The sequence below is a fragment of the Anomaloglossus baeobatrachus genome, chromosome 1, assembly GCF_048569485.1.
Source record: "Anomaloglossus baeobatrachus isolate aAnoBae1 chromosome 1, aAnoBae1.hap1, whole genome shotgun sequence".
NCBI lineage: Eukaryota > Metazoa > Chordata > Amphibia > Anura > Aromobatidae > Anomaloglossus > Anomaloglossus baeobatrachus.
The window spans coordinates 609,936,777-610,008,865 of NC_134353.1; the positions used below are offsets into that span (position 1 = coordinate 609,936,777).

The 72,089-nt window shown below is 46.6% G+C and overlaps 2 protein-coding genes across 2 annotated transcripts in view; both read right to left on the reverse strand.

Annotated features, from left to right (window-relative positions):
- Window positions 1-13,257: 13,257 nt before the first annotated feature.
- On the reverse strand, window positions 13,258-36,884 carry ISCA1 (iron-sulfur cluster assembly 1). Its single transcript, XM_075318513.1, has 4 exons — window positions 36,696-36,884; window positions 25,290-25,343; window positions 17,371-17,476; window positions 13,258-14,091 (listed from the first exon to the last, which is right to left on the reverse strand). Exons 1-4 carry the CDS (start codon window positions 36,774-36,776, stop codon window positions 13,943-13,945), a joined length of 390 nt encoding a protein of 129 aa, XP_075174628.1. The 5' UTR covers window positions 36,777-36,884; the 3' UTR covers window positions 13,258-13,942.
- Window positions 36,885-71,514: 34,630 nt separating this feature from the next.
- The window catches only part of TUT7 (terminal uridylyl transferase 7), a 160,246-nt gene continuing 159,671 nt past the window's right edge, over window positions 71,515-72,089 (reverse strand). The window contains exon 29 of the mRNA XM_075318525.1: window positions 71,515-72,089. This exon is cut by the window's right edge and continues 299 nt beyond it. The gene's annotated coding sequence lies outside the window, so the exon portion shown is untranslated.

Below are 72,089 nucleotides of genomic sequence, written 5' to 3' on the forward strand. Positions count from 1 at the left end.
GCCCCCCCAGTCCTGTGTGCAGCCCCCCCCAGTCTTGTGTGCAGCCCCCCCCCAGTCCTGTGTGCAGCCCCCCAGTCTTGTGTGCAGCCCCCCCAGTCTTGTGTGCAGCCCCCCCAGTCTTGTGTGCAGCCCCCGCCAGTCTTGTGTGCACCCCGCCAGTCTTGTGTGCACCCCGCCAGTCTTGTGTGCAGCCCCCGCCAGTCTTGTGTGCAGCCCCCGCCAGTCCTGTGTGCACCCCCCCCAGTCCTGTGTGCACCCCCCCCAGTCCTGTGTGCACCCCCCAGTCCTGTGTTCACCCCCCCAGTCCTGTGTTCACCCCCCAGTCCTGTGTTCACCCCCCCAGTCCTGTGTGCACCCCCCCAGTCGTGTGCAGCCCCCCAGTTCTGTGTGCAGCCCCCCCAGTTCTGTGTGCAGCCCCCCGTCCTGTGTGCAGCCCCCCCGTCCTGTGTGCAGCCTCCCCCCAGTGATGTCTGTGCCTCCCCCCCAGTGATGTCTGTGCCTCCCCCCCAGTGATGTCTGTGCCTCCCCCCCAGTGATGTCTGTGCCTCCCCCCAGTGGTGTCTGTGCCTCCCCCCAGTGGTGTCTGTGCCTCCCTCCAGTGGTGTCTGTGCCCCCAGCCCCTCCAGTGGTGTCTGTGCCCCCAGCCCCTCCAGTGGTGTCTGTGCCCCCAGCCCTGCGTGTGGTGTCTGTGCCCCCAGCCCCATGCCCCCAGTTAATTAATTGCTTCACCCAATATAGCAGGGTCATTTAAACATTGATAATTTTGTGCGGCCCCCGAAGGTTGGTAGAAATTTCCAAATGGCCCCCGACAGAAAAAAGGTTCCCCAAGCCTGATTTACATATTAGCAACATGTCTCTCAATTCTGTAATTTGATGAACTTTTCAATGCTGCAATTTTAATATTGAGGAGTGTACAGTGTGTCCACCCATATCCTGTGCCCCGCCATTAACTTGAGAACGGCGGCAGCTATAGGCATAGAAGTGGTGTCTAGGTATAGTAAAGTAGCCATGCGCTACGTAATGAAACCACCTATAGCGCCACCTGGTGGAAAACAACGGAGTTAGAATTTTTATCTCGAAAACGGAACGAGATACAGAAAAAAAGGGAATTACAAAGTTGTACGGTATCATCAATTCAATACGAATCGACACCTTGCATACAGAAAAGTTATGATTAGAATGTGTAAAACAGGGAATTACCCGATTATGCAAAAAAGTGTACAACGTCATACCTGACGAAATACTGTAGACTGCTAATGGTACATACTGTACAGTAAATGGGATTGTCCAAAGGGTTGCCCAACAGACCTCTGTTTCGCTGTTTTTTCCAGCGCAACTCATCTGTGTTTAAACTGATGTTTTTTCCTTTTAGCCCCTGATGGGTTAATGCTTCTTTGGCTTTCCTCTCCATCCCTGTTGGTCACAATTCCCATTAGTGAGCTTAGTGACGGTTAAGTGCTCCATTAGTTTGCTTCTCGCAACGTCTCCGTTTTGGAGATCGCGACCATACATACGCGCGTTTTAAACATTCTAATCATAGCATTTCTGTATGCAAGCTGTCGATTCGTATTGAATTGATGATGCACTACAACTTTGTAATTCACTCTTTTTCTCTATCTCGTTCCGTTTTCTAGATAAAAATGCTAACTCCGTTGTTTTTTACCAGGTGGTGCTATAGGTGGTTTAATTGCGTAGCGCATGGCTACTTTACTATACCTAGACACCACTTCTATTCCTATAGCTGCCACCGTTCTCAAGTTAATGGCGGTGGACAGTATATGGGTGGACACACTGTATATACATGCTGTATATGTACATAGATATCAGTAGTAAATATATAGTTCATAATATACAATATAAAGCCAGTAATAAAATTGGGTACATCAGCAATACACATAATTTTCCATTTCTCCCTACAATATAAATTTATTCTGCTATCATCAAATGTATGGAAGATTATAGATTTTGAAAACGGCTATTGAACTACTGAACCCAATATACAGCCTCCTATATAATGATGCATTGCCTGTGAAATCTCATTATAGATAATAGCGTCATGAAAATAGTTTTGATACTTGCAATGAAGAGAACAGGGCAGCACTTCACCACAGAGCACTAATCAGTGGGTAGTGACAATAAAGATTTCATTTTTCAGTTTGTTCTATTACCAAGAACACATTCCTGTAACCATGCCTTTCTCTGAAGTAGTACTGTAGAACGAGTAATCTGAAAACACTTCATGTCCACTTCACCCACTATGCCAGGCATTAAAAGCATCATTAGTAAAATGTGAATGTTGAGGTTTCCATTAAGTACTCCTACTTTTGGCTGTAAAAATGTTCGAACTGATCACTCACCACTTGTTAGTCAAGGAAAATGGTGCTGCGGATACTTCTCTGACCACTCATTAGTAGCGAGTAAAATGTATTTCAAACGTTTTCATTTATTAATAGCATCCAGATTGGAAAATAATGATCCATCAAGAGAAGTGAGGAGTTTATTTTATGCATATATACATAGGGCAATCTGTTATGCAGTATTTAATACAATAGGAAATGTCATTAGTAATGTAATAAACAAACCTCTCTACAAATCTGACCATTAAAATGCATACTAATGAGAACAAATGTTTTATGAACAGGTCTAGAGATGTTGGTAGCTCTTAGCATGAAAGGCAAATGCCCAGCGTTTATTGTTTAGGTCACAGGTCTCTCAACGACCTTAATTACATTAATATTTTATAGTGATCAACATGGGAGGACATACCATTGGTTCAACCTAGGGAGCTGCACAGGGTAAGAAGAGGTAAGGGGCCACTTCCACCTCTAAAGCATATTGAAGTATGCATTACGATGACCCGTAGGACTGCAAAGTTTATATATTGTTCTTGCACATCGGCCGTCTTCTGTCTGTGTCGGCACCTGCTCCTCAACATTGAAATTGTAACGCTAAGAAAAGTTGTGGCGTTATGGGATACACAGGATTGATAGATGTTAATGATGAAAAATTGGGAAAAAAAAATATTCAAAAAAAACAACATCTCGATTTATTCAGTATGGAGTATGAACACCACACAAAGAAATACACACAATTACAAGGCTTGTAATGCCACCAACAAAGTTATTAATAGTTGTCTGAGGAATGTTCTGCCACGCTCAATCATTTCTACAAATTCTCAAGATTTGCTGATGGCAGCTAACTTTCTAATTGCTGACCAATTACTTTCTAGATGTGCCTGATTGGAGACAAGTCTAAAATGCTGCAAGCCATGAAAGCACATTTAGGCCACCCATGCTGTTTACTGTAGCAGGAGTAACATGCAACCTGGTCTTGTCGTGTTGAAAAAGGGCTCCTGGCACTCATCCCCAGACTTGCCTCCCATTGAGCACATGTGGACGTTATTGATCGGAAATTGCAAAGGTAGCTGCCAGCAGCAGATCTTGATGATTTGTTTGCCCAAGAGCATTCAGTGTGGTAGAACCTTCCCCAGTTAGACATTAAAAAATCATTGATAATGGTGTGTGTAAGTGTGCATATTTCAATGTCAAAATTAATACACTTCAAACAGCCTTAATTATGCTATAACTGATTTCTCCTGTTTAAAACCATCAGATCCAACTAATTATTGATCACTGTATTCAAGCATTGTGTATTACCATACACGATAAAACATTCTCAGTTCTTGATAAATAATCCAAGGCATATAATAAAAGTAGAAATGCCTTCAGAAAAAAATCCAGAATCCAAGACAAGATGCAGTCACTAGAACAGTAGGTTCCAAATGCATAGATCCAAGCTACGTTTCGGGGACCCGCTCCCTCTTTCCTTTTTTAATAATAAAAAAATATCTAAAATATCAACGACAAAGAGAACACACCTTTTAATTGAGAATAATAAATCACAATGGTTAATTATAAGGTCACGTAATTAGATTAAGTGACCTAATGACTTCAATAACAATAACAACATTCATTCTGGCTCTAAATAATTAAATTTCAAAGAAATGCAAGGGAGTATAATAAATCCAATATAAACTGGATTTATGATGATGTATCTACAGATTTTTTTTTTTTATACAGAAAGCATTTTTCTTAGAAATCTTCACCCTGAGCAATAATAGCCTGGTTCTGTCTAGCCTTTATATACAGTTGAAATCAAACGTTTACATACAATATCTAAAAAGACACAAATACACGTTTTTCTCACTATCTGACATGAAATCAGAATAAACCTTTCCCGTTTTAGGTAAAGAAGTATTACCAAAATTATTTATATTTGTGAAATGCCAGAATAATGATAGAATGTTTTAAGGCATTTTTATTACTGTCTGCAAAGTCAACAGTTTACATACATTAAAGGCCACTTTACACACAGAGATAAATCTTTGGCAGATCTGTGGTTGCAGTGAAATCATGGACATATTGTTCCATTTGTACACAGCCACAAACCTGGCACTGATTACACACAGATAAATCTTTGGCAGATCAGTGGTTGCAGTGAAATTGTGGGCAAAGTGGCCTTTAGAGTACTATGTCTTTAAACAATATGGGACGACCCATATGATGAAGTCATGTGTTTGGAAGCTTCTGATAGGTTTATTGGCAACATCTGAGTTAATTAGAAACACACCTGTGGATGTATTTTAATGCACACCTGAACCAGACTGCTCCTTTCTGTAACATCATGGGAAGATGGGAAACAAGATGGGAATGTGCAGCCATCATACTGCTTAGGAAGGAGACTGGCTCTGTGTACCAGAAATAACTGTGCTTTGGGCAGTCATGCGCATATCAACCCAAGAACAAAAACAAAAGACCTTGTGACGATAGTGGCGGTAGCTGGTAACCATCGTTATGTTTGGAGGAAAAAGGGAGAATCTTTGAAGCCTAAGAACACCATCCCAACTGTGAAACACGGGAGTGGCAGCATCATGTTGTGGGCCAGTTTTGCTGCAGGAGGGACTGGTGCACTTCACAAAATAGATGGCATGATGAAAGCGGATTATGTGGCAATACTGAAGCAACATCTCAAGACATCAGCCAAGAACTTAAAGCTTGGGCGGAAATGGGTCTTCCAAATCGACAATGACCTGAAGTAAACTGCCAATCCGGTGGCTTACGATTAACAGTCAATGTTTTGGAGTGGCCATCAGAAAACCCTCATCTCAATCCTATTGAAATGGTATGGGCAAAGCTGAAAAGTCAGGTGCAAGCAAGGGAACTTACAAACATGGCTCAGTTACACAGGTTCTGTCTGAAGCTTATATCCAAAATGTTTCGCCCAAGTCATAGAGTTTAAGTGCAGTGGTACCAAACACTAATGAAATTTATGAAGACTTTTGACTGCAGAAAGTAATAAAAATGCCTTAATATATTCTCTCTCATTCCGGTATTTGGCAAAATATAAATAATTTTGGTAATCCTAATTGAACTAAAACAGGAAAGGTTTATTATAGTTTACTGTCAGATAGTGAGAAAAACATGTGTCTTTTTAGATAGTGTATGCAAACTTCTGGTTTCAACTGTATGTGCATGCCTGTTAAACCAAGGCTATACAGTACACTTATAAAATAAAGAAAACTGCACTGCTATTATTAGAGCTATTTAATTTAAATTAATCCCTAGTTGCCATTTCCTAGACTTAGGAACTTAATCTAAAAGAAACCGCAATACCATTGTAAGACTGTATGAGTTGCAAAGAATTGAGTTTCTATAGAGACTGTACATTGACTGTGAGGTGTCAATCACAGAAGGGGGCATTTGTATTTCTTTACAAGAGCAAACTAGTACTGCAATGTTAACCACAGGGTAATAAAGCCATCAATTTAAGTAAAGCAGACAGCTTGGGGCTGGTATTCTCAGGGTGGAGAGGCCCATGGTTATTGCCCCCCAGCCTAAAAATAGCAGCATGTTGCCACCCAGAATTGCTGCATCCATTAGATGTTACAATTCCAGCACTTTTCCCACCTCATCCAGATTGCCAACGGACCAGTACAATCGGGGTAAGGCTATGTGCGCACACAGTGTGTTTTTGCGCGTTTTTCGGGTGCGTTTTTGGCCTCAAAACTGCATGACTTTTCTTCTCCAGCAAAGTCTGAGTTTTCCTTTTTGCTGTCCGCACACAACTTTTTTTTTTAACCCCTTAACGACCCATGACGTACTAGATAAGTCATGGATCGTGTGCCGGTAAGCCCCGCCCCCTGCCTCCGGCGGGCGGCGGCGATCGGCGCACATATCAGCTGTTATCAACAGCTGATATGTGTGCCTGCTAGCCGCGGGTGGAATCGCTTCCACCCGCGGCCATTAACCCCTTACATTTCGCTGCCAAAGTCTTGGCAGCGATATGTACATGGGCGCCGCCATGACAGTGACTTACCCCGCCCCCACCGGAAGTCACGTGACATGATCACGTGACTTTCGGCGGTTGCCATGGTAGCACAGGGTCATGTGATGACGCCTGTAGCTAACATGAGTCACTTCCTCTCAATGCCGGAATACAGCCGGCATTGAAAGTGAAGCAGCAAATCTGCAGTTCTCAGCTCTGTAGCTGAGATCTGCAGATAATGCAGAGCGATCGGATTGCTGATCGCAATAGCCCCCTAGGGGGACTAGTAAAATAAAAAAAAAAAAAAGTAAAAAAAAAAGTTTTAAAAAATTAAATAAAAAAAACCTAAAAGTTCAAATCACCCCCCTTTCACCCCATTGAAAATTAAAGGGTTAAAAAAATAAAAAATACACATATTTGGTATCGCCGCGTTCAGAAATGCCCGATCTATCAAAATATAAAATCAATGAATCTGATCAGTAAACGGCGTAGCGGCAAAAAAATTCCAAACGCCAAAATTACGTTTTTTGGTCGCCGCAAATTTTGCGCAAAATGCAATAACAGGCGATCAAAACGTAGCATCTGCGCAAAAATGGTTAAGAACGTCAGGTCGAGACGCAAAAAATAAGCCATCACTGAGCCTCAGATCCTGAAAAATGAGAACGCTACGGGTTTTGGAAAATGGCGCAAAACGTGCGCCACGTTTTTTGGACAAGCTTGTGAATTTTTTTCAACCCCTTAGATACAAGTAAACCTATACATGTTTGGTGTCTACAAACTCGCACCGACCTGAGGCATCATACCCACACATCAGTTTTACCATATAGTGAACACGGTGAATAAAATATCCCAAAAACTATTGTACAATCCCACTTTTTTTGCAATTTTTCCGCACTTTTTGCCGTTTTCCAGTACACTATATGGTAAAACTTATGGTTTCATTTAAAAGTACAACTCGTCCCGCAAAAAACAAGCCCTCATATGGAAAGATTGATGGAAAAATAAAAAAGTTACGCCTCTCGGAAGAAGGGGAGCAAAAAACAAAAACGCAAAAACGGAAAGTGCCCGGGGGCTGAAGGGGTTAAGCTGCGTTTTTGAGCTCGAAAAAAAAAAAAAAAACGGACATGTCAATTCTTTCCTGCGTTTTTCTGTGTTTTCCCCCCATGCAATGCATTGGAAAAACGCAGCAAAACACAGATCAAAAAAGCAGCAAACCGCAGCCAAAACCGCACCAAATCGCGGTAAAACGCATGCGTTTTTTTACGCGTTTTTTCAACGCGGGTGCGTTTGTGCGTTTTTAGCGGCCAAAAACGCAGCGTCAAAAAAATGCAGCGTGTGCACATAGCCTAATATAACGGGTTAATAACAGCTCACAGCTGCTGCTAAGCCTTAGATTAGTAATGGAGAACATCTATCAGACGCCCCCTAAGAAAGAAACACAAAACACCAAAAAATCCTTCATTTGCAATAAAATACAAAAAAAAAAACAAGAAAAACACCCTTTTTCTCCAATTTATTAACCTCAAACACTCAATTCTGACGTAATCCATATGAGGCCCCATGATGACCTGTGCTACATACTAAAGTCAAAATGCGCAGGCACAGAACATGAACGCCTGCTATGGCTTCAGGCAAAGACAGACTGAGCTGCAGCTGTGACATCACTCAGTTTTTCTGTAGTCACAGCTGGAGGTTCCCATGGTACCCCACTTGTAACCGCAGGTAACTGAGCTCAGGTGACCTTATTGAACTCTTTGACCTCACCTCAAGTGAACATTTTTAGTTCAATGAGACCTGCATCTCTTGGCATATTTTTTGCCAAGAGATGCAGATATGGTGCTGAACTTTATACACCAAATTCTTGCACCAATACCGCATCTCCTTGCAAAAAGAACCACATCAAAACGCGATGTGGTATTCATGTGATATTTTGCCAGGAGATGCAAATTTGGTGCTGAAATTTATGCACCAAATTCCTGCACCAAATCTGTATCTTCTAGCAAAAAAATGCATCTAAACGCGATGTGGAGTTGATGCAACATTAATGCGTTTTTTTATTTTTTGCCAGAAGATGCAGATTTGGTACCGGAATTTGGTGTATAAATTTCAGCATCAAATCTGCATCTCTAGGCAAACACATAAAAACGGTTTTGTCATAATTTCGGTGTGGTTTTCTGCCAGATGATGCAAATTTGGTGCTGCACCAGATTTTTACACCAAATTTGCATCTCCTGGCAGAAAATCCATACTGAAATGACATCAAAGCCCTTTTTTTTTTTTTGCCACGGGATGCTATGTGGCATTCATCATCTGGTTCTAAAGGACATTGCTTACAATAAAGCAGCTATCAGTGTGGGATGTTGGCAAAGGATGTCCACTTCTATTCCTTTCTGCGACTCTTCCAGTCACTCTGTTGTAACCTGCTGATGACCCTCTGACACTCCAAGCTCTGTGGCCACTTCCGTCTGAGAACATCCTGCTTGAAGCCTTGCGATTGTGAGGTACTGTTAAACAAATGTTAGGTTGGGACTTGGTCTCATGATGTCAAAATGTGATCAGCATGATGAGGAGGACTGTTTAAAGACCAATTATAATTGAACCCTGAAATTTATGGGGCGATTCAAGGATCAAACACCTGTAAATTTTGCCATTAGTCTCCTTGTTCGATAACAAGTTGTGTAAAAAGTACTGAAACACTGGACAGTTGGACATGTGCATGAAAAAAAAATTCAGAAAAAAGGTCACATTAGGTTCACCTGAGAAGGTTAGAGGGCATTTTAGGATCATCCTGAAATTTTACCTGAAAGCCAAATATCCCTAACTTTTATTGAATAGTGTATATTATATTATATTATATTAATATATATATTATATATATATATATATATATATATATATATATATATATATATATATATATATATATATATATATATATATATATATATATATATATATATATATATATATATATATATATATATATATATATATATATATATACACATACACATACACACACACAGAAAAATATGCACTTACAGATAAAAAAATATGTCTAATTATAAATTGATAGAAGCCCTCCATCACAAGTTTCATTCCTTTCCCACATTACAGCTGTATATAGCGACAAAAAACCTGGGCTGTATTACTTAATTTTTTTCTGCAAATTGCCTCTTCAGTGGGTCGCAGTGCTGTTTACTGATGAATGTCTATTTACTTTGAACAGACATGATGGCTGCCAACAACGTTGGAGACGTCAAGGAGAGCGCTATACATCAGCCAGTGTTGTTACTAGACAAACCTTTGGTGGTGGTATTAAGGTGGTGTCACACACAGCGACGACGACAAAACTGCCATTTTCTGTGACGTAGCAGCGACGTCCCATCGCTGTGTGTGACATCCAGCAACGAGCTGGCCCCTGCTCGTTGCTGAATGTCCAGCTTCATTTTTTGGTCGTTGCTCTCCCGCTGTGACGCACACATCGCTGAGTGTGACAGCGAGAGAGCGACGAAATGAAGCGAGCAGGGAGCAGGAGCCGGCATCTGCGGTAAGCTGTAACCAGGGTAAACATCGGGTAACCAAGGGAAGACCTTTCCCTGGTTACCCGATATTTACCTTCGTTACCAGCGTCTGCTGCTCTCGCGGCCAGTGCCGGCTCCCTGCACACGTAGCAGAGTACACATCGGGTAATAAACCCGATGTGTACTGTAGCTAGGAGTGCAGAAAGCCAGCGCTAAGCGGTGTGCGCAGCTCCCTGCTCTCTGCACATGTAGCTGCAGTACACATCGGGTAATTAACCCGATGTGTACTGTAGCTAGGAGTGCAGGGAGCCAGCGCTAAGCAGTGTGCGCGGCTCCCTGCACATGTAGCACAGCGACGCGTGTCGTTATGATCGTTGCTGCGTCTGCTGTGTTTGACAGCTAAGCAGCGATCATAACAGCGACTTACAAGGTCGCTGTTGCGCCACAGAAAATGGTGACGTAACAGCGACGTCGTTGTCGCTATGTGTGAACCCAGCTTTACAGTGTGGGCAGATGTGTGTAGTCAATACAGAACTGTCCTACACATTGTGAATGGTACAGTGACAAGCCCCTACTAATTAATTAACAATAAAGCCAATCATTGTGCCTCTGCCTGAATAACACAGGCCTAATTTCATCTCCATGGACAACAATGATCCAGCTCATTGAGATTGCATCATTAGATAACTCTTGGAAACTGGGGTATCTCAAATGGAGTGCCCTGCACGTTCTCCAGACCTGAATCCCATAGAAAGAAATTGGGATCAGCCAAGTTGCCACGTAGAGGCTTGCAACCGGATGGCTGCCCTCCAAGGAAAGTGGGCTGCCATGCATCCGCAGACAATAACTGCACTTATGAACAGCATGAGACATCGTTAACAGACAGGGATTTATGCTCAAGGCCACATGACAATGTTTTGAAACACTTACCTTTTGTTGGGGGGGGGGGGGGCAACCACTGTTGGTTTTTGTGTCAATAAATTTGTGTGTTAATGAAATCACCATTGTATGCTTCTACGTGAATGCCTTACTTTAATGATAACATATCACTGTAGAATGATATTTTACGTTTTCCATAAATTTTACCCAAAATCCAAATCTAACTTTTTGTGACTGGTCTATGTATATTAAAAATAAAACCTATTACCTTAAATTACACACGTCGTCTTAGTAATCAACACATAAAATATTAAACATCATATACTTTATTTTCCAAAATAAAATGTGCATAAAACAAGCCACTCAAAGCTGAAAAGCATTCCATAACATGATTGTTCAAGGTAAAGAATCTACTTGTGCGTTTCAGGAGTCCTTGAACAAAAACACATCAGTATCAACGTAAAGCGGCTCTGGGGTTTTGTTTCAAAATAAAAGCAAGCCTTGGAAATAGAAGTAGGAAAGAGTCCATCTTCATCCCATCTCTGGTCATCTAGTCATCCAACAAGTCACTGCAGTTGCATAATGAAAAATTCCCCAGAAAAAAAAGGTATCAAAATACTATGACTATTTCAGAAAGCTCTTACGAACAGGCAACTGTTCACAAGAGTCACAGCTGTCGTCGTTCACAAGAGTCATAACACCATTAAGTAAAAATCTTAAAAATATTTTATTTAAAAAAAAAAAAAGAAAAAAAAAATTATATATATATATATATATATATATATATATATATATATATATATATATATAATATATATATATAATATATATATATATATATTATATATATATTATATATATATATATATATATATATATATATATATATATATTTTTAAAATACAATTCTTTTCTCAAATATTGGGAACAAAGTACTTAACAAAACAGGGTTACTAAAGGAAGGCAGGCAGCTTCTACCCGACAAACGTTTCGTGTGTTTAACTTCCTCAGGGGGGAAAGTGTAAAGAATGAGCTATTCACTGCCTTCAGTGGTCCCTCCTGCATTAATCACTTTAATTCCTGCCACGTTTGAGTAACCCTGCCTAGATAAGCACTTTGTTCCCAGTATTTATAATGGAAGAATTGTATTTTAAAACTTTTTTCAATAAAATATATATTTTTAATATTTTTGCTTAATGGTTTCATGACTCTTGTGAACGACATCATGCCTGTTGCCTGTTCATAAAAACTTTCTGAAATAGTCAAGTGGCTGCAGTTGTCAAGCGACTTGTCATCATTAGGCCATAGCTAGTGATCTGGCAAAAACAGTCGGAATTGCAGTACTTGAGGGAGGACTATACCTTTTTCTACTTTTATTACCATGACTTAGCACAGTCAGTTTTTAGAAGCAAGCCATAAAACCCCTTTGACAATCCGGCATTATATAATACACACATTATGCATATTTTCACATTCCTCAAGACCTGGAACAAAAACAGAAAAATAGGTAGTCTGAGATCGAACTAGGAAGCATTAAAAGATGACATTTACTTGTTGCTGTACACTGATACAGAAGTAGAAAAGTAGAAAGACGAGTCTAAACTGTACAAAGTGAACTGATGGGCACATTTAACAAGGGTGTATACAACAACTCTACAGTTCATAATCTTAGTGATCCAATCCAAGTCCCTGAGACGAGATCTTGGGAATGCACTTCACGAAATGCTATAAATTGCAATTTTAAACGATGAACTGAGAACACAGAGCTCTATATACACTCATCTTCGCCAGAAGTTGGGGGGGGGGGGGGGTCACAAAACGGTGAACCAAAGTGGTACTGAGAACAGTTAAAGACAGCAGCTGTTAGGTATATTACTAGGGGCAGGGAACATGGACGCTGAGTAAGTGCTTTGAGCCCCTATAATATAATTGATTTCAGGCTGGTAGTGGGAAGAAAAGTGAAGAGTGAAAGGCAGGACTGAAGTAAGAAACAATTTAGGAGTAGGGGGTTTTAACCCCATAAGTGACATGTAACAAGGTAAATGACACTGTACATATTTAGTTGTAAATTTGAAGCAATGAATTTGTCTGTAATAGAGAATTTAATGTAGCAGAAAACATGATAAAAGGATTTATTATGGGACAACCCATATTAGTTATAATATGACCCATGCCCGTTATATATGTTACTTGCAATGTGTAAAAACAGGAATTCTATGGAATACCTAGGCAATATATACAATGACGGAAATGGGTCGTCACTGTATGAAATACATCAGATGTTCATACATTTCCTGGTCATTCTATAGAATACTTAAAATGACAAAAGGGCTGAGTGTAGAATACTACAGGGGTGATCCGTCCAAAAGTAAGTGGACAGTGCAGGCAACAGATGATCTGTGAAACTGGCTCAGTTGCCCTTAGCATTAAAAGGCCACTCTAGCCTCCTGTGCTGCAACAAATAGTCAAAAATGACACTGATTCCTTTTTTTTTTTTCCCAGCAAAGATATCCTGTTATTCATTTTGGATTTCTTTCATTCGTTTTTTGACTGTTACTAAAGACTTTTCCAATCTGGACATTATATCAGACTTTGCCTGAGCAGTTCTTGTCATTCTTTATAATACCTAGACATTTTATGTAATGCCTAGAAAAAGTATAGAACAATGCAGATATTTCATACCTTGCCTGAAAACGACATATTTGATACATTGCCTAGGTATTCTATAGAATGTCGGGTTTTCATACATTGCCTGTAACATATACATTAGACAATTTCTAAAATGTCATCTCTCCATGGTCAATTAATAGTTGTGATGGCACCAACTGGTGATAGAACATGAGTATACACCATCAGTACCTAAAGGGACCTGTATATGATTTTCTACTTTTCTTTTAAATACATATATACAAAACAGATGCATTTTTTTATGGTGTTTGCCTACATTGTAAAGGACAATAAACAAAGATGAATGCTTTAAAAGCCTTTTGCTAAATGACCTAGAACAAATATGAAAGAGGGAAGACAAAGGGCAGCCAGAACTAAATGATCTGTGTCGTCTAAATGGGTTTTAGATCACGAAAAACATTCCAAACCTTTATTGGTGAAATTACGCTAGCAACATGTCACATAGCCCGAGTCAAAGTACTTTACAAAGCTCAGCTATGATGGAAAGCATTTCCTGGGAGCTGGAGAGAGGACTGAGTGCTTTTGTGTTAAATGTTGAAGCTTTCTCCACATCCACACGTTCCTTTAATGTTTGGGTTGTTAAATACAAACTCGCTGGAAAGTTTGTCCTCTACATAGTCCATTTCTGTTCCTAAAAGAGTTAGCTGAGCCTTCTTCTCTATGAATACTCGCACGCCTGCCATTAGAGGGAAAAAAAAACAAAAAAACAAAAAAAAACAACAAAACATGACTTTAGGAAGAAAAGAATGAAACATGCATTTCAACATGACAATCCTTACTTTAGTTCCATAAAACTTAAGGTATGTGCACATGGCATCTTTTAGATGCTGGCATAGCCATTTACTGAGGTCTTAGGCTATGTGCGCACGTTGCGTATTTGCATGCAGTTACACTGCGATCTGCATTGCAGCGTAACTGCATGCGTCCTGCGTCCCCAGCATAATCTATGAAGAATATGCAGGAGACATGCGCACGTGGCGTGTTAGAGCGCAGCGCTTCGGCTGCTGCCCGAAGCACGCGTTCTAAGAAGTGACATGTCACTTAATTCCGTGCGCTCTGCCTGCAGTTCCGTCTTTGTCTATGGGAGGGGCTGCACTCAGAGCGCATGGAATTGGCTTTTTTTTTTTTTTTTCATTACATACTCTTTCTGCAGAGATTTGAAGCGCACGTGTGCTGTTCAAATCGCTGCAGAAATTTCTGCAGGGACAGAACGCAACGTGCGCACATAGCCTTAGAGGTCCTCTGCAGCAGCCTTGCCATTGGCAATTTTCATTAGAATATGTAACATTGTGATGACTTCCAAGCATGGACAGGTCACTTAGCTGCTTCACCGTTTTCCCTGGGACCCACACAGAGCAGAACGTTTATTCGCACTAGAACAGAGCGGCAGTGTCCAGTGTATGGAAGGAGTAAAACCCATCAGTCTGGCTATACAGTGTGTATCACCGTCATCAGGGTTTATGTACAAGTCAGTGTGTCACTTTCACTTGTCTTTGTTGCTTAAAGTATATGGACACCTTTGTTACTGAAAACCAGGTATTTTTGGATATACATTTTGGCAGTTTGGTTTCATCAAAGATTTTGCACTGTTTGTCTTGTAAAGCTACTTCCCTCATTGCTGACTACAGAATGAGTTAATTCATCCATATGGGAGCATGATTTACTGAGCTGCTCTGAGCAGAGACACATCAAAAAGGGAGCTCATCGTTCAAGTGTTCATAAATGAATGCATGCGCATGCACGCACAACTATTGACTGAGGTTCTGCAGCAGCTGAAGTGTGTATTATAAGGTTCTGTGGCAGCTGAGGTGTGAATTATGATGTTCTGCAGCAGCTTAGGTGTGTATTATGAGGTTCTGCAGCAACTGATGTGTATTATGAGGTGTGTATATACATATACATACATCACTATAGACATTTCATATGTTGGGAGTAATGTGGGCATATGTAAAGCTCTAATCACCCTGTATATGTGGAGTGTAGTGATTGGGGCTGCACTTCCCAGGATCGCTGTTCTCTTATTTCCAATGCTGCAGTGATGATAGAGGGCGGCACGGTGTGAGATTACCGGCAGCCAAAGAGTGTGCAGAGGGCTGGGCTGAGGCAGATTATTGACAGCCAATAAGTGTGCCGAGGACAGGCAGATGGCGGTGCTGGACAGTGAGGCTAGGCGGACAATCATATCTCCAGTATGATAAGTCCCAAGCACTCAATTGGACACAAAAGGTAATGCAAAATGTGTTTTTTATTAGTAGATTATTTGTAGAAAGAAAAGAAACATGCCACTACCAAATAGACCAAAGCCAAGCCAACGTTTCAGCCTATTTTAGGTCTTTGTCAAGGTCTTGCACTATAATAGACCCTGTCCCCATTCCTCATGCGCCTCAGGCATCCTCTCTATTCCTGTTTTCCATATCTTCCTGACTCTGGCAAAGTACCCTTGAAAATTAAACGCCCTACTCATGGTAGTCCTCAGACGTCTAATTCGTCTTATCCACCATTCTATTATAACGCAAGACCTTGACAAAGGCCTAAAAATAGGCCGAAACATTGGCTTGGCTTTGCTCTATTTGGTAGTGGCATGTTTCTTTTCTTTTTGCAAATAATCTACTAATAAAAAACACATTTTACATTACCTTTTGTGTCCAATTCAGTGCTTGTGATTTATCATACTGTTTATAGTCTTTTTCCCTTTAACACCTTCACGACCTTTGACGGATCTATCCGTCATGGAGCGTGTGAGGTTAAGCCCTGCCGCCGGCAGGATGCGGCGATCCGCGCACATATCAGCTGTTTTTAACAGCTGACATGTGTGCCTGCATGTTCCGAGTGGAATCGCATTCCACCCGGAACATTTAACCCCTTACATCTCGCTGCCAAAGTCTGGCAGTGAGATGTATATGCGCGCGGCCATGAGTTTCACTTACCGCCGCCCCCACCGGAAGTCACGTGCGCGTACACGTGACTTTCGGTGGTTGCCATCGTAGCACAGGGTCATGTAAACGGCGTAGCGGCAAATAAATTCCAAACGCCAAAATTACGTTTTTTTGGTCGCCGCAAGTTTTGCGCAAAATGCAATAACAGGCGATCAAAACGTAGCATCTGTGCAAAAATGGTACCATTAGAAACGTCACATTGAGACGCAAAAAATAAGCAGTCATTGAGCTATAGATCTCAAAAAATGAGAATGCTACGGGTTTCAGAAAATGGCGTAAAAAGTGCGCCACTTATTGCACAAACTTGTGATTTTTTTTTTACCCCTTAGATACAAGTAAATCTATACATGTTTGGTGTGTACAAACTCGCACCGACCTCAGGCATCACAGTGACACATCAGTTTTACCACATAGTGAACACTGTGAATAATATATCCCAAAAACTATTGTGCGATTACACTTTTTTTGCAGTTTTTTCACACTTGGAATTTTATTGCTGTTTTCCAGTACACTATATGGTAAAACGTACGGTTTCACTTAAACGTACAACTCGTCCTGCAAAAAACAAGCCATCATATGGCAAGATTGACAGAAAAATAAAAAAGTAACGGCTCTCGGAAGAAGGGGAGCAAAAACGAAAAGTGCCCGGGGGCTGAAGGGGTTAAGCACCTTCCTCTTACAAGCAGTAGAGCACAGCTTTACCCTGGCAATCATATGTCCAGGTCATATTTACCGCAAAATGAAAGCTGCAACAGCAAAACCCAAAAGGCGGCAGAATTGCATTTTTTTTTTCTTTATATTTCATTGCACTTGGAATTTTTTTTTTTTTTTTTACAGGGTCTCAGTACATTATATAATAAAATTCAGGGTGACGTTCAAAATTTAACTTGTCCCGCAAAACACAAGCCTTTGTAGGTCTGTCTGTTGCAAAAAAAAAAAGAAGTTATGGCTCTTGAAATAAGGCAAATACAAAAGCGCAAAAAACAAAAAAGTCCCTATTCTTTAAAGTGATGACTTACCATCTTGAACTACTTCCTCGTCTGAAACGCCCTTAGTCTTTACATATTCTAGATAATATGACAAGCCATTGCAGCCTCTGGTACGGACTCCTACTTTAAGGCCAATCTGAAAAAGAAAATATTGTTATAGAATAAAAGGACCAGCTCTCCGATTATGGGAGTTAACTAATTCAGATACTCAAAAGGGATCCAGAAAATTAGATTAACAATAATAGGGATTTTTTTCTACTAAAAAAAAAAAAAAACCACACACACACTGTACGCTTTATTAGATATGCATGTAAAAAAAACAAAACCTCAAAAAATTGAGAGAACTAATCAATGAATAGTTTAAAAAGGTTTTGTATTTGAAGATAAACCCCTATCCCTCCCCCCCAAATATGACCTGGGAATATACTGAGGAGAAGAAGAGTGCATGACGGGATCCTGATGAAATAACCCCCCTATCTTACTCTAAGGACAAATAAAATATTAATTATTACACTTATGTAGCGCCATCAATTCCACAGCGCTTTAAATACATCAGCAACACTGTCCCCATTGGAGCTCACAATCTAAATTCCCTATCTGTATGTCTTTGTCATGTGGGAGGAAACTGGAGAACCAGAAGGAAACACACACGGGGAGAACATGCAAACCTTGCAGGTGTTGTCCTTGGTGGGATTTGAACCCAGGAGTCCAGTGCTGCAAGACTGCAGTATTAACCACTGAGCCACCAGAACCCTACCACTACCTAGACGAAGGTTGGCACCACTGTGTCTTCACTCAGGCACTATGATACACCACGTGATAAATCATGTAGGGTGCATGATGCCACCTGTAGCATCTGGGGGTGTGCCAATGCAGGGATACTAGCACCTCCTCTAGAATAGTCATTACAAGGCACTATCTATGTCAGCACAGTAGCTGGGGACGAACGTGAATTACCATGAAGAGCGTGCATGTTTATCTAGTGCTATAGTAGATGTATAGCTCACACATACGCACTCAGTGTTTAGGAGGCAAGTCTAGGTGGGGGGTGCTGACTGTAGGTTTTTCACTCAGATGGACACCGCTCTGCACTGTATTGCCCTAATCCTGGCAGTTTCCAATCTCTAGCACGTGAACTGAAGAAGGTCTCTGACCGAAACATTGTCACAAAGTGGATTTGAAAAATAAAAATTCTATTATTTTGCAACAATTGGGAGTGCCTGGTTAATTGACTACAACAACGGTTTTGGGACCTACCAGTGCACCCTTATCCATCCAGAAGTGCCATGCGTTATCTATATAAAAGGGGCCATGCTATAAGGCATCCTCTAAAGCAGGGGTTGGAACCCTTTTTGGCTGAGAGAGCCATGAATGCCAGATATTTTCAAATGTAATTCCATGAGAGCCATACAATATGTTTAAAACTAAATACAAGTAAATGTGTGCATTTTATGTAAGACCAACACGTTTAAAGTACAATAAGTCTCTGAATTCTTTTTAATAACATTGTTATGCTGTTGCTAACCAATGATGAATAAAGTACATCTAACCATTAATGTGCTGGTTATATTAACCCACCAGCGAAAGTGGTGGAGCGGCTCAGAAGGTCCCAGGAGGCAGGGTAAGCGATGCTGAGGGCACGGAGGAGGGGGGTGTCGAGGCTCAAGAGGATCAGGGTGCGGAGGGTTGGTGATACTGCAGCGGGCGCCATTGATCTGTCAGCGGGCCGCTTTGAATCTTCCGCAGTTGACAAGATCGACTTCAAAGAAAGGGTAATGCGCGTACAAAAATCGACGCAATGAACTTCAAGAAAGTGGCCGTGGAGTTCTAGCTGCGCATGCACCGCCTCCGCGGCCATTTTCTTGAAGTCTCTCTCGTCAACTGCGGGAGATCCAAAGTAGCCCTCAGTCCACCAGCAGACACTCCACGAGCCCGCAGTATCGCTGACCCTGCGCCACCACTGCCGCCCCGGTAAGCCATATGCAGTTCGTAAGACACTCCCCCATTTTTCCTCAAGTTTTTGGGGAAAAAAAAAAGTGCGTCTTGCAAACCAGAAAATAGTTTTTTTTTTTTTTTACAAAAGATTTGTCTGCGAGCCAGATGCAGCCATCAAAAGAGCTACAGGTTTCCAACACGTGCACTAAAGGGTAGCATCTCCTTTACTTTTGACCAACGTTTTTGGGTCAAGTTATACATTATGGAGGTTTTTTTGGTGATTTGGGCAGTATATTCTTTGTGCACTACAGACCAATATCCCAATTGGAACTTTTCATCTCAGTGTTACTCAGTGATTACTAGTGGTTGTACCTTAGTCCTCATGCCGTCTGCTATTTTTTTTTTTTTACTCTGTTTTCTGTCCACTTTCTATTAATTATTAGATTATCTTTCATTGTTAAGGGTGTAAAGGTACTGGGGAATTTATTATCTAGGGACTCACCAGGGCCAGATGACACTGAGCGGGGACGCCACTATCGCTACTTGAGGGTGCCAACCTCCGTGGCTAGGTAGGGCTCGCCCCTAGAGCCTTATCAGGGTCAGTAAGACGGTGGGGTTATTTCATCAATATTCCATCATTCACTTTTCTCCTCTGTATCCCCCGGGTCATATGTGGGGGTAGAGCATCTTCATATACACCACATTTTTAAACTGTTGGATTGTTTTGAGTATTTTTAATGCACATCTATTAACGAATATAGTTTTCTACATAGGGATTTTTTTTTTTTTATTGTTAAATCACAATTATTTGATTATGCCAAGCATTACAGTTGCCATTAATCTTGGAGAGTCACTTTCTCGGTATAGAAGAGAACAAGCTCTACATAATAAAAGCCATGTTTTCAAGACTGGGGATGGATTCAAAATAGACTATTTTATGCTATACTTGTCCTGAATGGAAATCAAATGAAATATTCAGACCTCATGCTCTGTACAGTTTCAGGATTCAGAGCGCATCTTTTCATACCCGAGTGAAAGAATACATCATTTTATTACACTGACCTCATGGTAAGCAATGTATTGCAGTATGGAGGAAATCAAAATCACTTTAAAACTTAAAAGTAATTGGGAATAAATAAATTATATGAAAAGACCATCAATATGATATTGGAGGGGGCCAACACCTGGCATATCCCCCCAATTAGCTGAAATCTACTTCAGATGGATATTCACCAAATAAGGAGGAGATAAGCGCAATAGGGATTTATCTGTAAAGATTATAGATAATCAGAGAATACTTGCTCACCTGGATGGGTTCTGTACGACACAGCAACCGAAGTGGCACAAAAGATGCCTGCAGCAGCCCCAAGAGTGTGGAAAGGCAGACAATGGGGGGGGGGGGGGGGGCGAAAAAGGGCTAAAAGCCAAGCAGCCATTATAGAAGGTGAATAAATTCCAGGGAAGGTGATATATTCAATGCGTTTCAGACTGGATACTCCTTGTTCAGGACACTCACATTTACATACTGCACAATATGAGAGGTGCATATATAGCAAAAGACAAACGTTAGACCAGCTGATCACTATAAAATAGCAGCAAACAGACTGTCTCCATTATACCTATGCACGGTGCTGGCAGAATGTCATTATTTGAAAAATATTAAAGAAACAAAAATGATATATAATGCTAAAAGATGTGAAATATAAAAGAAAATAGAAGGATATAAATGGATTCGAACTTTTGTGTTCTGTGTGGTGTGTAAGATCGACATTATTATTCATTATTTATTATTGATTCATTATTATTATTATTTATTGATATTATTCAGAGAGCTCAAACAAGTGAACGGAAAACCAGAAGGAATAGGTTAAATGGAATAAAAAAAAAAAGTATAGGTATGCTGGATAGAATGAAGGGAGAGAACTCGTGGAGAAGAGGTTAAATTAGGGAAAAGAAGAACGAGACCACTTGAGTAGCGTAGTTCTCCCGATATATTGCTTCTTGCAGGGACATTCAATTAGATATATAATATATTCTGACTGGTAGAACTAGTTCATCCACAGACAATAGAGACCTTTGTAAAATAAAAAGCCATCTCACATGGCAGACAGAATTATATAGCTAATCAAATTATATAATTTAATTAAATGTCCCTGCAAAAAGCAGTATAATCGGGAGAACTACACAGAATAAACTCAGACACAATGTACAGAAAAGTTTTCTCAAAATGGATTATCTAAACATTGCACCATTCACCATAACAAAAACTTCCAGGTGCTGCAAATAAGCTCTTTGTGTAATATCAGTAGGTCTTACACATGGCACATAGCACACAAAGGTTCGAATCCAGTTACATACTTCCCATTTTTACATTTCTTTTAGCATTATTTTCGTTTAATACTTAAATAATGACATTCTCTCATCCTTAGTCCTTATGTATAATGTAGTACGATCTTTGTTTTGAGTCTGCTACTTTGTTATATTTTATAGTGATCAGTTGATCTAACGTTCGTCTTTTGCTATATATACCTCTCAATGTGCAGTATGTAAACGTGAATGTCCTGAAGGAGGAGTATCCACTCAGACACGCATGGAATAAATCACTTTCCCAGGAAGCTACATTTGTCTTCTATAATAGCAGCACAACTTTTAATCCTTCTTTCTTTATAGTGAGATGGATCTTAGTGATTTAGCATTCTGCCCTGAACATTCCTGTATGTTACTGGCTGCAGTCAAGTACTGATGTTTATTCTTACTCATTTGAAAAGGGAAATAAATGGGATCATAACCCAATCTCATAGTGATGAACTGTAATACGAACACACCATCACTTGCTGAAGGGGTTGATCAGGTCAGTGATACGTTAGGAGAGGTTTTTTAAAAAAAAAAAAGGGACCGATCACACTGATGTTATAGCTGAGGAGGAGAAAGGTAACCGGTCATGTAAACAAAAACAAACACAAAATGCTATTAACCAGCAGATATGAGGTTAATTTGCATGTTAGTAGCGTTCTGACATCATGCAGCCGCCAAACAGAGCCATGCTACTTATTGGAAATGAACTTTATTCTTCCCAAAAACATTGGGCTTTCAGTCACTGACTGACAGCCAGCTCAGGACTGATTACATGCATTACCAGGCTTTTGATTACAGCCACCGCTCACCATGTTCTATGTGGTGACTGAAACGGCTCGGGTCACGCCACTATGACTGAAAGCCTAAGGCTGCTGGGAGGCATATAGATGACAAAAGATTATTAACCTGCAGGCTAAACCCGTAACTGCAGGGTAACGGTGTTTTGTTTTTTACATCACAGGTTCCCTTTTAATGTTCCTAAGGGCTCATTCACATGACCGTTCCGTTTTTGTGGTCAGTTCCTGATTTATTGCGGACCAATAGACAGGACCATCTTTTCAATGTCTTTTGTGTAGGATCGGATAGTACATTGTTGCACTTCCATATGCATCCGATCCTACAAAAAAAAACAAAAAAAACAAACACACATCGGATACTGTATGTCCGTTCCGTTATTATGGAACATGTTCTATTCTGTTCCGTACTAACGGTCCGTGACTCAATACAAGTGGACCCGCAAAATCCCCGGAAGCCGCACAGAAGCACTTCCGTGTGACCTCTGTCGGGTGCCCGTGCAGTCTGTGTCCCACTCCCCGACAACCCCGCGGCTGCCCACACTGCAACGTGTCCACTTATGCCCACACTGCAATGCGAGCAGCTGCGGGGATGAAGAACGCTGCCGTCAGGAGGTTAGTAAAGTTTATTACCTGCGGTGATGAAGTCCTGCACTCCTGACGTCAGCACTAGTCACCGACAGCCGCGTTCTCACATCTCCTCTCGTGGGCGGCCAGAGACTGTGACTAGCGGTGACATCACGGACCGCTCGCAAGAGGGGATCTGAGAACGCGGCGGTCATTGAACTCAGTCACTAGCGCTGACATCAGGAGTGCAGCGGCATCCATCACCGCAGGTAATGTACATTGCTAATCTCCTGAAGTCAGCGCTGGTCATGCCCCGCGGTGACCTGGGCTGACCTCATAATGTAAAGGTTGCTTTACACGCTGTGACATCGCTAACGATAGATCATCTGGGTCACGGTGTTTGTGACACACATCCGGCGTCGTTTGAGACATCGCAGCGTGTGACAGCTAGGAGCGACAATCAACTATCGCAAAATCGTTGATCGTTGACATGTCGCTCCTTTTCATAATATCGTTGGTGGTGCATGCCGCTGGTTGTTAGTCGTTCCTGCGGCACCACACATTGCTATGTGTGACACCGCAGGAACGACGAACATCTCCTTACCTGCGTCCACCGGCAATGATGAAGGAAGGAGGTGGGCGGCATGTTACGGCAGCTCATCTCCGCCCCTCCACTTCTATTGAACAGCTGCCGTGTGACGTCGCTGTGACGCCGCACAAAACCGCCCCTCTTAGAAAAGGAGGCGGTTCGCCGGCCACAGCGACGTTGCAAGGAAGGTAAGTCCGTGTGACGGGTGTAAGCGATGTTGTGCGCCACGGGCAGCGATTTGCCCGTGTTGCACAATCGACGGGGGTGGGTACGCTCGCTAGCAATATCGATATCGCAGCGTGTAAAGTGCCCTTTAGCTCAGGTCACTGCACTGCACTCCCAGCCAATGGGGAACATTCTGTTTTTCATTAACTGGGAAAGTGAGTATTGATCGTCGTGGGACCCCCTTATTGGATTACGACAGACCTGGATTTGTTTTTTTTCTTTTTAATAAATTGATGAAAGAGGGAATGTTTTGAAGAGTGTTATTAAAAATTTGTTTGTTATCTATTTTTTTTTTAAAATTACTGATGTCGGGTATCTGATAATGCTGTGACATCAGTAACCCCAGGGCTTGATGCCAGGTGACATTACACATCTGGTACCAACCACATTTATTACCTAGTTTGCCGCCGCACCAGGATGAGCTGGGGCAAAGAACCAGGATTGGCACATCTAATGGATGCGCCACTTCTAAGGCGGCTGCGGCCTCCTATTCTTAGGCTGTGAAGGGTCCAAGAACAACAGACCTCTCTAGTCTGAGAATACCAGACCACAGCTGTTCGCTTTACCTTGGCTGGTGATCCAATTTGGGGGGGACCCCACGTTTGTTTTAAATTATTTAATTTAAATTAAATTCTGTTTTGGATTACCAGCCAAGGTTAAGCTGCCAGCTGTGGTCTGCAGCCGTCTGCTTTACCCGAGCTGGCTACAAAAAAAATAGGGGAGACCCCACGTCTGTTTTTATTTATTTATTTTTTGGCTTAAATACAAGGCTAAGCACCCTTTAGTGCCACATGAAAGGCACTAAAGGGTGCAAGATTACAAAATGCTGGGAAGTGGGACACAACAGATGAGAAAGACATACAGTAATCTGTCTATCTATCCCTCCATTCATTCATCCCTCTATCTATGTCTATCCCTCTATCTAGGTCTCGCTATCTATCCCTCTATGTATCTATCTAGCTGCTTCAGTGTTTTGCGGTCCGCAAAAAAACGGAAAGCACACGGATGACACACGGCCCGTATACGGAACGGATGTCACACGGATGCATCCGTGAAAAAAAACGGACCGTGTTTTGCAGACTACAAAAACAGAATGGTCATGTGAATGTGCCCTTAGGAAGAAATTTAGTAAAATTAGCATGTAGGTCCATGTTAAGAAAAAAAAGGACTTCTCAAACTGATAATAGGGTGCCCTGCTCCAAAGAACCCGTGGTAAAAGCCCATGATATACTGTGGGACTGTCAGCAACTGTGCCATTTTCCTGCAGCACCACCACAGATAAAAACAAAAAGACCAAAGATAAAATATCACACACACAAACGAAGTCCGTGATCTCCAGAGAGCTTTGAGTGAATGCTATAGGTTTGCTGACAGATCAGGTTCCTGAAATGCTGTCTGCCAACTTCTAGAATGTGTTACCAAAATTAGATTATCGCTTTAATAACAAATCTGATATTACAAATCATTGTCCTAGCCCTACTTACATGGTCAGGCTTGTCATCTAGTAGTTGCTTTACTTTGTTCACAGCAGATGGAGTCTGTAAAAATACACAATTATTTTAATTTTGTGAAAATCAGAATTGGAGAGGTATCACATAGGTCAATAGGTACAGTATTCACCTGCCTAAATTTGTTTAAAGGGATTGTCCACTACTAAATTAATAAAGAAGAAATATTATGCATCTATACACAGTGTCCTGAAAAAGTATTGATACCCTATGAACTTTTCCGCAAATGTAATGTTATTAGGATTTTATGTGATATGCCAACACAAAGTAGCAAGTATTTGTGCAGTTTAAAGGAAATTATACATTGTTTTCTAAATATTTTAAAAATATAAATCTGAAAATTGTGATGTGCATTTGTATTCAGCCCCCATGTAGTCTGATACCCCTAAATAAAACTCAGAGTGACCAATTGCCTCCAGAAGTCACAGACTCCCCATGTGTAATTTATTTCTAATATAACTACAGTCGTTTCCACAGCCCTAAATTACACAATTCTGGGAATTATCTGTGGGTTTAAAATGCTCGCTGCACCCCTAGATGACGTCCTTGGGAGATGTAGTTTCCAAAATGGGGTCACTTGTGGATTCTGCATCCTCAATAGCTCTTCAAATGAGACATTGCATCCGCAGACTTTACCGGCCAAATCTGAACTCGAAAAATCAGTTAGTGCTCCTTCCCTTCCAAGGCTTGCAACCTGCCCACAAATGCGGTATTGGTTTGTTCAGGAAAAATTGGGTGGTCCATTTTTTCCTGCTGCCCTTGTAAAAATGAAACAATTTTTTGTCTTTACAGTCCAAAGTTGTAAAATTATATGATGCACCTGTGGTTCAAAATTCTCTGGTTAACTTCTTCGACAGGTGTAATTTCTGATGTCAGCGTCGGGACCATCGATCATATGATTACAAATATGTGATTTGTGACAATCCTATTAGACGGTTTCCGGAGCACTCAATGCAAGGCTGGAAATGTAACTGCTGTTTCCGGAGCGGACACCACAGCGAGTGAGAATTCACAAGTCTGCAGTCACATAGTGACTGAAGACATGTATTAGGCACACCCTTAGGCCTAACCCACACGGCGAGAAAATCGGTGCGAGTGGAGTGCGATAAAACATCGCATTCCACTCGGACCAATTCTAGCCTGTGTATCAGCGCCCATGAGCGATTATTTTCTCAGCCCTAATCGGACCGAGAAGACAATCGCAGCATGCTGCGATTGTAAGGCGAGACTCTTTTTTTTCGCACCCATTCAAGTGAATGGGGTGAGAGAAAAATTACACTGCACTCACAGTACACCGGTGCACCATGCGTGCAGAGCGAGAATGGCAATAGCCGGCTACGAAGGAGAGAGGGAGATAAATACCCCCCTCCCCTCCTCAGTGCTGACCCACCCCTCTGCAGCTGAGGTCCGCACGCACAGTCGGACCTCAGACGCAGGCATACTAGCATGACACTCGGCTCCTGCTCTGCTGAGTGTCATGCGAGCATCGCAGTAAACCCCGTGTGGCCCTGGCAATAAGGGGTTCCCTAATCTATTTATGCAACCATATTATATTATTTCCATCTGTAAATAGTTCATTTTTAAGTGAATTGTCCAGATATGGGTGACATTAAAGGGGTTGAAAAAGATCTGAAATTATTCTTTGTATTATATATTTTTTTCCATGAACACTTGGCATTTTAACAATACAGTGCAGCGTGAACACTGCTCAAAACTACACAATGGATTAAAACAGGTACCAAAATGGCAAAGACAAGGGCCTTCAGTAAGCGCAGGAACAATTCAGCCAAACAACTGCACCATTTTAATGGTTAAAGAGTAGTGTTGAGCGAGTAGTTAACTATTCGTACTCGCTACGTTGTGAGTACTGTCCGCTACTTGCTTATTCATTACAAGTAGTGGGCACACTGTAAGTCAATGGGAAATACTCGCTAAGTAGTGAGTACTTCAAAAGCCGTACTTTTCATGCGAGTAGCGTATAGTACGGCTTTCGGGTTACTCGCTACTTAGTGAGTATTTCCCATTGACTTACATTGTGTCCGCTACTCGTAATGAGTAAGCGAGTAGCGGACAGTACTCGCTAACAGCATAGTGAGTACGAATAGTCAACTACTTGCGCAACACTTAAACAGCAGCGATTGGTGCTAGCTTTGGTTACTGCAGTTGCTGGTTATTAAATATATAGCTGGCTAAGCTCCATACACCCACACAGTACATACCATTAAACCTTCTATCAAGAAGGTGTTAAAATATAATAATTCATAATCCTGAGCAAAATCTGATTGTCAGATTTTGGCAGCAGAAATTTGACAGAACACGTAAAAGTAACCTTTATTGCTGCTGTTCAACTAGTTGATCCTTTGTCTAACAGTCTTATCTTTCTCTCCCAATTGAACAAGATGCACAGTAAGCAATTCTGAGCATGTACGTTTATGGGGGAGATAACCCTCGGCTGGCTTATGGTGCAAATACTCATTCATTAACTCTCAGATTAAAGGTCCAGTCACACTAAGCAACTTACCAGCGATCCCAACAACGATAGGGATCGCTGGTAAGTTGCTAGGAGGTTGCTGGTGAGATGTCACACTGCGACGCTCCAGCGATCCCACCAGCAACCTGACCTGGCAGGGATCGCTGGAGCGTCGCTACACAAGTTGCTGGTGAGCTCACCAGCAACCAGTGACAAGCCCCCAGCGCCGCGTGGAAGATGCTGCGCTTGGTAACTAAGGTAAATATCGGGTAACCAACCCGATATTTACCTTGGTTACCACCGCACGGAGCTACACGTGCAGAGAGCAGGGAGCAGCGCACACTGAGCGCTGGCTCCTTGCTCTCCTAGTTACAGCACACATCGGGTTAATTACCCGATGTGTGCTGCAGCTAAATGTGCACAGAGCAGGGAGCAGCGCACAATGCTTAGCGCTGGCTCCTTGCTCTCCTAGTTACAGCACACATCGGGTTAATTAACCCGATGTGTGCTGCAGCTAAATGTGCACAGAGCAGGGAGCAGCGCACAATGCTTAGCGCTGGCTCCTTGCTCTCCTAGTTACAGAACACATCGGGTTAATTAACCCGATGTGTGCTGCAGCTACATGTGCACAGAGCAGGAGCCGGCACTGACAGTGAGAGCGGAGGAGGCTGGTAACAAAGGTAAATATCGGGTAACCAAGGACAGGGCTTCTTGGTTACCCGATATTTACATTGGTTACCAGCCTCCGCAGAAGCCGGCTCCTGCTGCCTGCACATTTAGTTGTTGCTGTTTCGCTGTCACACACAGCGATCTGTGCTTCACAGCGGGACAGCAACAACTAAAAAATGGCCCAGGACATTCAGCAACAACCAACGACCTCACAGCAGGGGCCAGGTTGTTGCTGGATGTCACACACAGCAACATCGCTAGCAACGTCACAAAAGTTGTTCGTTAGCAGCGATGTTGCTAGCGATGTTGCTTAGTGTGACGGGGCCTTAATGTTATTTGGTAGTCTGCTATTATACCCGACCCACTTACACATCAGGCAGGAAAGTATCCTCTAAGGACAATTTACTAATGGCAGCAAGAAATGGATAAAAGTAAAGCAATAATACACTTGTGAAGCCCCGAGAACGCTGTGTCGGTGCATTACCTTCAGGGACTCCACTCTGCTGGATCCTGTCACAGGTAGGAAATCTTCTATTTGTCGTGACGCCACTCTCAGAATTGCGGTCAGTGGTGACCGCCACTGCAGGTTAAGGGACGCCTGGGGCTGATGGTGGGTGCAGTTAGTTGTAATAGCCTCCTGAGAGTGAGGCAAGCCCCAGGGCCCTGTGTAAGTGTGTAGAACCACAAGGCGCAGAATAACTCCACACAAGCAGAATGTCTTTCAGGGGTTTTACTCACAGTTGATGGCAGGGTGAGTAACCCGGGCGTAGCTGGGATGAACCAGGCTGGAACCAGGTATCCTTCAGGCTGACTTCTGATGGTGACTACCAACTCGCCTTCCTTAGCCCTTGGTGGTTTGGGGTAACCCCGACTTTTAGTCCCTATGGGGGTCACCCAGGGAAGTTGCTGAAGCCTCTCTCCCCTTCGTTTGCCGTTTGCTTGTTGCCTGGGCCAGATCACTCCAGCTGCTTGCCTCCTGTGAACTATGGGCCCTAACTGTGGCTACGTGGCTGCGGCTTTTAGGTGTTGTGGTGTGGGCTTTGAGGGCCCCACACCGGCAGGTTTAGCAAGGAAAGGTGGATCTATCCCCGCTCCGGGATCTGCCGCCCGTTTGGGCCTGGTACTCCCTAGCAGTCTCCTTACTTCCCACTCTGTGCTCTCTCTTTAGCTGGAGACGGGTTTCGGGTAGCACTCCTAGGTGACCGTTCTCCCCCGTCGGTAGCCACTGCGCGGGCGCTGTCAGACTGCAACAGCCCCAGGGGTAGGGGTCAGCTCCTCTCGGAGCTCCCTGGACTCTGCACTGAACCGGCTCACTGCTCCTCCTCTCCTGTTCTTGCCTACGCCACCTAGCAACCAGGCTCTCTTACCACACCCCTTGAGAGGAGATGGAGGCTTTTGGCCCCCTCCACTATTCCAGTGAAGGTGAAGGCTTTTCCCCCTCCTGGGATCCCCAGGGATCCTCTCATAGGTACATGTGTGAGACCTGATCACTATGCGCCTGTGTAGTCACACCTCGGTCAGCCTTCTGGATTACCTGTATTGTACTGTCCCCAGCATGGGTGCAGTACTCAGTGGTGCCTGACCAGGTCAGGGGCGCCACACACTGACAATTCCCAATTCATACTGGAGAGAGTAACGGGGTTGGGGGGGAGGGGGAATTGGGGAATTTATGGTATTATGTCCGACTGATGCCAGGAGAGAAGGGTGCTGCCTTATCTAATAACATGAGGCAGTCTGCCGACCCCTGCATCACGTCAAAACAAATGTGGAACTTTATGAACCACTGCTGAAACCGAGACAATGGGATAGTATTTACAAATAAACTATATATTACGTTTTATCAAAATTACGATTCTAATCCAACAAGACTACATTTTACATCCTCAGAAAACCCCTCTCATGGATCAAAATGTCAGCATAGCAGGTCGAAATCACTGCAATTGTACCGGGCCACAGAAATATGGTATTGGGGTAATGCCTCCAGTAGGGAGTAGAGTAGATAGAACATTTTGGGTACGGTTCATTACGTTTTCTTGTTTAAAACTGGACGTTGCGTTTTTTGTTTCTTTTTTAGCAACTCATAGTACTGCTCATCTTTCTCCAACGAACTACTCATCACGACTCCCTGCATACAAATGCCTGTCTTCACGAATGGAGCCCCTAGTTATGGCACACACTGCTGACCAAAACATGTTTCTGTCAATGGGGAGGAGCTGCAGCACCAGACACAATGGAGCACTTATTGTGGCTGGACGTTTTTGAAGGGGGTTGGGGAAAGAGTAAGTATTGAGCACTTGGTCCACTAAAATACAATGACAGGTAAATAGCTCCATAGACTACAATGGGTACATGTTCCAAGTGTGAGAATTACTATCACAATTCATTATTTTTACCTTTTAAAATTAACAAATTAACTTTACTTGGTATTGGCCATTCATAGATTTTAGTGATAAATCCATACAGTTCAACCTATAGCCCAACATATTGATCAGGAGAAAGGCAAAAACCCAATTGAACAAGACAGTAAGCTCCATATTAGGGGAAAAATTCCTTCCCAACTCCCCACATATGTCTGCTATATCATCCTTTTCCTCTGCTTGATTTCTAAAACTGAACATGGACAAAACAGAATTAATTATCTTTCCTCCCCATCACTCAATGCCCCCAACGGACCTATCTATCAATGTGAATGGCTGCCCACTTTCCCCAGTGCCACGCGCTCGCTGCCTGGGAGTAATCCTAGACTCTGATCTCTCCTTCAAGTCACACATCCAAGCCCTTTTCACCTCCTGCCACCTCCAACTCAAAAATATTTCCCAGATTCGTACGTTTCTTTCCCAACAAGCTGTAAAAACCCTAGTGCATGCCCTTATCTCCCGCCTGGACTATTGCAACCTTCTGCTCTGCGGCCTCCCTTCTAACAGTCTTGCGCTCCTACAATCTATTCTAAACTATGCTGCCCGACTAATCCACCTGTCCCCCCGCTACTCCCCGACCTCTCCTCTCTGCCAATCCCTTCACTGGCTTCCCATTGCCCAACGACTCCAGTTCAAAACCCTAACCATGACCTACAAAGCCATCCACAACCTGTCTCCTCGCTACATCTGTGACCTAGTCTCCCGGTACTTACCTGCACGTAACCTTCGATCCTCACAAGATCTCCTTCTCTACTCCTCTCTTATCTCCTCTTCCCACCACCGCATCCAAGATTTCTCCCATGCCTCCCCCATACTCTGGAATGCTCTGCCACAACACATCAGACTCTCGCCTTCCTTGACAAGATTCAAAAGAAACAGACCCACCTCTTCCGACAAGCCTACAAGCTGCAGTAACCCTCAGTCTGATACAGAGCCGCACAACCAGGTCTACCCTAACCTACTCTATTCTCAACCATCCCTTGTAGACTATGAGCCCTCGCGGGCAGAGTCTTCTCTCCTCCTGTACTAGTCTGTGTCTTGTTTTGTTTACGATTGTACTTGTCTCTACTATGTATACCCCTTTTAAACCTGTAAAGCATCATGGAATAAATGGCGCAATAATAATAAAAATAATAATAAGGCAATGAGACCAGTTCTCTAGATCAACGCCCAATCACAGAATCTGTAAAATTGAATTTTTCAAGAAAGGCATCTAGGCCCTCCTTGAATTTCAGATGTTTTGGCCAACCTCAACCCATCATTTGTAACTTTGCAAAATGCACATCATTGTTCTGTAATTGATCTCCAGTATCCTAGTGGAATAGAAAAATTGCTAAATTCTTTATGCAGTTGAAAACTAACTTGTTACCCTTTAAAGCTTGTGCAACTTATACTCTAAGGCTATGTTAACATGTGTGTGCGCTCTGCACAGCAGCGTAAAGTCACTGCATGTGCGCTTCAGATCGCATCTGAAAAGCTCCGTTCTGAAGCTTCGGTGACTGCCGATTTCATGCGCTCTGGATGCAGCCTCTGCCATAGACAGAGCGGGGGCTGCATGCAAAGCGCACGAAAGAAGTGACATGTCCCTTCTTAGAACGCAGCGATTTGGCAGCAGCCGAATCGCTACGCTCTAATACGCCACGTGGGCATGGATTACGCACAATCTTCATAGATTGTGCTGGGGGCGCAGGACGCATGCAGTTACGCTGTGGTGCAGAACGCAGCGTAACTGCATGAAAATACGCCACGTGGGCACATAGCCCAACAAGGAGGAAAATGCAAAAATATAAAGACTGATGTCACACAAAATTCCTCATACACTGTGCTCCATTTTACTGAATTTAGAGCAAAAAAAACCCCAACAAAACACTAGCACAAAAAGACAGGGGAGAAAAACAACATCCCCCCCACCACATGTTCAGCGGACTGTATGTGGAAACCGCCCTCAATCTTACCCATTGGCAGGCACCCGCCTGGATTCAGCGCAGGCTGATCTGCGTAAAGAAAGGACACATGGATGTCACTGTTCTACTAGTCGCCAAACTTATCAGGCCTGTGATTGGCTGCTGTAGTCAGGTGACTTGAGTAGCAGACTGGTGGAATGGAGACATCACCACTTTGTCTCCACACAGACCTGGCCTGCGGTGGACCTAGGTGGGCACGAGGAAATGTTATTTACTTTACCTAACCCATCCTCGGGGCAAACTTTTTTTGGCCTAGACACCCACTTTAAAAAAATGGATCTGTCACTTGCTCAAAAATTTCGAGTAACGTATCTTGTAAAATGTTTTCACTACGTAGCTCCGTGGCAGATATATTCACATTTGTTGGATTTGGAGCTCAGTATGTGAAATCTCTACTTTGAAGAAATTGCTCATTGGTCTGCAGAGTTTTCTCTGGAGTCATGTCCTTTCACTCCTCCCTCTCACAGTCTGCCAATCACAGCTTGAGATTGCTAGATTAGCTACCACGATTGGCAGAATCTGGGAGGGGAGAAACTGCACAAGCCCAAAGAAGACTCTGAAGAAACGCACATGCGGACTACAAAACAGATTTCACAAGTCAGGCTACAGAATAAAACAAATGTGAATATTCCATCAATTTTTATGAAGGTATTTACCTAAATGTTTTGGAGCCAGCGTCTAGTCCTCCTTGTGACTGAATGGGTAAAACAGTGATGTGCGCTATTGACAAGACCCTCTGTAGTAAAATCAGCAACATCGGATCAGTGGATAGAAGCTGGTGCTGCACCAGCAAGGGCGAGCGCCTGATAAGCAGACAACCCCTTTAAGAAAAGACTTTGCAACTAATAGGTAGCAGCCATTCCAAGATGTACAGGTAGTGGCAGAGCCAGGAGGTGGCCAGGCAGAACCAGCAAACTACAGGTAGTGGCAGTGCCAGGAGGAACCAGCAGAGTACAGGTAGTGGCAGTGCCAGGAGGAACCAGCAGAGTACAGGTAGTGGCAGTGCCAGGAGGAACCAGCAGAGTACAGGTAGTGGCAGTGCCAGGAGGAACCAGCAGAGTACAGTTAGTGGCAGTGCCTGGAGGTGGCCAGGCAGAACCAGCAGTGTACAGCTAGTGGCAGTGCCTGGAGGTGGCCAGGCAAAACCAACAGAGTACAGCTAGTGGCAATACCAGGAGGTGGACAGGCAGAACCAGCAGAGTACAGCTAGTGGCAATACCAGGAGGTGGACAGGCAGAACCAGCAGAGTACAGCTAGTGGCAGTGCCAGGAGGTGGACAGGCAGAACCAGCAGAGTACAGCTAGTGGCAATACCAGGAGGTGGACAGGCAGAACCAGCAGAGTACAGCTAGTGGCAGTGCCAGGAGGTGGACAGGCAGAACCAGCAGAGTACAGCTAGTGGCAGTGCCTGGAGGTGGACAGGCAGAACCAGCAGAGTACAGCTAGTGGCAATACCAGGAGGTGGACAGGCAGAACCAGCAGAGTACAGCTAGTGGCAGTGCCAGGAGGTGGACAGGCAGAACCAGCAGAGTACAGGTAGTGGCAGTGCCAGGAGGTGAACAGGCGGAACCAACAGAGTACAGCTAGTGGCAATACCAGGAGGTGGACAGGCAGAACCAGCAGAGTACAGCTAGTGGCAGTGCCAGGAGGTGGACAGGCAGAACCAGCAGAGTACAGCTAGTGGCAATACCAGGAGGTGGACAGGCGGAACCAGCAGAGTACAGCTAGTGGCAATACCAGGAGGTGGACAGGCAGAACCAGCAGAGTACAGCTAGTGGCAATACCAGGAGGTGGACAGGCAGAACCAGCAGAGTACAGCTAGTGGCAGTGCCAGGAGGTGGACAGGCAGAACCAGCAGAGTACAGCTAGTGGCAGTGCCTGGAGGTGGACAGGCGGAACCAGCAGAGTACAGCTAGTGGCAGTGCCAGGAGGTGGACAGGCAGAACCAGCAGAGTACAGCTAGTGGCAGTGCCAGGAGGTGGACAGGCAGAACCAGCAGAGTACAGCTAGTGGCAGTGCCTGGAGGTGGACAGGCGGAACCAGCAGAGTACAGCTAGTGGCAGTGCCAGGAGGTGGACAGGCAGAACCAGCAGAGTACAGGTAGTGGCAGTGCCAGGAGGTGGACAGGCAGAACCAGCAGAGCACAGGCAGTGGCAGTGCCAGGAGGTGGACAGGCAGAACCAGCAGAGTACAGCTAGTGGCAGTGCCAGGAGGTGGACAGGCAGAACCAGCAGAGTACAGGTAGTGGCAGTGCCAGGAGGTGAACAGGCAGAACCAGCAGAGTACAGCTAGTGGCAGTGCCTGGAGGTGGACAGGCGGAACCAGCACAGTACAGCTAGTGGCAGTGCCAGGAGGTGGACAGGCAGAACCAGCAGAGTACAGGTAGTGGCAGTGCCAGGAGGTGGACAGGCGGAACCAACAGAGTACAGCTAGTGGCAATACCAGGAGGTGGACAGGCAGAACCAGCAGAGTACAGCTAGTGGCAGTGCCAGGAGGTGGACAGGCAGAACCAGCAGAGTACAGGTAGTGGCAGTGCCAGGAGGTGGACAGGCGGAACCAACAGAGTACAGCTAGTGGCAATACCAGGAGGTGGACAGGCAGAACCAGCAGAGTACAGCTAGTGGCAGTGCCAGGAGGTGGACAGGCAGAACCAGCAGAGTACAGGTAGTGGCAGTGCCAGGAGGTGAACAGGCGGAACCAACAGAGTACAGCTAGTGGCAATACCAGGAGGTGGACAGGCAGAACCAGCAGAGTACAGCTAGTGGCAGTGCCAGGAGGTGGACAGGCAGAACCAGCAGAGTACAGCTAGTGGCAATACCAGGAGGTGGACAGGCAGAACCAGCAGAGTACAGCTAGTGGCAATACCAGGAGGTGGACAGGCAGAACCAGCAGAGTACAGCTAGTGGCAATACCAGGAGGTGGACAGGCGGAACCAGCAGAGTACAGCTAGTGGCAATACCAGGAGGTGGACAGGCAGAACCAGCAGAGTACAGCTAGTGGCAGTGCCAGGAGGTGGACAGGCAGAACCAGCAGAGTACAGCTAGTGGCAGTGCCTGGAGGTGGACAGGCAGAACCAGCAGAGTACAGCTAGTGGCAGTGCCTGGAGGTGGACAGGCGGAACCAGCAGAGTACAGCTAGTGGCAGTGCCAGGAGGTGGACAGGCAGAACCAGCAGAGTACAGCTAGTGGCAGTGCCTGGAGGTGGACAGGCAGAACCAGCAGAGTACAGCTAGTGGCAGTGCCTGGAGGTGGACAGGCAGAACCAGCAGAGTACAGCTAGTGGCAGTGCCTGGAGGTGGACAGGCAGAACCAGCAGAGTACAGCTAGTGGCAGTGCCTGGAGGTGGACAGGCGGAACCAGCAGAGTACAGCTAGTGGCAGTGCCAGGAGGTGGACAGGCGGAACCAGCAGAGTACAGGTAGTGGCAGTGCCAGGAGGTGGACAGGCAGAACCAGCAGAGCACAGGCAGTGGCAGTGCCAGGAGGTGGCCAGGCGGAACCAGCAGAGTACAGCTAGTGGCAGTGCCAGGAAGAACCAGCAGAGTACAGCTAGTGGCAGTGCCAGGAAGAACCAGCACAGTACAGGCAGTGGCATGAGATGGACAGGCAAAACCAAGAGAGTTCAGGTAGTGGCAGTGTTATGAGGTGTACAGGTAGTGGCAGTGCCAGGAGGTGGCCAGGCAGAACCCGTACAGATGGCACTGCGACTAGGCGCTGACTCCTTAAAGGGGGTTGGCTCCCTACGTGCTCACTCACTACGGGCCAGCCAGTCCTCGCACGTTATACCGTGCGGGTGACAGACATGGTCGCTGTGAGGTCACACTCACCCCTCACAATAATAAGCAGGCCGCTGCCGCGTTACCCACCAGTGTCAGAGCCGCCCGGGTGGCCTGGAGCTTCCGCTTACTGACCGCCTTGATGGTCGCCCTTACAAGAGAGGCGGACATGTTGTTGTCGTTTTCGCCCTCTTCCCCATGAACCGGAGGAGTCAGCTCCCAGCAATAACAGACAGAACAAGCAAGGAGGCGATAACTGCGCTGAGACTCCGCCCCCGAACGAATCGCTGATTGGACGAAGGTTGTGTATCCGGCAGTGAGCTGACACTGCGCCTGCGCGGCTGTCAGTAGGCAGAGCTCGGTGTCCTTGTTACACAATGTGCTGGGGGGGTAAATGAGTGTTGAGTGTGCCATTATTGGAGCCGAGCCTAAAAGCAGCTGACCGGACGGCGGGGGGCGGCCCGTGGAATGGCCGGTTTGGTGTTCTTTTAATAGCCCATCATTGTTAGTTGTTTTTTGTAAAATTAACTTGTCAGGTCCAATATGCACCTAGAACCACGAGCAGTTCTGGGTGTATATTGCTAATTCCCGCCTAACCGTCCCTGTATACACTAGCATAGGTAAAGAGATCTTTAGAAAAAGTATTTCTGAAGATTCTTTATGATATGCTAATGAGCGCAGGGACTAGTCACAAGGGTGTTATTTTCCCCGACTAGTCCGCCCTTTTAGCATGTTAGTATGCCCACAGGCAGTGGCGTAACTAGAGTTTGATGAGCCCCGGTGCAAAGTTCGGACCTGGGCCCCCCCTCTCCACATACACCGTCACTTGGGGTACGGGACAATGATACTGACACTCTAGGGGTACAGGATAATGATGCTGACACTTGGCTCTTACCCTCAGCACCCAAACTTCCTATTATCTGAAATCCATCTTGTCCTCGGCACCCAGCTTCCCCATGTTCTGCTATACATCTTTCCATCAGCACCCAGCTTTCCCATAACAGAGCATGGGAAAGCTGGGTGTTGAGAGATGTATAGCAGAGCATGGGAAAGCTGGGTGCTGAGGGAAAGAGCCCTTTTCCCTCAGCACAAAACGTTTCCATCCCTGCTTGTATCTTTGTCCTCCACATATTATAATGCAGCCCTATAGTCCTCCATGTATAAAGTAGCCCTCATAGCCCTCCTATTATAATGGATTTACCATAGTTCTCCATATATTATACTGCACCACATAGTCCCCAATGTTTTTTAATGCACCCCCATAGTCCATGTATAAGGTAGCCTCCATAGTCCTCCATATATTATAATGTAGCCCCCATAATCCTATATGTATTATAACGCAACCCCTTAAAACCTTCATATTGTTTTATGCAGCCCCATACTCCTCCATGTATAATGCACCCATATAGTCCATGTATAAGGTGTCCGTCATGTTGTATAATGCAGCCCCATAGACCTCCATGTATAATGCAGGCAGCCCCCCATGCTCCATGTATAATGCAGCCAGCCCCCCTTCCTCCATATATAATGCAGGCAGCCCCCCATACTCCATAGATAATGCAGCCCCATGCACTATGTATAATGCAGCCAGCCCCCATGCTCCATGTATAATGCAGGCAGCCCCCCATGTTCCATGTATAATGCAGGCAGCCCCCCCATGCTCCATGTATAATGCAGCCAGCCCCCTCATGCTCCATGTATAATGCAGCCAGCCCCCCATGCTCCATGTATAATGCAGCCAGCCCCCCCCATGTTCCATGTATAATGCAGCCAACCCCCCCATGCTCCATGTATAATGCAGCCAGCCCCCCCATGCACCATGTATAATGCAGCAAGACCCCCCCATGCTCCATGTATAATGCATCCAGCCCCCCATGCTCCATGTATAATGCAGCCAGCCCCCCATACTCCATGTACAATGCAGGCAGCCCCCATGCTCCATGCATAATGCAGCCCCCATGCTCCATGTATAAAGCAGCCAGCCCCCCCATGCTCCATGTATAATGCAGCCCCCCATGGCCCCTGGCCACCGTGTACACACGGATTTGAAAGAAAAAAAAACAAAAAAAAACCCAAACAAGTTCTATAACCTCTCGCCTTGTTCCAGCACTGCTCCGTCCTCACCTCTCCTTGTTCCCCTGCTGCTGCCGTCGGCGTCTTTCTGTCCTGCGCTCTGAGCACAGCCGTCGCACTGGAGTGCTGTCACCGCGCAGGCACGGGGGGGGGGGGGATGATGGAGCGTGGAGCTAAACTGGCCGCTCCACGCTTCATTGTTACTGTGCGTAATGACGGGGGCCAACTGCCGCCGCTGACACCATACAGGAGGGCCCGGTGTTGGCACCGGGTCATACTGCGGCCGCGTGGTCTGCACCAGATCAGCGCAGCTCCTCTCACAGAAAGGAGCTGGCTGCTGATCTGTCGGGCGGCCGTGGACCCGATCGCAGTCGAGACCTCTGCGTCCGCAGTAGTTACGCCCCTGCCCACAGGGGTGTACAAATATGCTATTCAATTATGAGCATAGCTGTATGTTGACACCACCTCCGACGCAGGTGTAGACTCAGTACACATGATCAGAAGTCTCCGCACTTCTGTTCATGAGCACAATGAAGCCGGGTATACGTGTCCCGGCTTCAGAGAGGCAAACTGTTGTGACTTCTGGTAATGCTCACGGAGTCTAAACCCGGCGTTGGAGGTGGTGTCAATGTACAGGTACGTGCGTCACCGCCGATGACGCTGGGTATTGAATATAATGTTCGCACGCCCACGGGGGCGTGATAAGAGGGCGGACTAGTCGGGGGAAGTAACGCCCTTGCAACTAGTCCCCTCGCTGATTAGCATATCATAAAGGATCTTTAAATCTACTTTTTCTAAAGATCTCTTTATCTATGCTAGTGTATGCAGGGTCGGTTAGGCAGGGATTAGCAATATGCACCCAGAACTGCTCATGGTTCTAGGTGCATATGCAGCTCCCCACGGGGCAGGTGTTTAACCTACTCGTTGCGGGTCGGGCGATGTCACGGATGGCCTTGCCCGGTTCCGTTGCCCCGAGGTGTGCAGTAGATTGGAGGGGAAGCGGGATGTTTGGGGAAAGTTTGTCGTGACACCACCTGTGGTATGTGGCCAGGGAGTAGACGCTGCTGAAGAAATCCTCGCCGGAGCAGGTGTTACGGCATTCGGGTGGTTGATAAAGGGTTTGGCAGTTCCCTGGGAGCACCGGAGCGCTGGGTGATTGCGTCGCTAATCAGAGTTTGAGTCGGCAACTGCGGTTCCAGGTTCTGCTACTCACTGATTTAAAGCTGCACCCAGGTGCTGTTCTCTGCCGTCGTGGGCTCCGGTCAATCCCAAGCAAATAAGGTGCCAACACCAGTGTTTGAAGAAAAAGAGAGAGAGAATATCTTTTTCCTAGGATGTCCACCTCAGCAGTTAGGAACTACAAGTTCCAAGCCCCTGGCCTAATTAAGCTCAAGAGTTTCAGGAGTGTCTTGTTAGAACTATGGTCCCGACTCATCTGAGTGTGTTGCGCCTACCTCTACCCCCCCAAGTGAACCCCGCCCCCCAGGTGGCTGGCTACAGTGACCAAGGAAGTCCCATGCATCGTGTTGGCCACCCCCTTGCCCACCCTGAGCCCATCCTCCCCTGTGAGAAGTTTGATAAGGCTCCTAAGGTGTATGTACAGTCATGGCCAAAAGTTTTGAGAATGCTACAAATATTAATTTTTACAAAGTCTACTGCTTAAGTTTTTCTAATGGTAATTTGCATATACTCCAGAATGTCATAAAGAGTGATCAGCTTAACAGCAATTACTTGCAAAGTCAATATTGGCTAAGAAAATGAACTTTAACCCCCAAAACACATTTCAACATCATTGCATTCCTGCCTTAAAAGGAGCAGCTAACATTGTTTTAGTGATTGTTCCATTAACACAGGTGTGGGTGATGAGGACAGGGCTGGCGATCAGTCATGATTAAGTAAGAAGGACACCACTGGACACTTTAAAAGGAGGCTGGTGCTTGGTATCATTGTTTCTCTTCAGTTAACCATGGTTATCTCTAAAGAAACACGTGCAGCCATCATTGCTCTGCACAAAAATGGCCGAACAGGGAAGAGTATCGCAGCTACAAAGATTGCACCTCAGTCAACAATATATCGCATCATCAAGAACTTCAAGGAGAGAGCTTCCATTGTTGCCAAAAAGGCTCCTAGGCGCCCAAGAAGTGACCAGCAAACGCCAGGACCGTATCTTAAAACTGTTTCAGCTGCGGGATCGGACTACCAGCAGTGCCGAGCTAGCTCAGCAATGGCAGCAGGCTCGTGTGAGTGCTTCTGCACGCACTGTGAGGCGGAGACTGCTTGAGCAAGGCCTGGTTTCAAGGAGGGCAGCAAAGAAGCCACTTCTCTTCAGAAAAAACATCAGGGACCGACTGATATTCTGCAAAAGGTACAGGGAGTGGACTGCTGAGGACTGGGGTAAAGTCATTTTCTTAGATAAATCCCCTTTTCGATTGTTTGGGACATCTGGAAAACAGCTTATTAGGAGAAGAAGAGGTGAGCGCTACCACCAGTCTTGTCTCATGCCAACTGTTAAGCATCCTGAAACGATCATGTGTGGGGTTGCTTCTCAGCCAAGGGAATCGGCTCACTCACAGTCCCTGCCTAAAAACACAGCCATGAATAAAGAATGGTACCAGAATGTCCTCCAAGAGCAACTTCTCCCAACTGTCCAGAGCAGTTTGGCGCCCAACAATGCCTTTTCCAGCATGATGGAGCACCTTGCCATAAAGCAAAGGTGATCACTAAATGGCTCATGGAACAAAACAGAGATTTTGGGTCCATGGCCTGGAAACTCCCCAGATCTTAATCCCATTGAGAACTTGTGGGCAATCATCAAGAGACGGGTGGACAAACAAAAACCAACAAATTCTGGCAAAATGCAAGCATTGCTTATGCAAGAATGGACAGCTATCAGTCAGGATTTGGTCCAGAAGTTGATTGAGAGCATGCCAGGGAGAATTGCAGAGGTCCTGAAGAAGGGTCAACACTGCAAATATTGACTTGCTGAATTAACTCATTCTGTCAATATAACCTTTTGGTACTCATAATATGATTGCAATTATATTTCTGTATGTGATGTAAACATCAGACAAACACAATTAAAAACCAGAGGGCAACAGATCATGTGAAAATATAATTTTGTGTCATTCTCAAAACTTTTGGCCATGACTGTAGAGTGTGAATGTGGAACACCGGTGATTTCCCCCCCCCCCCCTTTACCTGACATGGATACCGCACCTTAACTAAGGTGCAGTATCCTGTGGCAACCAGAGCCCCAGGGGCGCCACACATATTGGACCTGACAAGTTCCCTTTACGCCCTTAGGATAAAACTAAACAGTATTACTTACCCACCCCTTCTTCCCAGGCATTGTATACAGGTTACAACTGTGACCTTATGACTATAGCACATATTACTGCTGTAGCCAATCACTGAGCTCAGCAGCTCTGCTGCTATATCTTGCATATGTTCCCTAAAATCCCTGGTTGTGTGTGGCAGCGCTAGAGTCCTGGATGTTTATGATATGCATGGCTTTCAATGGCACTGGGTCACTAGTGTTATTGATGATGTGACTGAAGACAGTAGTAACCAGATGAATTGTGAAATGTTCTGAAAGTTTATTTATAAAAAAGGAAAAAAGGTCTCAATTATGTTACACAATTTCTCCCGACCATGGCAATACCCCACATGTGACTGTACACTACTGTTTGGCTGCACTGCAGGGTAAAGGAAGGAAAAAAAAAAAGAGCGCAATTTGATATTTGGAGCACAGATTTTCCTATACTACTTTGTAAACTCCATTTACAGAGCCCCTAAGAGCCAGAACAGCAGAAAACCCCTCAAGTGACCACATTTTGGAAATTACACCCATTACACTTCATCTATGGGTGTAGTGATGTTTTTGTTTCTGTAAAACATCCATAGTGTCAAACACAGTGAATGTTGCAGAATTAAAGATTGCAAATAAGCAGTCGTTGTGCCCAGTACATTGCGGTGCCCATACATTGTGCCCAGCTCGTACCTCTACAGACAGACAGTGTAAAGGGGGCTTTACACGCAGCGATATCGCTAGCGAGTGTACCCGCCCCCGTCGTTTGTGCGTCACGGGAAAATCGCTGCCAGTGATGCACAAAATAGTTTGGAGCAGTCACACGGACTTACCTGCCTAGCGACGTCGCTGTTGCCTGCAAACTGCCTCCTTTTTAAGGGGGGCGGTTCGTGCGGCTTCACAGCGGCGTCACTAAGCGGCCGCCCAATAGAAGCGGAGGGGCGGAGACGAGCGGCTGTAACATTACGCCCACCTCCTTCCTTCCTCATTGTCAGCGGCTGCAGGTAGTTCGGCGTTCCGCGGTGTCACACGTAGCGATGTATGCTGCCTCGGGAACGACGAACAACCTGCGACCTCAACAATCAACGATATTTTGAAAGTGAACGATGTGTCAACGATCAAGTGAGTATTTTTGATAGTTAACGGCCGTTCGTTGGTGTCACATGCAACAACATCGCTAACGATGCTGGATGTGCGTCACGGAATCCATGACCCTGACGATATATCGTTCGATAAGTTGTTGCGTGTGACGGGGCCTTTAGTTAAGCGGGATTTCCTCACTAAAACAATACAAACATTTGGATGTTAACTGTAGTTTAGGCACATTGTGTGGCTCAGAAGGGAGGGGGCATTTGGATTTGGAAGCGCAGATTTTGCTGGATTTAGTTTTTGAGGGGGGGAAACCATACTGCTTTTCCAGAGCATTTGTGCTAACAGTAGCATGGAAGCCCCTTTTACTTCCGTTACCAGATGATGGACCTAACTGGGGACTTGTGCTTTTGTGGGTTGAGTTGAATGATCTTTGGTGGCGATTTGGAGTACAGAATATTTTGGATCAGTTCATTTATCTTGTGCTCTATGCTGAGCATTTACATTTGGGTTTCCATCTACATCTCCAAAATACACGATTCAGGTGAAACCCCCGACAGATCCATTCACTAATGAGGCAGCAGAGTTACTCCGAACTCAGTTTGGCCTCTATTCAGCGTTGTTCATCCTTTCAAAGGTGAACAAAAAACTGTTGCTGACGGCACCTTTGTAGACACCTAAAAAGAACGTGTAAAAAGATGGACACCACTGGACCACAGGCCAAACAGGAGTTCAAAGGGACTCCCTCTGCCTCATTAACCCCTTCACGACCATGGACTGAAAGATCCGTCATGGTGCCCTGGGCCTTAAAGACCAAGGACAGATCTTTCCGTCATGGCGGAATCGCGGCACCGGAGCCCCCGGTGACTGCGATCGGTTAACACAAACCACAGATGCAAGGAGGAGGGGACCTGTACCTGACCTCAGGAGGGGTGGTGCCTCCTCCCCGGACCTACGGAGGCTGTGATTGGCTGACGAACGCCGCTCAACCAATCACAGCCACTGTAATGTTCCAGCCATTTAAAGTGACTGAAACATTGAAATCCAGCCATGGTCAGTGCAGCTGTAGCACTGGCCATTGGCTGGAGCTGGGTGACCTCACTGGATCACCCTCCCCCCCCCCCCCCCAGCTCCAGTAGCTCTGATTGGAGAGATCGGCCTTGTGACCGATCTCTCCAATCACAGTGGACCTGTAGCCGGTGACCGCCCCCTTCAGCTTCATTTGTCGGTCCCTGCAGCACGCCAGCACAGTGATTGTATACAGTGCAATGGCAGGGCGACAAGCTCCGGTCCCATGCTATTATGGGACCGGAGCATGGGACCCGGAAGTTGCCGCGCTGCCATTGCACTGTATGAAACTGGCGAAAAGCCTCCCGATCCGCCGCTGCCCTACATCTGCCACAGTGACACCACTCCCCCCGATCTTGCTGCCCGGCCCCTCCCCCTCGTGATCGGTGCCCGCCCCACTCTCCTCCGTTATGTGCTGCGCGCTCCCTCTCCTCCGTTATGTGCTGCCCGCCCCCCCCCACCTCTCACCCCCGTGATCTGTGCTCCCTCCCGTCACCCCCCTCATGTGTGCTCCCTCCCCTGTCACCCCCGTCATGTGTGCTCCCTCCCCTGTCACCCCGTCACGTGAGCTCCCTCCCCTGTCACCCCCGTCACGTGTGCTCCATCCCCTGTCACCCCCGTCACGTGTGCTCCCTCCCCTGTCACCCCCGTCACGTGTGCTCCCTCACCCGGTCACCCCCGTGATGTGTGCTCCCTCACCTGTCACCCTCGTGATGTGTGCTCCCTCACCTGTCACCCCCGTGATGTGTGCTCCCTCACCTGTCACCCCCGTGATGTGTGCTCCGTCACCTGTCACTCCCGTGATGTGTGCTCCGTCACCTGTCACTCCCGTGATGTGTGCTCCGTCACCTGTCACCCCCCGTGATGTGTGCTCCGTCACCTGTCACCCCCGTGATGTGTGCTCCGTCACCTGTCACCCCGTGATGTGTGCTCCGTCACCTGTCACCCCCGTGATGTGTGCTCCCTCACCTGTCACCCCCGTGATGTGTGCTCCCTCACCTGTCACCCCCCGTGATCTGCTGTTCGCTCTCCCTCCACCTCTCACCCCCGTGATCTGTGCTCTGCTCACCTGTCTCCCCTGTGATCTGCGCTGCGCTCCCTTTCCCACCTCTCACCCTCCCCAAATCTGCTGCCTCCATCTCCTGTGATCCTGCTGCCTAGATCCATCCTGTAGGGTAACTATCCCCAATCTCACCTCCCACTCCCCTTTCCCCCCCATCACCCCTTCCCCCATCCTCTGCCGCTCCTGCATCCACTGCGCCCTCTCCCATCTGCCCCCACCCTATCCCAGCCGCCGCCGTCTCACATTCACAGATCCTCCCTTTATATGCCGCTGCCCCCCCCCCCATCTGCCGCTGTTCTGATCCATCCTGTAAGTATTGTTCGTGGCTCTTTTCTAACTATCCCCAATCACATCTCCCACTCCCTCTCCCCCCCCTCCTCCCCCACCTGCTTGCCGCCAAGTGCTGATCAGCTACGTGATTGGCTGATCAGGTACGTAATTGTTGGTCTTGTTTTTGCTTTTTTTGTGCACCCCAAATAAAAAAAACAAAAACAAAACTTGAACAATTAGGTACCTGATCAGCAATCGTCCTGCAGTCGTACTCAACTTTGGACAGGACTTCTTTTTTCCATCCCACCTAGTCCCCCCCCTTTTTTGCAGAACATTTGTGCGTGCGCCCTATTATTTTTTTTCTATGCCATGGGGGTCTAGTTTCCAAAATGGGTTCACATGTGGGGGAGCTCCACTGTTTCGGCACCTCAGGGGGTCTCCAAACACACCATGGAATACGCCAATTATCCCAGACAATTTTGTGTTTGAAACGTCAAATGACGCTCCTTGCATTCTGAGCCCTGCTGTGCACCCAAACATTTGATTTCCACCACATATGAGGTGTCTGTGTACTCAGGAGAAATTGCACAATACATTTTATGGTGCAATTTTTCCTGATACCCGTGTGAAAAAATAAGCTACCTGGTTGAAGTAACAATTTTTTAAAATTTTCACGGCTCAACTCAACTTTTGTGAAGCCCCCAGAGGTTCAAAGTGCTCAATAAACATCTAGATAAATTCCATGAGGGGTCTAGTTTCCAAAATGGGGTCACATGTGGGGGAGCTCCACTGTTTCGGCACCTCAGGGGCTCTCCAAACGCAACATGGTGCGGCTAATGATTCCAGCTAATTTTCTGTTCAAAAAGTCAAATGACGCTCCTTCCCTTCAGAGTCCTGCCGTGCACCCAAACAGTGGTTTTTCGCCACATGTGAGGTATCTGCGTGCTCAGAAGAAATTGCCCAACAAATTTTGGGGGTTCATTTAATCCCACTACCCTTGTGAATATGCAATATTTGAGGCTAAATTAACATTTTTGTTGCAAAAAGTAAAATGTTCATTTTTTCCTTCCACATTGCTTTAGTTACTGTGAAGCACCTGAAGGGTTAATAACCTTCTTGAATGTGGTTTTGAGTAGCCTGAGGGGTGCCGTTCTTGGAATGGTGTCACTTTTGGGAGTTGTGTCATGTAGACCTTTCAAAATCGCTTTAAATGTGATGTGGTCCCTAAAAAAAAAAGTGGCTTTGTAAATTTTGTTGTAAAAATGAGAAATTGCTCATAAACTTTGAACCCCTATAACTTCCTCAAATTTTTTTTTCCCCCAAAATTGTTCTAATGTAAAGTAGACATGTGGGAAATGTTATTTATTAATTATTTTGTGTCATATGTCTCGTTGGTTTTAGAGCATAAAAATTCAAAGTTTGAAAATTACAAAATGTTCAAAATTTTCGCGTAATTTCCGTTTTTTTTTCACAAAGAAACGCAAAAAAATCGGCCTACATTTACCACTAACATGAAGCCGAATATGACACGAGAAACTCTCAGAATCACCGGGATCCGTTGAAGCGTTCCAGAGTTATAACCTCAAAGTGACACTGGTCAAAATTGCAAAAAATGTCCTGGTCTTTAGGGTCAAAATAGGCTTGGGGCTGAAGGGGTTAAAAAGAATTTTCCGTTTGGAATTTTATCTTAATCTCATTTTTCAAAGATTACACACAATCTCTTTTGTAAGTGCTTAGCATAGAACACCATACTTCAATCTTTGGGAGGCAGAATAAACAAATCAACAGCTGTTAAATAATTGGCTTTATTTCAATTTTGTACGCCATTCACTGTGTAGTATAAGGGATTAGGCGGCTTTATTCCGCAGATCAGTAAGATTACAGCGATACCAGGTTTATACATTTAAAAAAAAAAAAAAAAGGGAATTTTGTTTACTTACCGTAAATTCCTTTTCTTCTAGCTCCTATTGGGAGACCCAGACAATTGGGTGTATAGCTTCTGCCTCTGGAGGCCACACAAAGTATTACACTTTATAAAGTGTAACCCCTCCCCTCTGGCTATACACCATCCCGTGGACCACGGGCTCCTCAGTTTTGGTGCAAAAGCAGGAAGGAGAAAACTTATAAATTGGTCTAGGTCAGGGTAAATTGAATCCGAAGGATGTTCGGAGAACTGAAGACCATGAACCAAAAGAACAATTCAACATCAACAACATGTGTACACAAAAGAACAACCAGCCCAAAGGGCACAGGGGCGGGTGCTGGGTCTCCCAATAGGAGCTAGAAGAAAAGGAATTTACGGTAAGTAAACAAAATTTCCTTTTTCTTTGTCGTGCCATTGGGAGACCCAGACAATTGGGACGTCCAAGAGCAGTCCCTGGGTGGGTAAAAGAATACCTCAATAAAAAGAGCCGAAAACGGCCCCCTCTTACAGGTGGGCAACCGCCGCCTGAAGGACTCGCCTACCTAGACTGGCGTCTGCCGAAGCATAGGTATGCACTTGATAGTGCTTCGTGAAACTGTGCAGACTAGACCACGTAGCTGCCTGAAACACCTGCTGAGCCGTCGCCCGGTGCCGCAATGCCCAGGACGCACCTACGGCTCTGGTAGAATGGGCTTTCAGCCCTGAAGGGAGGGGAAGCCCAGAAGAACGGTAGGCCTCGAGAATCGGTTCCTTGATCCACCGAGCCAAGGTTGACTTGGAGGCCTGAGAGCCCTTACGCTGGCCAGCGACAAGGAGAAAGAGCGCATCTGAACGGCGCAGGGGCGCCGTGCGAGACACGTAGAACCGGAGTGCTCTCACTAGATCCAAAGAGTGCAAATCCTTTTCACACTGGTGAATTGGATTAGGGCAAAAGGAAGGCAAGGAGATATCCTGATCTAGATGAAAAGGGGATACCACCTTAGGGAGAAATTCCGGGACAGGACGCAGAACCACCTTATCCTGGTGAAAAACCAGGAAGGGGGCTTTGCATGACAGCGCTGCAAGCTCAGACACTCTCCGAAGTGATGTGACTGCCACCAGGAAGGCCACCTTCTGCGAAAGACGGGAGAGAGAGATATCCCGCAGCGGCTCAAAAGGCGGCTTTTGAAGAGCCGTCAGGACCCTGTTAAGATCCCAAGGTTCCAACGGATGTTTGTAAGGTGGGACCATGTGGCAGACCCCCTGCAGGAACGTGCGGACCTGCGGAAGCCTGGCTAGACGCTTTTGAAAAAACACGGAGAGCGCCGATACTTGGCCCTTGAGAGAGCCGAGGGACAAACCCTTGTCCATTCCAGATTGTAGGAATGAAAGGAATGTGGGTAAGGCAAACGGCCATGGAGAAAAACCGTTATCAGCGCACCAGGATAGGAAGATTTGCCAAGACCTGTAATAGATCTTGGCGGACGTTGGCTTCCTGGCTTGTCTCATGGTGGCAATGACATCCTGAGATAACCCTGAAGACGCTAGGAGCCAGGACTCAATGGCCACACAGTCAGGTTGAGGGCCACAGAATTCAGATGGAAAAACGGGCCTTGTGACAGCAAGTCTGGGCGGTCTGGAAGTGCCCACGGTTGACCCACCGTGAGATGCCACAGATCCGGATACCACGACCGCCTCGGCCAGTCTGGAGCGACGAGAATGGCGCGACGGCAGTCGGACCTGATCTTGCGTAGTACCCTGGGCAGCATCGCCAGAGGGGGAAACACATAAGGCAGTCGAAACTGCGACCAATCCTGGACTAAAGCGTCCGCTGCCAGAGCTCTGTGATCCTGAGACCGTGCCATGAAGGCCGGAACCGTGTTGTTGTGTCGTGACGCCATGAGATCGACGTCCGGCGTTCCCCAGCGGCGACAGATCTCTCGAAACACGTCTGGGTGTAGAGACCATTCCCCCGCGTCCATGCCCTGACGACTGAGAAAATCTGCTTCCCAGTTTTCTACGCCCGGGATGTGAACTGCGGAGATGGAGGAGCCTGTGGCTTCCACCCACTGCAGAATCCGCCGGACTTCCTGGTAGGCTTGACGACTGCGAGTGCCGCCTTGGTGGTTGATGTATGCGACGGCAGTGGCGTTGTCCGACTGGATTCGGATCTGCCTGCCCTCCAGCCACTGATGGAAAGCCAATAGGGCTAGATATACTGCCCTTATCTCCAGGATATTGATCTGAAGGGACGATTCTATCGGAGTCCAGGTTCCTTGAGCCCTGTGGTGGAGAAAAACCGCTCCCCAACCTGACAGGCTCGCGTCCGTGGTGACCACGGCCCAGGTTGGAGGTAGAAAGGATTTTCCCCGAGACAGATGTGGGTAGGAGCCACCACTGAAGTGATGTTTTGGTTGCAAGGGAAAGAGATGTCCTTGTCGAGGGAAGCCACACTCTTGTCCCATTTGCGAAGAATGTCCCATTGGAGTGGTCGTAGATGGAATTGCGCGAACGGCACTGCCTCCATAGCTGCAACCATCTTCCCCAGGAAGTGCATGAGGCGCCTTAAGTGGTGTGACTGACTCCGAAGAAGTGATTGCACCCCCGCCTGCAGAGAAAGCTGTTTGTCCCGCGGTAACTTGACTAACGCTGGCTGGGTATGAAACTCCATCCCGAGGTAAGTCAGTGATTGGGTCGGTGTCAACTTGGATTTCGGGAAATTGATGATCCACCCGAACTGCTGGAGAGTCGCCAGAGTGACAGTAAGGCTTTGTTGACACGCCACCCGAGAAGGGGCCCTGACTAGGAGATCGTCTATTTAGGGGATCACCGAGTGGCCCTGAGAGTGCAGGACCGCTATCACAGATGCCATGACTTTGGTGAAAACCCGTGGGGCTGTCGCCAGGCCGAAAGGCAATGCCACGAACTGGAGGGGTTCGTTCCCGATGGCGAAACGCAGGAAACGTTGATGTTCGGGTGCGATCGGCACATGGAGATAAGCATCCTTGATGTCGATCGATGCTAGGAAGTCTCCTTGTGACATCGAGGCGATGACCGAGCGGAGAGATTCCATCCGAAACTGTCTGGTTCTCACATGTCTGTTGAGTAACTTGAGGTCCAGAACGGGACGGAATGACCAGTCCTTTTTTGGCACCACGAACAAGTTGGAGTAAAATCCGCGACCACGTTCCTGAAGGGGAACGGGAATCACAACTCCTTCGATCTTTAGAGCGTTCACTGCCTGAAAAAGTGCGTCGGCCTGTGCGGGGGGTGGGGAGGTTCTGAAGAAACGAGCCATAGGTCGGGAGCTGAACTCTATCCTGTAACCATGAGACAAAATGTCTCTCACCCATCGGTCTTGAACGTGTGGCCACCAGGCGTCGCCAAAGCGGGAGAGCCTGCCACCGACCGAGGATGTGTCTAGGTGAGGCCGAGAGTCATGAGGAGGCCGTCTTGGAGGCAGTGCCTCCTGCGGCCTTTTGGGGGCGTGACTTGGACCGCCACACATAGGAGTTCCTCTGGCCTTTCTCCGGCCGGTTGGACGAAGAGGATTGGGGCTTGGCGGAGGGACGAAAGGACCGAAACCTCGATTGGATTTTTCTCTGTTGAGGTCTCTTAGGTTTGGATTGGGGTAAGGAGGAGTCCTTTCCCGAGGATTACTTAATAATCTCATCCAATAGTTCGCCAAATAAACGGTCGCCAGAAAAAGGCAAACCGGTTAAGAACCTTTTGGAAGCAGAGTCTGCTTTCCATTCGCGCAGCCACATGGCCCTGCGGACTGCCACGGAGTTAGCAGATGCTACAGCCGTACGGCTAGTGGAGTCCAGGACGGCGTTCATGGCGTAGGACGAAAAAGCTGATGCCTGAGAGGTCAAGGAAGAAACATGCGGAGCAGAATTCCGTGTGACAGCATTAATCTCAGTCAGACAAGCCGAGATTGCTTGGAGAGCCCACACAGCCGCAAAGGCCGGGGCGAAAGACGCGCCCGTGGCCTCATAGATAGACTCCACCAAGAGCTCTGTCTGTCAGTGGCATCCTTCAGGGATGAGCCATCGGCAACAGACACAACGGACCTAGCAGCCAATCTAGAGACTGGAGGATCCACCTTGGGAGAGTGTGCCCAGCCCTTAACGACTTCAGGTGGAAAGGGATAACGCGTGTCAGTGTGCCGTTTAGCAAAGCGCTTGTCCGGGACCTCTCTGGGCTTCTGGACAGCGTCCCTGAAGTTAGAGTGACCAAAAAACGTATTGCGCGTACGTTTGGGGAAACGAAATTGGTGTTTCTCCTGCTGAGAAGCCGACTCTTCTACAGGAGGAGGCGGGGGTGAGAGATCCAACACCTGGTTGATGGACGAGATAAGATCATTAACTAAAGGCCCCGTCACACTTAAGGTCCAGTCACACTAAGCAACTTACCAGCGATCCCAACAACGATAGGGATCGCTGGTAAGTTGCTAGGAGGTTGCTGGTGAGCTGTCACACTGCGACGCTCCAGCGATCCCACCAGCAACCTGACCTGGCAGGGATCGCTGGAGCGTGGCTACACGAGTTGCTGGTGAGCTCACCAGCAACCAGTGTCCAGCCACACGTGCAGAGAGCAGGGAGCAGCGCACACTGAGCGCTGGCTCCTTGCTCTCCTAGTTACAGCACACATCGGGTTAATTACCTGATGTGTGCTGCAGCTAAATGTGCACAGAGCAGGGAGCAGCGCACACTGCTTAGCGCTGGCTCCTTGCTCTCCTAGCTACAGCACACATCGGGTTAATTAACCCGATGTGTCCTGCAGCTACATGTTTACAGAGCAGGAGCCGGCACTGACAGTGAGAGCGCACTGACAGTGAGAGCGGCTGAGGCTGGTATCAAAGGTAAATATCGGGTAACCAAGGACAGAGCTTCTTGGTTACCCGATGTTTACATTGGTTACCAGCCTCTGCAGAAGCCGCCTCCTGCTGCCTGCACATTTAGTTGTTGCTGTCTCGCTGTCACACACAGCGATCTGTGCTTCACAGCAGGACAGCAACAACTAAAAAATGGCCCAGGACATTCAGCAACAACCAACGACCTCACAGCAGGGGCCAGGTTGTTGCTGGATGTCACACACAGCAACATCGCTAGCAACGTCACAAAAGTTGTTCGTTAGCAGCGATGTTGGTAGCGATGTTGCTTAGTGTGACGGGGCCTTAAGCAACATCGCTAGCAACATCGCTGCTAACGAACAACTTTTGTGACGTTGCTAGCGATGTCGCTGTGTGTTACATCCAGCAACAACCTGGCTCCTGCTGTGAGGTCGTTGGTTGTTGCTGAATGTCCTGGGCCATTTTTTAGTTGTTGCTGTCCCGCTGTGAAGCACAGATCGCTGTGTGTGACAGCGAGACAGCAACAACTAAATGTGCAGGCAGCAGGAGCCGGCTTCTGCGGAGGCTGGTAACCAATGTAAACATCGGGTAACCAAGAAGCCCTGTCCTTGGTTACCCGATATTTACCTTTGTTACCAGCCTCCGCCGCTCTCACTGTCAGTGCCGGCTCCTGCTCTGTGCACATGTAGCTGCAGGACACATCGGGTTAATTAACCCGATGTGTGCTGTAGCTAGGAGAGCAGGGAGCCAGCGCTAAGCATTGTGCGCTGCTCCTTGCTCTGTGCACATGTAGCTGCAGCACACATCGGGTAATTAACCCGATGTGTGCTGTAACTAGGAGAGCAGGGAGCCAGCGCTAAGCGGTGTGCGCTGCTCCCTGCTCTGTGCACATTTAGCTGCAGCACACATCGGGTAATTAACCCGATGTGTGCTGTAACTAGGAGAGCAGGGAGCCAGCGCTCAGTGTGCGCTGCTCCCTGCACGTGTAACTCCGTGCACTGGTAACCAAGGTAAATATCGGGTTGGTTACCCGATATTTACCTTAGTTACCAAGCGCAGCATCTTCCACGCGGCGCTGGGGGCTGGTCACTGGTTGCTGGTGAGCTCACTAGCAACTCGTGTAGCGACGCTCCAGCGATCCCTGCCAGGTCAGGTTGCTGGTGGGATCGCTGGAGCGTCGCAGTGTGACATCTCACCAGCAACCTCCTAGCAACTTACCAGCGATCCCTATCGTTGTTGGGATCGCTGGTAAGTTGCTTAGTGTGACTGGACCTTAAGGCGTCCCCCTCAGGTGTATCAAGGTTAAGGGCGAAGTCAGGGTCAGAGCCCTGAGCTCCCACGTCCGCCTCGTCTTCCTAAGAGTCCTCAAGCTGAGATCCAGAGCAGCGTGAGGAGGCCGGTGAAGAGTCCCAGCGAGGCCGCTTAGCCGGTCTGGGACTGCGGTCCGGGCAGGAGTCCTCCTCCTGGGACCTAGGGGCTAACCTGGGAGCGCGCTGCGGCGCGGACCGAGAAGGGCCTGGAGGAGACAAGCTAACAGGGGCCGGAGCCTGTGAAGGGCCCGGTCTGGACTGCAATGCCTCAAGGAGCTTAGATGACCATTTGTCCATAGACTGTGCAATGGATTGAGAAAGTGACAGTTTCTTAGCGAAAGAGGCCAAGGCCGGTGACTCTGTCCCTGCAACCTGCTCAGGGGGAGCAGGGGGATCTACATGAGCCGAGGGGGCCACCAGTGCCCTAGGCTCCGGCTGAGCAAGCGTGGCAGGAGTCGAGCATTGATCACAGTGAGGGTAGGTGGACCCCGCAGGCAACATAGCCCCACAAGAGGTACAGGCTGCGAAAACAATCTGTGCCTTAGTAGCTTTGCTCCTTGTGGACGACATGTTGTTGTCTCTTAGGAGAGTGACCACTGAGGGTATATGGGAAAAGGGTATACAGCCTGCCCGAACAGAGATATAGATTATATATATATATATATATATATATATATATATATATATATATATATCTATATCTATCTATCTATCTATCTATTCCGGCACCCTAGGGGGACCAGCACCGGGTGACCGGTGTGGCTTACCGACCGCTAACGAGCGGAGTGTGTCCTCCAGATTCCCTGTCCTGGATTCCCCGGAGATGCAGAGCTTTGTCACTGAGAAGCATCCACCGGCAGAATGCCAAAAATGGCCGCCGGAGCTCTCAGGGGAGGAGTGGGGCCGAGGGCGGCGCCAGCAAAGAGCGGGAATCTGGGGTCCCCACAGTGGTCAATGAGGGGGGAGGGAGACATGCAAGATGCTCCAGCCCTCACATCCGACGTCATGTTGGTAATCCCGCCCTTCCCCCTGACAGGCAGGCCCGGGGGCGGGATTTTGCGCAACTAGGCCGCGGCGAAGCCGGGGACTAAGTTTGAGACCGCGCCCGACAAGCAGGCACGGTCGGCGCGGAAGTCCGCCGAAAAGACAACGGATTGAACTACCGCGGCTTCCGGGAAGAAGGTGCGACCCTCCCTGTACAGTCCCCCCATGGGGACACAGAGTACCTTCACGTTGCAGGGCCCGGTCCCTGGGGTTGAAGAGGCTCCGGTCCGACAGGTTCCACCAGGGGCTGCGGATGGAGCACGGTCCCAGCAAATGGATGACCGCTCAGGATCCCACTTCTCCCAGAGCCGCATAAGGGATGGTGAAGGAGACGGCATGTGGCTCCAGCCTCCGTACCCGCAATGGGTACCTCAACCTTAACAGCACCGCCGACATAGTGGGGTGAGAAGGGAACATGCCGGGGGCCCCATCGGGGTCCTCTTTTCTTCCATCCGACATAACTATGTATGAGAATGCATGAGTGGATGTGTGCCTCCTTCCACACAAAGCATAAAACTGAGGAGCCCATGGTCCACGGGAGGGTGTATAGGCAGAGGGGAGGGGTTACACTTTTTAAAGTGTAATACTTTGTGTGGCCTCCAGAGGCAGAAGCTATACACCCAATTGTCTGGGTCTCCCAATGGAGCGACAAAGAAAAAATAATTCTAGGTGTGGCTACTTTCACACTAAGGCTATGTGCGCACGTTGCGTACAGTTCACTGCAGAAATTTCTGCAGCGATCTGAAGAGCACATGTGCGCTTTAAATTGCTGCAGAAATGTCCGTAGTGAAGCCGATTCCATGCGCTCTGCCTGCAGCTCCTGCCATAGACAGAGCAGGAGCTGCCGGCAAAGCGCAGGAAAGAAGTGACATGTCACTTCTTTTTATGCAGCGCTTCGGCAGTAGCCGAAGCGCTGCGCTCTAAAACGCCACGTGCGCACGGCCCCTGCACAATCTCCATAGACTGTGCAGGGGACGCAGGACGCATGCAGTTACGCTGCGCTACAAAGCGCAGCGTAACTGCATGTATTTACGCAACGTGCGCACATAGCCTTAAACCTTTATTTACAAAATAAAAAGTTTTTTTTTTTTTTTTTACAATCACCAAACTTTGAAGGATATAGCTTTTCTATTTTTCTGCCAAAAGTCATGTGAGGGCTTGTTTTTTGCAGGATGAATTGGAATTTAAATTGGTAGTATTTTAGTCCACAAAATATTTTTTGATCGATTTCTATTCTGCTGTTTGTGAGGCAGAATCAAGAAGAAACATTAATAAAGGTTTTTTTTTTTGGCACGTCATTTACCTTGCAGTAAAAATAAGACAGCAATATTCTTCAGGTGAGTACGATTACAGCGATATATACTTAACTAGTGTGAGTTTTATATACTGGGTTGTTATGGACACTGATACCAAATGTACTTTTATTGAAACAAATTGGAATTTTTGTTCATTAATTTTCTGTTTTTTTTTTTTTGTTTTTTTTTTTTAAATAGTCCCCTAGTCTTTTTGCTATTCTGATCGCAGCTGGACTGTACTGCAATGATCGATCGTTGCAGTACAATGCAGCAGACAGAGCTGCACTCAGAATCATCAGTGATTATGCTACAGGCATCTTGGTTACCCAGGAGGTAGTCATGACGACCTCAGGTCACCATGTCGATGATCGTGCCCTTATGATCACGTCGCAGGGGCACCAATTAGAGGAGAGTGAGTGCGATCCTTATGACACTCCCTATGTTATCCTATGGGACATGGGGAGTGCTGTGTCCATGCTGCGGATACGTGCGGCTGTGGAACATGCTGCAGATGTCCCGCAACCGCAAGTAAATGCATGTCAATTATTCCTGCGGAATTACCGGCTCTCCACTATGGAGATAAGGTCGGGACTTCCGCAGGTAAGCCGCATGAATGTCCGCAGGTTTACCGCAGATATTTCGCTGTACTACCGCAGCTAAAAATAGCTGTGGATTCCGGCAAGCAGCTGCGGGAAACCTGCGGATATATCCGCAGATACAAACTCCTGTGGGCACATAGCCTTAGTCGGTAACTACCGTACTTCCATCCCATGATGTATAGGTACATAGTTGTGAAGGGGTTAAACCTGAAAGTCTACATGTCAAATGTATCTCAGTTGATTACATTTTAAAATAAAAAAAAAAAAAATAGTGGCATGCAGAGCCCAAACTACCAAGATTCGGTCACTGGGCAAATATTTTTCTACCCAACTGCATAAGTGAAGCAAAACTACCGGGTTTGAATCATTCCTTGTACTGGATATCATTATGATAAATCTTTAAAGCGGCCAGAAACGAGGATAAGTACAGCAATGAACAATACACCTCCAGACAAGAAAAGTAAGAGGAAGACTTCAGCCAACCTAGTGCGGTAGGGAGAAAAAAAAAAAAAAAAAAGTTAAAGGGCTTATTCACACTCCTGGGTTTAAACGTGAAAAAAAAAAAAAATGGTACCATTGGGAGTGTTTTGGTTTTTTTGTAGATGCAAAATACAAACTTCTCCTCTCCTTTTCAAATATTAAACACTAACAGTACACGGATACCATCTGTGTGCTGTGTTTTCCAGACTTGTATTGGTCCTGGTCATCAACAATATCAGAAAATAAACAGACAGCACACAGATTGGTACAGATATCGCTAGCGAGCGTACCCCGCCCCCGTCGATTGTGCGTCACGGGCAAATCGTTGCCTGTGGCGCACATCGCTAACACCCGTCACACGGACTTACCTTCCCTGCGACGTCGCTGTTGCCTGTGAACCACCTCCTTTCTAAGGGGGCGACGTCACACGGCAGCCGTCCAATAGCAGAGGAGGGGCGGAGATGAGCGGCTGGAACATGCCGCCCACCTCCTTCCTTCCTTTTCCAGTGGACGGAGGTAAGGAGATGTTCGTCGCTCCTGCGGTGTCACACATAGCGATGTGTGATGCCGCAGGAACGAGGAACAACATCGCTACTCACCAGACGATATTTGGTGGTTGGACGACCTCTCCAACACCAACGATTTTAACCACTTTTGCGATCGTTGAAGGTCGCTCGTCCGTGTCACACGCTGCGATTTCGCTAACGATGCCGAATGTGCGTCACAAACAGTGACCCCGACGATAAATCGTTAGCGATGTCGCAGCGTGTAAAGCACCCATAAGTCTCAAAGATGTGTGTCTTTAGATATCCATTGATTCAGGAGCATTATAAATAACCCTCCCCGTGTATAAGTGTTTACATTAGGACATGGTATACTTTTGCTAATATTGAGCTATAACTGATCATTGATCAATTTCAATCTATTGCTGTTCTAGATTATTGACGTCTCTATATTCGATTTTAACTATGCAAATTGTTATCGCCTATGCACAGGATGGATAGTTTACTAAAATAAAGTGTGGGTCCCAGTAGTTAGACCAGGGGCCGCAGAGGAAAAAATAATTTGGGGGACCGCATTCATTACAGGACAAAGTGACATTTGTATTGGTACCATTTTTTTTTTTTTCACACCTTTGGATCACTGGTTTTGAACATTTTTTACTTGTTTATTATAGCAAATGTGCACATTCTTTGTTTCAATATACAATAAAGAAACACAAATCAAATATTTTTGATGTAAAAAAACCCCCAAAAAACTAAGGCATGACTTTTTTTTTAACATTTTATCCCTTTCTTGTAACTAACAGTGTTACAATTAACACTATATAGTAATTTTGGCCAACATCGTTTAGTAATGTTCCTCATCTTGTTGTAATGTGCCCATCCTTGTCCCCTTGTAGTATTGTGCCCCATCCTACAGTAATGTGTCTATCCTTTTCCTCATCTTGTAGTAATGTGCCTCATCCTATAGTAATGCCCTAAGCCTTGTCCCCATCCTATAGTAATGTGCCCACCTTGTCCCCATCCTATAGTAATGTGTTCCATCACTGTGCCATTTTACTAATTTGCCCATGCAGGTCCTCTCCTTGTAGTAATATGCCATTTCCTGGCCCTTTGCTTGTAGTTATGTGCCATACTGGTCCCTTAGGCGGGCTTTGCACACTACGATATCGCAGGTGCGATGTCGGTGGGGTCAAATTGAAAGTGACGCACATCCGGCATCGCATGCGACATCGTAGTGTGTAAAGCCTAGATTATACGATTAACGAGCGCAAAATCGTCGTAATCGTATCATCGGTGCAGCGTCGGCGTAATCCATAATTACGCTGACGCGACGGTCCGATGTTGTTCCTCGCTCCTGCGGCAGCACACATCGCTGTGTGTGAAGTCGCAGGAGCGAGGAACATCTCCTACTGGCGTCACCGCGGCTTCCGTAGGATATGCGGAAGGAAGGAGGTGGGCAGGATGTTTACATCCTGCTCATCTCCGCCCCTCCGCCGCTATTGGCCGCCTGCCGTGTGACGTCGTTATGACGCCGCACGACCCGCCCCCTTAGGAAGGAGGCGGGTCGCCGGCCAGAGCGACGGTCGCAGGGCAGGTGAGTATGTGAAGCTGGCGTAGCGATAGTTTTCGCTACGCCAGATATCACACGATATCGTACCTGCGACGGGGGCGGGGACTATCGCGTGAGGAGAGGAGAGGAGACGCCAGCAACATTCATCTGACAAAGTGCAGATCGTAGCTACGACCCCTGCCCTAGCTGCTATAGTCAACAGGGGCGGGGGCCACACGAAGCAGCCTGAGGGGCCGTATTCGGCCCGCGTGTTTGAGACTTCAGACTTAGACCAAAACAAAAACAGCAGAACCAAACATTATTACAATTTAAAAATTGAACCACTGGTCAGATGGCCGAACACTGTTCCATTTTATTTTTTGTCCATCTGCCAGAAAAAAGGTAGGCCATAGCCCCATAGGGAGTGAGTAGAACAGCAGTCGAGCACGTGCACAGCCACCACATTCTAATGGGAATAAAAAGTGTACTTTTCTGCCGATCAGTGAGTGTCCGGGAAGTCAGAACCCCAGAAATCAACATGTGATCAGTGGACAGTACTTTCAATCTTTTCAGCATCTGTGTTTTCAACTGTATTTGATTAAAACCTGTACTTCATTTTATTGTCTGGTTGTAGCCATGCTTTTTCTTGGTAAGTTTTGGATAATTAAAGTGTACATAAATAGATAGTAAAATACTAACAAAAGACTCCTACTTGATTGACTTCTGGCAAAAGGAGCTAACAGCATAAAGAATGTCAGTCAAGCTGGAGGAAATGGGGAGAGTGCAGGGTGGGGAAGAGCGCTAGAGCCATCATAGCCCTTCAGCATCATTTAAAATTCAATTGTGGTTTTGTCATTAATGTAGGATTATTATTCAATGGCCTTCTACTCAATCTCAAGTAATGGAGACTTGATGGACGAATGCTCTGTAGGAAGATACACGTGCATCTCAAATTAGAATATCATGAAAATGTAAATTTCAGTAATTCAATACAAAAAGGGAAACATTATATAGAGTAATTACAGTGATCTATTTCAAGTGTTTATCCCCTTCACGACCATGGACGGATATATCCGTCATGGAGCATGTCCCATTAAGCCCCGCCCCCTGCCACGGGCAGGCGGCGGCGGTCGGCACACATATCAGCTGTTTTCAACAGCTGACGAGTGCATGCATGTTGCGAGTGGAATCGCTTCCACTAGCAACATTTAACCCCTTAAATCTCGCTGCCAAAGTCTGGCAGCGAGATCTATATGCGCGCGGCCATATTTTTTACTTACCGCCGCCCCCACCGGAAGTCACGTGCATGATCACGTGACTTTCAGTGGTTGCCATCGTAGCACAGGGTCATGTGATGACGCCTGCAGCTATGAAGTTTCACTTTCGTTTTTCCTCGGCCGGGAGCAGAGAGAAACAGGAAGTGACTGAATCTGCTGTTTACAGCTGTATAGCTGTGATCAGCAGATAGATAAGAGCGATCGGATTGCTGATAGCTATAGCCCCCTAGGAGGACTAGTAAAATAAAAAAAAAAAAAAAAAGTTTTAAAAAATAAAAAGAACCCTAAAAGTTCAAATCACCCCCCTTTCCCCCCATTGAAAATTAAAGGGTTAAAAAAGAGAATTTTGTTACCGTAAATTTTTTTTCTTATAGTTCCGTATTGGGAGACCCAGACATTGGGTGTATAGCTTCTGCCTCCGGAGGACACACAAAGTACTACACTCAAAAGTGTAGCTCCTCCCTCTGAGCTTATACACCCCCTGGAGAACCAGATCTAGCCAGTTTAGTGCAAAAGCTGAAGGAGAATAGCCACCCACAAGTAAAAACAGAGCAAGAACCGGAACAACCGAAGACTGTCCACGACAACAGCCGGTGATAACACGCGGAACAAGAAACTGCCAACAGGCAACAGGGAGGGTGCTGGGTCTCCCAATACGGAACTATAAGAAAAAGAATTTACGGTAAGTAACAAAATTCTCTTTTTCTTTATCGTTCCTATGGGAGACCCAGACATTGGGACGTCTCAAAGCAGTCCATGGATGGGAATAAACAGAAAAACTAAGTAGGCGGAGCCTAACTTCACAAATGGGCGACAGCCGCCTGAAGGATGCGTCTGCCCAAGCTCGCATCTGCCGAAGCATGAGCATGCACTTGGTAGTGCTTTGAAAAGGTATGCAGGCTAGTCCAAGTGGCAGCCTGACAGACTTGCTGAGCCGTAGCCTGGTGCCTGAAAGCCCAAGAGGCACCGACCGCTCTGGTCGAGTGTGCCTTGATCCCCGGCGGGGAAGGCACCTGAGAACACTGGTAGGCATACGAAATGGTCGACCTAATCCAACGGGCTAAGGTCGGCTTAGAAGCAGAGAGGCCCTTACGCCGACCTGTGGTTAGCACAAAAAGAGAGGTGCACCGCCTAAGAGCAGCGGTGCGAGACACATAGATCCGGAGAGCACGCACCAGATCCAGAGTATGCAATGCTTTTTCAAAGCAATGAACAGGAGCCGGACAAAAGGAAGGTAGGGTAATGTCCTGGTTAAGGTGGAAAGGAGAAACCACCTTAGGGAGAAAGTCCGGAGTCGGACGGAGAACCACCTTGTCTTGATGAAAAACCAAAAAAGGTGACTCCGAAGAGAGCGCAGCCAAATCAGAGACTCTCCTGAGGGAAGTTATGGCCACTAGAAAGACCACTTTCTGTGAAAGACGAAACAAAGAAACCTCCCTAAGAGGCTCAAAGGGGGGTTTCTGCAAAACCGTGAGAACCAAATTGAGGTCCCAGGGATCCAAGGGCCGCCGGTAAGGTGGAATGATGTGAGACGCGCCCTGCATGAAGGTGCGGACCTGAGCCAGCCGGGCGATACACCGCTGGAACAGCACTGACAGAGCCGAGACTTGTCCCTTGAGAGAGTTGAGGGACAGTCCCAGCTGTAGACCGGACTGTAGAAAGGACAGAAGGGTCGGCAAGGAAAATGGCCAAGGAGGATGGCCGGAAGAGCGACACCAGGACAGGAAAATTTTCCAAGTCCTGTGATAGATCTTGGCAGAGGAAGACTTACGGGCCCGAGTCATAGTGGAGATGACTTCAGGGGGGATACCAGAAGTCGTCAAGATCCAGGACTCAAGAGCCACACCGTCAATCTGAGAGCCGCAGAATTCTGGCGGAAAAACGGACCTTGTGAGAGAAGGTCTGGACGGTCCGGAAGATGCCACGGCACCTCTACGGACAGATGGAGCAGGTCTGGGTACCAAGCTCGCCTGGGCCAGTCCGGAGCAATGAGGATGACTCGACGGCCCTCCATTCTGATCTTGTGCAGAACTCTGGGCAAGAGAGCTAGAGGGGGGAAACACGTAGGACAGACGAAACTGGGACCAGTCTTGAACCAGAGCGTCCGCGGCGAATGCCTGAGGATCGTGGGAGCAAGCCACGTAAACCGGAACCTTGTTGTTGAGACGGGATGCCATTAGGTCCACGTCCGGAGTGCCCCACTTGCGGCAGATTGACTGAAACACTGCCGGGTGCAGGGACCACTCGCCACCGTCCACGGATTGACGGCTGAGATAATCTGCCTCCCGGTTTTCTACGCCTGGGATGCGGACTGCGGATATGGTGGACTTGGAGTCCTCCGTCCATTGAAGGATGCGTTGTACCTCCAACATTGCCAGGCGGCTGCGTGTCCCGCCTTGGTGATGGATGTAGGCAACCGCTGTCGTGTTGTCTGACTGGACTCGGATGTGCTTGCCCGCCAATAGGTGGTGAAAAGCTAGGAGAGCCAGAAGCACGGCTTTGGTTTCCAGCACATTGATTGAAAGGGCTGACTCGGACGGAGTCCAAGTGCCCTGTGCTCTGTGGTGGAGACATACCGCTCCCCAGCCGGATAGACTGGCATCCGTGGTGAGGATCACCCAGGACGGGGCCAGGAAGGAGCGTCCCTGAGACAGAGAGAGGTGCCGAAGCCACAACTGAAGAGAGCTCCTGGTCTGTGGCGACAGAGCCACTAACCTGTGCAAGGAGGAAGGCCGCTTGTCCCAACAGCGGAGAATGTCCAGCTGCAGTGGACGCAGATGGAACTGGGCAAAGGGAACAGCCTCCATTGACGCCACCATCTGACCCAGCACCTGCATCAGGTGCCTGATGGCATAACGGCGGGGCCTCAGCAGAGAGCGCACCGCCAGTTGGAGGGACTGCTGTTTGATTAAGGGCAAGTTCACAAGTGCCAGCAGAGTCTCGAACTGCATCCCTAGGTACGTGAGACTCTGGGTCGGAGTCAGAGTGGATTTGGACAGATTGACAATCCACCCGAATTGGGCTAGGGTGGCGAGAGTGAGCGAGACACTCCGCTGACAGTCTGCGGTGGATGAAGCCTTGACTAGGTCGTCCAGGTAAGGAATCACTGCCAGCCCCTGGAGGTGCAGAACCGCAACCACTGCTGCCATGACCTTGGTGAATACCCGAGGGGCCGTGGCTAACCCGAAGGGGAGAGCCACGAATTGGAAATGTTCCTCTCCGATTGCAAAACGTAGCCAACGCTGGTGTGAAACTGCAATTGGCACATTGAGATAGGCATCGCTGATGTCGATGGATGCCAGGAAATCCCCTTGGGTCATTGAGGCAATGACTGACCGCAGAGACTCCATGCGAAAATGCCGCACCTGAACATGCTTGTTGAGAAGCTTGAGATCCAGGATGGGCCGGAAGGAACAGTCCTTTTTGGGGACTAGGAAGAGATTTGAGTAGAAACCTCTGAACCGTTCCCGGGCGGGAACTGGTACAATTACTCCGTTGGCCTGCAAGGATGCCACGGCCTGAGAGAAGGCGGCGGCCTTGGAGCAGGGGGGAGTTGACAGAAAAAATCTGTCTGGCGGGTTGGAAGAGAATTCTATCCTGTAGCCGTGGGAGATGATATCCCACACCCACTGATCGGAGACATGTTGAAACCACGCGTCGCCAAAGTGGGAGAGCCTGCCACCGACTAAGGACGTTGCTGGCGCGGACAGGTAGTCATGAGGAGGCTGCCTTAGTGGCAGCAGCTCCTGCGGTCTTCTGTGGACGCGCTTTTGTGCGCCAGTTGGATTTTTGGTCCTTGGCTGAGTTAGTGGACGAGGCCGAGGGCTTAGAGGACGACCAGTTGGAGGAACGAAAGGAACGAAACCTCGATTGATTCCTACCCTGGACAGGTTTCCTGGTTTTGGTTTGTGGCATGGAAGTACTCTTCCCGCCAGTAGCTTCCTTAATAATTTCATCCAGCTGTTCACCGAACAGCCTGGACCCAGCAAAAGGGAGTCCAGGAAGGTACTTCTTTGAAGAAGCATCTGCCTTCCACTCTCGAAGGCACAAGATCCTGCGGATAGCGAGGGAATTAGCCGAAGCCACCGCAGTGCGGTGAGAAGCCTGCAGCATGGCAGACATGGCATAGGATGAAAAAGCCGAAGCTTGGGAAGTTAAGGTAATCATTTCGGGCATAGATTCCCTGGCGAGGGGATGCATCCCCTCCAGAAAAGCAGAGATGGCTTTGAGAGCCCACACTGCTGCAAAAGTTGGGGAGAACGAGGCCCCTGCCGCCTCATATACAGATTTGGCCAGAAGGTCAACCTGGCGGTCAGTGGAATCCTTAAGAGAGGTGCCATCAGCCACTGATACAACGGTCCGGGCTGAGAGTCTAGACACCGGGGGGTCTACCTTTGGTGAATGAGCCCACTCCTTGACCACCTCAGGTGGAAAGGGAAAACGGTCATCAGAACCACGCTTTGGGAAGCGTTTGTCAGGACAGGCCCTAGGCTTGGTCACAGCGCCCTGAAAACTGGAGTGGTTAAAGAACACACTTTGTCCTCTTAGGCGAGGTAAACTGGTGCTTTTCTGCCAGAGGGTTGCTCCTCTGATACTGGCGGATTGAGATCCAGTACAGAATTAATGGACGCAATCAAATCACTAACATCTGAGTCACTTTCGGACAGATCAATGGGGCACATGGAGTTAGCCTCCGAGCCCCCTGTAAAGGCATCCTCCTCGTCCTGCGAGTCAGCTTCTGAAAAAGAGCCGCGGGACGAGGAAGGAGAGGGAGCCCTGCGTCTCTTAGGAGGGCGGGGTCTGGGACCAGATGATGAATCCTCTGAGCTCCGGTCCTGAGAGAGCCCTAGCAGCAGAGGCACCCTGTGAAGGGGGCTGATGAATGTTCAGCAAAGTCCTGGACAGCTGTCCCATGGAGTCGGCAAAAGACTGGGAGATAGACCTAGATAAGGATTCTACCCAAGCCGGGGGTTCAGCCACAGGAGCCGGAGAGACCACTGGGGGTGCGATTCCAGGCTGAGGCATCGTCAGGTTAGAGCAGGCATCACAATGTGGATAGGTGCTCGGTTCAGGCAGTAGGAGCTTACATGCAGTGCATACTGAATACAGCTTTGGAGCCTTGCTCCTCGTGTGAGACATGCTGCTGGAGTGGGGGCTCTGCCAGAATGACCCCCAGAGAGTATATACAGAGGTCCACAACCAGAGGTTGTGGCTTACCAGACCGCTGCAGCGGTGTTGTGTGCCCTCCAGATCCCGAAGCCCGGACCCCCAAGCACCTCAGCAGGGATGCTGCAGACCAGTGCTGATCGCAGGGAAAAACGCTGAGAAAATGGCCGCCGGAGCGAAGAGAGGGGTCGGGACTTACTCTGGGAGCGGGATCTGGGAGGGCCATAGAGACTTACAGGGGAGGAGACATGTACCCAGTGAGGAGTGTCCCTCCCCTGTGCAGAACGGCCGCTGGGCGGAGCCGCGCTGTCCCTCTGCATGAATGACATGCGAGGGCAGTGAAACCGAAAGTAGTAAAGTAAATTTGAGCGGTACGGCCGGCGCACAGCCACCATCGGCGCGGTTCTCAGGCGACAGCCAGAGAACCCGCCGGAAATGTCATAAAACTCACTCAGCACACTCTCCCACAACAATAAAGTACAGGGACCCCCAATATATAAACGTCTCAGGTACTTAGCTTGCTGAGACGCAGCGTTCCAAGTCCCTGGGGATGAGTGCTCCGGTCCAGCAGGATCCTGAAGGGCTGCGGATGGAGACCGGTCTCCTGCCAAGTATGGAGAACCGTGCTGGCTCCCACTTCAAGCCAGAGCCCAGGAGGGATGGTGAAGGAGCACGGCATGTAAGGCTCCAGCCTTGGAATCAACCTTAACAGCACCGCCGACACAGTGGGGTGAGAAGGGACATGTCGGGGGTCCAAGCTTGGACCCGCTTTTCTTCAAACTCTTTCCAAAAATCAGATGAGAATGCATGTGTGGATGTATGCCTTCTGAACACAAAGCGATAAACTGGCTAGATCTGGTTCTCCAGGGGGTGTATAAGCTCAGAGGGAGGAGCTACACTTTTGAGTGTAGTACTTTGTGTGTCCTCCGGAGGCAGAAGCTATACACCCAATGTCTGGGTCTCCCATAGGAACGATAAAGAAAAAAAAAAAAAAACATTTGGTATCGCCGCGTTCAGAAATGCCCGATCAAAATATAAAATCAATTAATCTGATTGGTAAACAGCATAGTGGCAAAAAAAATTCCAAACGCCAAAATTACGTTTTTTGGTCGCCGCAAGTTTTACGCAAAATGCAATAACAGGCGTTCAAAACATAGCATCTGAACAAAAATGGTACCATTAGAAACGACGGCTCGAGACGCAAAAAAAAGGCCGTCACTGAGCCATAGATCCCAAAAAATTAGAACTCTACGGTTTTCGGAAAATGGCGCAAAACGTGCGCCACTTTTATTGGACAAGCTTGTGAATTTCTTTTAACCCCTTAGATACAAGTAAACCTATACATGTTTGGTGTCTACAAACTCGCACCGACCTCAGACATCATACCCACACATCAGTTTTACCATATAGTGAACACCGTGAATAAAACATCCCAAAAACTATTGTGCCACCACACTTTTTTTGCAGATTTTCCACACTTGGAATTTTTTTGCTGTTTTCCAGTACACCATATGGTAAAACTTATGGTTTCATTTAAAAGTACAACTTGTTCCGCAAAAAACAAGCCCTCATATGGCAAGATTGACGGAAAAATAAAAATGTTACGGCTCTTGGAAGAAGGGGAGCAAAAACCAAAAACGGAAAGTGCCCCGGGGCTGTTAATGTTGATTATTATGGCTTACAGCCATTGTTCTCTCAGAAAATTAGATAATTACTACAAAACACCTGCAAAGGCTTCCTAAACATTTCAAGTGGTCCTTCACTTTGGTTCAGTAGGCTACAGAATTATGGGGATGACTGCTGACTTGACAGATGTCCAGAAGGCAGTCATTGACAGACTCCACAAGGAGGGTAAGCCCAAAAAGGTAATTGCTATAGAAGCTGGCTGTTCACAGAGTGCTGTATCCAAGCAAATTAATGGAACGTTGAGTGGAAGGAAAAAGTGTAGTAGAAAAAAGGTGCACAAGTAACCAAGATAACCGCAGCCTTGATAGGATTGTTAAGAAAAGGCCATTAAAAATTGGGGGGAGATTCACAAGGAGTGGACTTCTGCTGGAGTCCATGCTTCAAGAGCCACCACACAGACGTATCCAGGACATGAGCTACAACTGTTACATTCCTTGTGTCAAGCCACTCATGACCAATAGACAACGCTAGAAGCATCTTACCTGGACCAAGCAGAAAAAGGACTGGACTGTTGCTCAGTGGTCCCAGGTGTTTTCAGATAAAAGTAAATTTTGCATTTTATTTGGAAATCAAGGTCCTAGAGTCTGGAGGAAGAGTGGAGAGGCCACACTCCAAGCTGCTTGAGGACTAGTGTGAAGTTTCCACGACCAGTGATGGTTTGGGGAGCCATGTCATCTGCTGGTGTAGATCCACTGCGTTTTCAGATGGAAATTTAATTTTCCAGCAGGACCTGGCACCTATCCACACTGCCAAAAGTACCAATACTTTGTTTAATAACCACAGTATCACTGTGCTTTATTGGCCAGCAAACTCGCCTGACCTAAGCCCCATAGACAATCTATGGGGTATTGTCAAGAGGAAGATGAGAAACACCAGACTCAACAATCCAGACGAGCTGGAGCTGAAGGCTGCTATCAAAGCAACCTGGGCTTCCATAACACCTCAGCAGTGCCACAGGCTGATCGCCTCCATGCCACACCGCATTGATGCAGTGATTCATGCAAAAGGAGTCCCGACCAAGTATTGAGTGCATTGACTGTACAGACTTTTCTGCAGGCACCAACATTTGAGTATAAAATAATTTTTTCAGTTTATGTTATATCATATTCTAATTTTCTGAGATAATGACTTTTGGGTTTTCATTGGCTGTAAGCCATAATTATCAACATTAACAAAAATACAATAGATCACTAATGACTATAATATATGCGATTCCCTTTTTGTATTGAATTACTGAAAGAATAATCAAAAAGTTAATTTATAATTTATTGAGATGCACCAGTAGATCTTGTGCAAGCCTAGATAAGGTCTTCTCTGCAGGTATCTTTACACGGTGTTCCAAATTATTATGCAAAAAGAGTTTAGGACTGATAAGGTCAGAAATTTTTTGTTTGTAATTTAAACTCATTGATGGTGGTGTGGGTCAGGGCTCTTTATATCACTGAAAGCAACTGCAGATACCTGTGCAAATTAGTTTGGCAGATGTGTCCAAATAAAGGAAAGACTAAAGATGGCTGTTCCACATTATTAAGCAGCCTACATTTTTTGCGAAAATGGGAAAGAAAAAGGATGTGGCGGCTGCTGAGAAGCAACAAATTGTGGAGTATTTAGGTCAAGGCATGACTACAATCAACATTGCCAAGACACCATCGTGATAATCGCACAATCAGAAAGTATGTAGCTGATTCACAGCACACACGTGTGCATGCTGATGAGGAGAAATTGAGGACTCTTTCCAACAGGCAATTGCGTCAGGTAAAAAGAGCAGCTGCTAAAATGCCTTGTCATAGCAGCAGACAAGTTTTTGAAGCTGCTGGTGCCTCCAATGTCCCCCGAACAACAAGATGCAGGGTCCCTCAGAGGTTTGCAGCTGTGCGTAAGCCATTCTGTCGACCAACTCTATCAACTACAAACAAGCAGAAACGGCTCCAGTGGGCCAAACCATACATGAAGACAGACTTCCAAGCGGTTTTGTTCACCGATGAGTGCCGTGCAATGCTCGATGGTTCAGATGGATGGAGTGGAGGATGGCTGGTTGATTGACTGCCCATGAAAACACGGCTAAGGCGCCAACAAGGAGGAGGTGGAGTAATGTTTTGGGCTGGAATCATGGGGCGAGAGATTGTTGGCCCCTTTAGGATCCCAGAAGGGGTAAAGATGAACTTCATAATCTATGTGGAGTTTCTAAAACAGCACTTCCTGCCATGGTTCAGGAGGAAGAACCGTGCATTCCGCAGCAAGATCATTTTCATGCATAATGCACAGTCTCATGCTGCAAATAACACATCTGCATCTCTGGCTGCTATGGGCATAAAAAAAAAAAAAAAAAAAAAAAAAAAAAAAAAGAAGGAGGACAAAATTATGGTGTGTGGCCACCATCTTCCCCTGACCTCAACCCCATTGGGAACCTCTGGAGCATCAAAAGGAATGTCTATGATGGCGGGAGGCAGTTCACATCTAAGCAACAGCTCTGGGAGGGTATTCTGTCCACATGCAATACAATTGAAGCACAAACCATCCAAAAACTGACAAATTCAATGAACGAGAGAGTTCAGAAGCTTCTTTCAAACAAGGAGTCCTATGTGCAAATGTAACATCACCTAGAATTAAGTTTTGACTTTCAAACTGTTTGATTTCATTTTGTAATAAGCTGATAATGCTTATAATTTCACAATTGACCATTTTGTTTTTCAAATAAAAATAAAAAAAAGGTTGAAAACTCTGCTGTGCATAATTTGGAACATGCATTTTGAGTGCTTATTATTTTTAAAAATGAACTGTTTTCATAGGCAGTTTGATCAAATACATTTCAATTATACTCGAATAGTAGATGACTGGAAAATAACAATGACTGCAATTCATAAAGTTAATTTAGGAAAATATGAAAAAATATTTTTTGCATAATAATTTGGAACACAGTATATTGTATCAAGTCATTAGGTTGCCAATTTTCCTCTTCATTTTGTTCCTTCTATTCTAGACCATGATGTCTTCTTTGGACACCTGATAAGGAGAGCACTCACTGGAGAAGGACAAGTGGTAGCTTGGTGATCAATGCTTCGAGTGACATGTCCAGCTTGATTTATTCCAAAATTGTCCTCTACAACTTCCACTTCGTCACCATTCATCTCACATATGTCCCGGTCGTACTTGCCCATAGTCAATATCTTTGTCTTTTGTATTGAGTAGGAGTTCCACGTTTGACCTTTCCATCTTGACACACTGTAATTTCGCTTGTTGCCATCAATGTTGTATAGTCTGGTGATTATACGTCCAGCAAATTTGATTCCTTCTTGGTCGGCAAGTCGAGCCTTCCTGAAAATTGCTTGCATATAAATTGAAGAGAAATGGTGACAGGATGCAGCCTTGCCTGACACCTGAGAATGGCCAAGTAAAAGCTTTGATGGACCTGTCTTTATATTTGCATGTAGCAAATAGTTTGGAGGGCTGGGGTTACCCGGTTGACAGATTCCCTTTATAAGGGGAATATGCCATAAGTAGCTGATAGATGTAGGTGCCATCTCTGAAAATCACCTTTGTAAAACAGAGATCCCCTGCTCCCAGGCAGAAAAGAAATGCAGAGATGGCTGCATGCCACTCAACTCTACAGCAGTCTCGAACAGCAGGGCAAGCTTTTTCGACCGATGTGTTAGGCTATGTGCCCACGCTGCGGAAAATTCAGGGAATTTGCCGCTATTTTTTTCGCGGAAATTCCTCAGATTTTTCAAAAATCCGCAGTACAGCAAGTCCCCGGCCATTTCTATGGCATTTAGGGAGTGCTGTACCCATGCTGAGTTTTTTTTCCGCAGCGGAAACATGTCAATTATTCCTGCGGATTTTTCCGAACGATCCCATACTTACCTGCCTTGATAGACACCGGAGTCACTCCCTCAGGTGCAGAGGAGTGTGGTGGAGCCAGGAGCAGGCAGCAGGAGGTGGTGGGCGGGGCCTGCACGAGCTCCGGTCATGTGACAGCCAGAGCTAGTTCAGGCTTAACCACCTTCTCCTGCAAAGTGCAGACACTGACAGACACGGCCGGAAAGTGAAGTGCTGCGTGATGAAGGTATGAATGTCCCGATCACTCCAGCACTTGTTCTGCATTGCGGATGCAGTGCCGAAGCCATGATACTGTATCCTGAATGCGGAATGACTGCAGCATATCCGCAGGACATTCTGCAATAAATCCGCAGCACATCCGCAGCATGAAAACAGACAAAGTTGTGCTGCGGATTTCTGGGAGCTCCTGCGGAATGTCCTGCGGATATATCCGCAGGACACTTTCCCTGTGGGCACATAGCCTAAATGTCTGCACCAATGTCAATTGCACAAATATGGCATAAGATCCAAAAAAATACAAAAAACAAGAACAGTCATTAAACTTTCCTTTTTATTACCACCATAAACCTCTTTTCCTTATTTTTTTTTGGACATTAGCAGCAAAATTCTGGAACAACCCGCTTTCAGAGTCAAATGAATGTCATGCAGTACATCAAGAGCCGTTTCTCAGGATGATGTTGAACGCATACATAATAGAGGACTAATAAGGAAAGAAATGGTAATAGATTTAGCATTGCATCCAATGAGGTATTTACATAAAAAGACTCAAAATTGAGCTGGATACAATAATTATCATAAAATCATGTTACAGCAGCGGTTCACAAATGGTTTAAACAATTTTATACAAGGACTCCTGACACAATAAATATAATTTACCTCAAAAAATATTCATTTCTGTAAAAAGAAAACAAGGAATCTTCTTACATGGGCAACCAGAGATCGTAATAGGTCTGCTGCAATTAAAATGGTGTGGGGTGTAAGGGGGCATTCAATTCAAATTAGAATTTCATATCCAACTTTGTATAAAAAAGTGTATATCTCTATGGATCTTTAGTTAAAAAGTTCAAAAAAAATAAATTAAGAATTAGGTGCCCGAAGGTAAGAGTT

Excerpts from the sequence above, each read along its gene's own strand:
- ISCA1 (XM_075318513.1), bottom strand. The coding sequence starts at position 36,776 with ATGTCCGCCTCTCTTGTAAGGGCGACCATCAAGGCGGTCAGTAAGCGG. Across the intron at positions 17,477-25,289 it reads TAGATGACAAGCCTGACCAT|ATTGGCCTTAAAGTAGGAGT; the intron begins GTAAGTAGGGCT and ends TTTCTTTTTCAG. Across the intron at positions 14,092-17,370 it reads CGAGGAAGTAGTTCAAGATG|GCGTGCGAGTATTCATAGAG; the intron begins GTAAGTCATCAC and ends CTCTAATGGCAG.